The sequence below is a fragment of the Canis lupus genome, chromosome 10 (genome assembly GCF_048164855.1).
Source record: "Canis lupus baileyi chromosome 10, mCanLup2.hap1, whole genome shotgun sequence".
In the NCBI taxonomy this organism is placed as follows: Eukaryota; Metazoa; Chordata; class Mammalia; order Carnivora; family Canidae; genus Canis; species Canis lupus.
The window spans coordinates 57,984,029-58,056,117 of NC_132847.1; the positions used below are offsets into that span (position 1 = coordinate 57,984,029).

Here is a 72,089-nt window from a genome sequence, read left to right on the forward strand (position 1 = left end):
TGGAACACAGCCTCCTCGGCTGTGTTTGTGTCTGAAGAGAGGACTAGTCTGACAGGAAGAATTACAAATCTGGAGCTCATTTTGGTGTCCCAGAGGGAAGGTGGGTGGAGCGTCTCACAGTAAATTAGGAATTCAGAATGAAAACGTAGCCGAGTTTATTTGGGTTTCTAGTGACACCTCAGAATTATTGTGCAGGCGTGTCAGAGGCAAGTCAAAGTATTGACTGCTCCCCCTCCGCCAGGGGAGGAGTGCTGCGAGCCAAGAAGGGGAATCCTCGTCCTCTGGGGCGGGGGGGTGTGGTGAGGGGGTGGTGGGGACCTTCCTTTTCCTTTTCCCACCTGGATCCGGAAGGGGTCAGAAGGAGGGAGTGTGGTTTGGAGCCGGGTGCTGGGTCTGCTCGGAGTTCCGGAGGGAGAGAGGCTGCGGGGGGGGCGGGGGGGGGCTGAGGGGCTGAGGGAGGAGGGGGCGTGTCCGACCTCAGGATCCGAGGCCTGAGGCCGGGATTTGAGGACTTTCGGGGCCTGGAGTGTGGTTGGGGTCAGACGCCGACGGCGGGGGCGCGGACGGGCGGGGGTAGGCGGGAGACTGAGGCGTCCGTGGAAGGCACCGAGGCAAGATTTTTCCGGGCGGCGGGGCGGATATCGAAAGTTGAGGCGTGGGTCTGGGAAGTGGAAGTTGAAGCCTGCCCGACGACCCCGCGGATCTGGGTGCAGGTGTTGGGGACGCGGGTGCGGGGCTGTGGATGGGGTCGGGGTCAGTGCTGGATCTTACGCGCTTGGAGAGGTTGGAAGAGCGTCGCGCGGCCACAGCCTCTTCCCGAAGGCGCCTCACTGCCAGACACCCCTGTGGCGCGACCCCCGGCGTCCGCGGCCGGAGGCTGGCCCAGGCCGGGGCGCCCCACACCCTGCCCCCGGCCCGGCCTCCGCGCAGCCGGGGGCGGCTCTGGCTGGGGCAGGGGTCTGGCAGCACGGCCCCCGGGGAGCCTGGGGGCGTGGCCAGAGGCCGGCGCCCGCGGCTGCGGATTGGCTGTCCGGCGGGCCGGTGGGCGGGGCTCCGGGCGGGGTCCCGCTCGGCCGCTCGCGGAGCGCCGGGAGGCGGGGCCGGCGGGAGCCCGGCAGCCAATGGACGCGCAGCCCCGGAGCAGTTACAAAGGGCCGGAGCGAGGCCGCCGCGGCGGCGGGAGGTGGGGCGAGGCGAGGCTTGCTGAGGCGAGGCGGCGGCCGGGCCGGACCGGGCCACAGGCGGTGGCGGCGGGACCATGGGGGCGGCGGCCGCTGCTCCGCGCCCCCGGCTGCTCCTCCTCGTGCTGGCGGCAGCGGCGGCGACGCTGGTCCCGGGGGCGACGGGTGAGCGGCGGCGCGGCGGGGCTGGCGGGCGGCTGCGGGGCGCGCGGGCCGGGCCCGGCCTCTGGCTCGCTCCCTCTCTTTCTCAAACATGGCGCGGGGCCGGGGGCGCAGGTGGCGGCGCGGGGCCGGGGCCGGGGCCGGGGCCGGGGCAGGGCCGGGCTGGCCTGGCCTGGCGGCCGCCACGCGAGGCGCGGGCGGGGAGCGCGGGCGGGGCGGGGCGGGGCGGGGGCGTGTGTCCGAGCGCGCGTGGACGTGCCCGGCCGCCGGCGGTCGCCCCTGCTCCGGGCTCCGGGCCGCGGGGGGGCGGCGTCGACGGGGCGGAGCGCTCGGCGGCCGGGGCTGCCTTCCGAGGAGCGAGGGGGCGCGGGCCGAGCGCCCGGGGGTGTGCGTCTGTCTGGCCGGGCCCGGCGGAGGCGGGGCGCCCCGCCCGGAGCGGGAGGGGGCGCGGGGCTCCCGGGGCTCCCGGGCGGGGTAGGGGAGCGGCGGGGGGGGCGGTGTGCGGTGGAGACCCGGGGTCACAGGGCCGCCGCCCCCCCCCCGCCCGCCCCGGGGGCTCCTTTTCCAGCCGGGGCGGCTTCGGAAGGGGAGCCTCCAAGCTTTGTGTGAGAAGGAGGAGGCACGAGGATGTGCGGAACGTTTCTTCCGTGCGTCTGGGGAGCGTTGAAGTGCATCCAGTAACCAGGAGGCTACAGATTGTTTTTCGTAGTAGAAACTTGAACGTTTTGCTCACTCTGCGGGGTTCGGAACGTTTGAATGGGAAGGACTCTCCGGATTGATCGAACGCTTTTATTTCCTCGAAGGAACGTCGCCGGTGATGTTCCTTTTCTCGAGTGACAGTAGTTTCGAATCCGGAGTCCCTCCGTGCGGTTGGTGTTCCAGGGAGAACGTTTGCTCCGTTTTCCAAAAGGGTTAAATCAGGATGGGGTACGTGGTGTCCTGACAAGCCTCCGTGGGAGAGAGAAAAACCGTTAGCATCCAGACTAAAATACTAGAAACTAAAATATAGATCCTCAGTGTTAGAAACTAAATTACAGTGAAAGTACATTTCTGTTTCTAAAATTGAATACCAAATGTTTAAAAAACAAAGAACTCCAAGAATGAGACTGCCACTAGTTACTACTGTCTGTGAAGAGCTTCACCATGGTGTAGATGCGCGAAGTACACCGAAGTGCGTTATCTAATGCTGACCGTGAAACCCTCCTAGTGGCATTTGCCCCATTTTATAGATGAGAAGACTGAGCTTTGAACAGGTTAAGTACTCCATGACTAAGGACTGGAGTTAGGATTTGCACCCAGAGTCCAGTGTTTCCAAAACCTATACACCTTAATGTATATACTCGTCTGGCACAGCCCGTGTTTCTTTTCACGTTCACTAATGAGCAGTTGGTCTTTACTGTTCACTTTTTGATTTTACCCTCACAATATGAAAATGAGGTTGACTTCCCAGTACATTCCTGGAGTCCCTTCATACTAGGCCTGGGTTAGAGGAAACCGTGGATTTTTGACATTGGCCTAGGGCGTGGGGGCAAGGTATATTAGGGGCAGGTGGGAGAATCAGTAGTTCGTGTATCAAGCAAAAGTAGCATTTCTACACCACTGTTAACTAGAATAGCATAGTTCCCTCTTTGTAGCCTAGCACACTAAGTGTTCCTGTATTCAAGGAACAGTGTTGGACTTAATTGCTGCACAGAACATTGCTCAACCCGTGCTGGGGAGGAGCTTACAGACTACAGTGGCATGTATACAATACAGAGTTGATCCAGGTGCTGTTATTCTTAAGCCTACATTACCTCAACTGGCCTGCCCACATTTGCTGGTTATGTTGATGTTGATCATTCATATATTCTAAAGAAGGTCAAGTGCAATTTTAAATTTATAATTTGCCTTCCTTTTTAAGACCTTGCAGTTGTTCCTTATTGTCTGGGTATCGGTTTTGTTTCCCTCTGACCAGCTTCTCTAACATAGATTTCTCTGGAGAAATTGGTTCTCTGGCCTTAGTACACAGATTAGTACCGTACCAGATGTCTACATGGATATCTCATGTGAGAATCTGGTTTCCTTTCTGCCATCATGTAAGTTTTTTCTTTGATAACATGCGTAGAGCCCAACTCTTCTTTATATCAATGCCTCTTGAATGTCTCTTCCTTTCTTTGTATACAGCCATCAGTTTAGTGTCCTGTTATCCCTTGAATCTGTTTGCTTTCCAGTTTCTCTCATCTAGACTTTTCTGTAGGTTATGGCCAAACTAATCTTCCACAGCCATTCTCACAAAGGGTTTATAAGAGTTTCCATTTGTATTCAGCAACACTTAAGGCTTATGATTAGGGCCATTTCTGAGTATTCAACCAAAAATCTCACTTCTTATTACTCTAAACCTCCAGTTCCAGCGATTTCTGTTTTTCCACTGACTCCTGACTTTTTAGCCTTCTAACTACATACTTCCTTTTGCCCCTTTTGGGAGTGAGAAGTTCTCAGTTTTGGCTTCATGTACTGGTTTAGTTCCTGAACTCTTTATTTCCCTGAACTGTATGTATAGCGCTTACAGTTTGTATTGTTTGTATTGTTTATTTCTACCATCTCGCACTGTTATTTATCTGTACTTTGGAATGGTACCCAGAGGGCAAAGGTTATGCCTTTTATTCCTTTATACTTTCAGAGCCTAGCGCTGTGTTTTATATTGTTTGCTTAAATACTCGTTGATTAAAGGAATTCCATTTGACTGAGCATTCCTTGAGTATTTATACTGCTTTATATAAGTGCAGTTTATGCAATATTAATTGACAATTCCATGTATGTAATATGGGAAAATTGTATAATATGATGAAAGACACAATTGGTTATTCGATTTGGTTATTAGTCCCAACTTCACTTCTAGTTATGCAGAAAATCTGGATGATACCTACTTTTCCTAATTCATGAGATCTTAAAGATCAAATGAGAAAGTTGTATTCCAGTTTGAGGTTGCTATTTTGTATTGATAATAATAGGTAGGACTAATGTTCAACCAGCAATTTCCACTGGGCTGTGTGAATTTTGATTGATCAAACATCCTTTCTGATTGGCTGGTAGCAATGTGGAGCCAGTTGTTAAATATTTTTAAGATCACCCTTACAGGGAGGCATGAGCGGTCCAAGAGGGAAATGATTAATATAGGCTGAAGTGATTGGGCGAGGCTTTCTGGGACTTTAGGATTTAAACTGACTTTGAAGGTAGCTTGAATTCAAATGGGCAGAGAGTGGGATTTGATGAGTGGTAAGCTGTCCTGAGGCCTAGTCTAGGGCAGGAACCAAAACTTTTATTGATTGGCTGCCAAGTTCCTCTTTAGAGTTAAGTTCCTAATTCTATAGTATGGGTTTTGGATGTATATTAACCACTATTTCTTTACCCCAGTTCTGAAAGCTCTGTAATACATGACAAGAAACAAAATAGAAAGGTAATCTAAGTGGGATGAATAAGGGGAAAATACTATGGGCTGCCTGCCAGGGGTAGACATTCTAATGGTGAAAGTTCTAAGTTACTTCAGTTTACAAGGGAAAAAAATGACATCAGGGGTTAGGTGAATTTCTCAGGGTCAAGCAGAACTAAGACAAGAATTTATCTCATTCCAAATCTTGTGCTTTTAAAAAAATGTGAAGGACTTGGGGGGGGGAGGGTTAATGGAGTGACTTACCTAAGTGAAGTTATCTTGAATTTCACAGAACTTATGAAAAGTGACTTCTGATGTACTGTGGGCGGGGGGGGGTGGTGGTGGTGGTGGTGGTTGTGGTGGTGGTGGTGGTGGTTAAAACGTCCTCAAGAGAAAGTCAATGTCTTTTTTATATTGCTGATTAAAAGACCTGATATAGAGCTTATTGATTGAGAAGAGGAGGCTTTATTTAGTAGTTTGTAAGACGGTGAAACTGGGGTTTAGTTAAAATGGATGCATTTAAAGGCCTTACAGTTACATGGTCTAGATTTAGAATTTTAGATGATGTACTTTGTTGTTGAAATTAAATAGGGAATTGACATGATCAAAGTAATTGAGTGGGAGATAAATCTGTTCCTCTGGGGAGGGCTGCTTATGTGGAGAAGACCTTTGCTGAAAAATTCTTCTAGGCCCGTTGAAACATTTAATCTGAACCCAACACCATTCTGGTAGTACCTTTGTAGTGCATCAGATACGTTCATTTCTAATGACGTGGATTTTGAAAGTGCCATTATTTTATGGATGGCCCTTTTGATGTGAGAACATGTCTCTTCAAATCACAGAGCCCCCTGCTCATGTCAACAAACAGCCTGCCTTTTGCTGTTCTTTCTTGGTTGTGGTTTACATAATACAAGTTCTCTGAACAGATGGGCTGTGGTTTATTACCATGTGATTGGGTCACATCTTTGCTTCCTGCTTCTGGAATTGAGTGAGGGCAGATGCTGGCATGTTTCTCAGGGATTTTTCATGCTTTGTCCCATAGAATTAGCTTGAGAAAACCTTTGGAATTTTCTTAAAAATTATGATCTATCTATCTTGACCCAGCCTAACTCCAATGCTTAGGATAGATTAATGCCTTTCTTAACTGAATTTTCTCAATATCAAATCCAAGCATTATTCGTAAACATTAAGACTTGTTGCTACTTTGGAATAGATCCAGTTTGGGCTCAGATGATGCAGGTGGGTTTCTTATGGTTACCCTTTTTTGATATGCACTAAAGCCTATGGATAAGGCTTTTTGCCTTAAACACTTTCTCAAACACAATGAAGAGTGAGAGTGAAGTAAGTAAGTCTGGATTCAATTTGTATGGGTCCAATTTTATAAGTCAGATCTGGCTTTTTGTAAAGCTAGTCCCTTATTTTGGCATTCCAAGAATACGCATTATAAAAAATGATTTCTAACAACAAAAAAAAATAGGACTTGCAGGGGATACCCACAGGTCGCTTTGACATTTCTTGAACATTCAGTGATCCACGTACCATTTTTATCAATCTGAAAAGAATGTATTATAAGAATGTGCCAGGGGTGCTTGGGTGGCTCTGTGGGTTAAGCCTTGACTCTTGGTTTGGGCTCCGGTCATGATGTCCAGGTTGTGAGAACAAGCACGAGCACTGTGTAGGGCTTGACACTAAGTGCAGAGTCTGCTTGGGATTCTCTGTCCCTCCCCCTGCTGCCCTTCCCCTTTCTTGCACTCATACTCTCTCATTTTCTCTCTCTCTCTCTCAAATAAATGAATAAATAAAATCATTATTCTGTCTGCCTTGTCTCATTTAATTCTCATAACCAACCCTGGATGGTAGTTGTAGAATAGTACAAAAATCTTATGTACCATTTAATTTTGAAAATATTTTTTAAAAAGTTTATTTATTTTAGAGACAGAGAGAGCAAGTGAAAGAGCACAAACATGAAGGGCAGAGCCAGAGAAGGAGAAAGAATACCAAGCATACTCCTCATTCAGACCTTATGGGGCTCCATCTCACAACCTGGAGATCATGACCTGAGCTGAAACTGGGAGTCTGTTTCTCAACCGAATGTGGAACCAAGACATCCCATTCCAAAAGATTTTTAATATTTATTTATTTATTTATTTATTTATTTATTTATTTATTTATTTATTTATTTATCTATCTATCTATCTATCTATCTATCTATCTATCTATCTATCTATCTGGAAGTCTGTTTCTCAACCGAATGTGGAACCAAGACATCCCATTCCAAAAGATTTTTAATATTTATTTATTCATTCATTCATTCATTCATTCATTCATTCATTCATGAGAGACACAGACAGCGAGAGAGGCAGAGACACACAGGCAGAGGGAGAAGCAGGCTCCATGCAGGGAGCCCGACGTGGGACTCAATCCCGGGACTCCAGGACCACACCCCTGGCTGAAGGCAGGCACCAAATCTGCTGAGCCACTCAGGGATCCCCCCAAAGATTTTTTTATAGTCCATTGGTTACTAGGTCCAGGTGACCAGTGCTCAAAAGATAGGTTTGATGACCTTGGTTCTAACCTAAGATTCTTTTCAACTCTCTTAGATGCTATCCAAAGATGTTAATATTCTTTCATCTTTTAATCATAAATATATTATTTTAAAAGACTGCTTCAGATAGAATAGAGGTCTGTAGACTAACAATGGTCTAACCACCAAAGTGTGAATGATTGTGCATTACCATTAACTCCATCTGCTTGGGTAAGCAAGGATTAACAGGATTTTTGTTCAAATTGGAATTTTGTTTGTATCTAATGAAAGTTTGTAAAAAAAAAAAAAAAAAAGAGGAGCTTCTCTGTTTCCATTTTACAGACCATGAAACTTAGGTCATGATGTTAATAAATGGTGGAACCTTTACCTGAGCATTTCAGAGGGTGTAATCTTTCCTGTACATCATGCTGCTTTCATATACAGTAAATACCTTGTTTTGGTCATTTCATGAGGAAGGCTTTTTCTTCTTTTTTTTTTTTTTTTTTTAGCCATGAGAATTTGCTTCAGCTTGTTTTAATTATAGTTTGCCTCTTCACAACTGGAGGTTATTCAGATGCTTGCAGTCTTTGAATTATATTTTAAGGTAATTTGAATTTCTCTGATGAGCCTAATGACAGTTGATTACTCACTATTTGTATTGATTTATATATTTTCATAGCAAGCTCTTTGTTTCTCAAAGTAACCTAAGCACAGACCTGAAAGTAGCTGAAAATTTGAATTAGAGAAAAGAAAAAAGCTATCACTGTCCACCATGAATACTTTGGCTTATTCTACCCCCCCCATGCATTTCTTAATATGATAAAACCATTTTTTAATCATTCTGTTTCTTTCAGTAGTTTATCAAATGTGGTAAAAGTATTTTTTTTGATAAAAGTATTTTTAAGTTGGCAAAGAGCTTCAGCTTTGTAGAAGAAATAGCTCATTTAATCTTTTTTTTTTTTTTTTTTAAGATTTTATTTACTTATTCACAAGAGACACACAGAGGGAAGCAGAGACATAGGCAGAGGGAGAATCAGACTCCCTGCGGGGAGCCTGATGTGGGACTCGATCCCAGGACTCTGGGATCATGCCCTGAGCCAAAGGACATGTTCAACCAGTAAGCCACCTAGGAACCCCCAAGCTCATTTAATCTTAACAAATATTTAGTAATGACCAAAACAATGGGAAGTAGAGAAAGAGGCTGACTTGCTTTCAAGAAATAGGATGCTTGGAAAATATAAATTCAGATTCAATAATAGCAACCACAGGCACTACTTTATAGAAGTGGTAAGAATTGATGTCCTGCTTTGAGGGATGGATAGAGTTTAGAGTGGATGAGGGGCAGAGTTCCTGAAATAGTGAAATAATAATGAAGTTCATGATGTAAAGGGTGGATTCAAAGAATTATGAGCCTTAAAAATCAGGTGAATGGTTTTAATTTGCAAAATGAATGTCTAACTGCATCACATAGGAAACGGAGCAGGGTTTGCTCCCTAGGAGACTTTGGAATTTGTATGATGGCATTGGGAATGGAGTGGAAGGATGATTCTATGACATTTCAACGAAATCGGAGGAGCTGGTAATAGGACCTTTGCATGGCTGTCCTTTTGCCTCTCTGCTCTTCCCTACATTCCTGCACAGCCTCCTCCCTCAACTCTTCCACATCTTTGCTCAAATGTTACCTTTTTCTCAATGATGCTTGCTCTGACCACCTTTTTAAAAATTGCCATTATCTCCCTCTACTTTTTCTTTTTTGTAGCATTTATTACCTTCTGAAATCCTGTATTTACTTACCTATATTTACTTATTTACTTTGTTTTCTCCTTCCTACTAGAATATAAGCTCTGTGATAATGAATATTTTTGTTTTGTTCAGCAGTTTAAAGTGCATAGAAAGTGCCTGGTGCATCATAGGCAGTCAGTAAATATTTGTTGAATGCCAGTAGATCTTAGTCATAGAAAGCTGAAGTACAAAAATTAAGGATTGCATGAAATTAAAAAAGAATGACCAGGATTTTTACACCCGGATAATGCCTTTAACTAGTAATGAATTAGGTGAGAGAAAGATTGAGGGGAAATGAAATCTGGTTTGAACATACTGAGTTTGAGGTGAAAGTAGCATAGCCAAGTGGACTTGTTCAGTGGGCAGCAACATGGTTAGAAATGGGAGAGAATCTTAGGCAGAGAAGCAGCTATCCACATTTGCCTTATACCTCATTCTCTCTCTTTTTATTCTGGTGCCCTAAAAAGCCACTGTAAGTGAAGTATTTGACCCTGAACTCCTAGCTTAGGCCTGGAACCTTGCTCAGTTCACTGAGATATTCTCTCCTGGATTGCAGGTCCATGCTTTGTTCCCTCTACCCCCTCCAACCCTAGAAGTATGTATTCAGAATGATTTGTGATCTTCAGATTGTACGGACATTAGCCTTCAGGCTCTCTTTGACCTCTTGGGAATCTGCTCTGGTTCCTGGATAAGGTAGAAGAGAGGCCAGCATACAGCTGTCAACCTCCCTAGCATTCAGAGCTTTGACTGAGATGAGCACTGTTTTGTAACATTCTTATTATATGGGAAAAATTTATTCACTGATTGGCTTGTGTACTCTGGCTGTTTTCCAGGAAACGATTTGGGAAACTTGAAATAAAAATATATGCAGTAAGACCAGAACTAATGATCAGAAAGATAAGAACCAATAAATAAAAGGGGAAAAGAAAGAACAATTATCCATAACTTCTAGCTGAGGAAAGCTTTTGTAGTTGAACACAATAGTCAGCTCTGAGTTTTCAGGCAGTGAGAACAATAAGGGAACCTGATAGTTTGCATCTCGTTGCCTGTTATTGAGCATTCATGAGAGGCTGCCACCTTCTTTAATAATAAAGAGCCCCAGACACAAAGATGCAGTGCAGGGAGAATCTCTAAGTGGTAAGGGGTTGCTGGCCCTCAGCCCTGACTCTTGTTCTCAGGCTTCCTCTTCAACATGTATTGAGGTGTGTGCTACCATTTTTCTTCTCCATGCTAAAGCTGTGATCCAAGTATGGACACACTAGTCTTACCCTAATGCCAGTGGAACAGCTGATGTAAGGCTGCAGCGTTTAAATCAAGCTTTGCTAAAAGCTGGAGGATAATGAATAGAGAAAGCAACATGAAACTGTTCAAGCTGGCTTACAAAGACATTTTCCTCATGTCCTTATCTTTTGGCCTGTCTCCATTTGGCAGACATTATCTGAGTGCTGCCACCACAAGTGAATAGAGCTAGGCATTTATCTTTCTTCAAACGGGACCAAAACAGCAAGGTCCAGAGAGTGTCTTTGCTTGGGTTTCCTGTTTGAAGGGCTGCCTCCTTTCTGGGTGATGGATGTTGAGAATGATGACTTCCTTTCAGAGACAACACTTATTCAGAGAGTGTGTCCCTACACATGGAGGTTGCATAGTAACCCCAATATTCATATAGAAAATACCCACATATGTTACCATGAAAGATATTCTTTGGTTAGAGACATGCTGATTTCATTGGGAAAAAGAAGTTTCTCCCTGCTCTTGAGCAGAATCTATTATTGAAATCTTTGTTTAAGGGGCATGGGAAATCAAGTGAAGAGTTTGGGTTTATCATCTCTGTGACTTGAGTAGATTCACTTTCCTTTCTTATTCTGCAGTTCCAGTGTTTCCTTCCAATCAACAGAGCTAAACCTTATTTTTGTTCATTTGCTTCAGGATAACCATTCCATCCAGACTTCCTAGGTGTGAACCTCACTGATTACATAATAGGGTGTATTTATAGTTCTGGGACACCTTGTGCAGGCATCCTGTTACATTTCTACAATATAAGATCTTTAAATATGCATTGAAATACAAATAGCTCCCTTGGAAATAAGTAAAAACAAATGGCTTTTTCTACTAGAAGTGAAGATATATATTTGAGAGCAATGAACATGGAGGAGATAGTTAAGTCTGAAGAGGATATAGAGATAGAAAGTCGTGGTGGCTTTTCATTTGTAAAACACAGACAATATATGTATGGTCTTTGTTTGTTTTTTTTTTTTCTCTTTGATATATTCTTTCCCAAATCGAACCATAATGTGCTCTAATTGAGTCTCTTTGTTTAGCACATGGCTGTTGATTTGAGTACTTTCTCCAATTGAAAAACTGACATTTTAATTTTGTTATTCAATGTGCAACAGATTTAAATAAAAACACCAAGATTGTGTATTGTAGATTTCCTTCAACAATAATTATATGTAATTATTTTACCAAAATAAACAAGTTAAAGTACTTTTAGCTGTTTTAGCTCATTTTACATTTGGAAAAAAAATTACAAACCAGGGGCTGGAGTTTACTCGTGTTTGTCTCAGTGAGCAAAGATAATTTCTGTGTGCTGGTTCCAGCTAGTTCCACCAAAGAGTACAAAATTGATGCTAGTAAAACATACTGAAAATGTGAAGGGGAAGTGCAACTAGAAATAGGTCAGAGTGGCTATGTGCTACTAAAAACAGTCGGTAGTCTTCATGAATGTGGTATCTCAAAAAATTTAAGGGACCTGTGAAGATTAAATGAGATTATACCATACTTCCTGCCACACAGAAAACACAGAAAAAGTAAATGGCAGTTATTAAGAAAATTGCTTTTCATAGAATTTTAGGCTAGAAAGGATTGTAACTAAGGGGATCATGATTATCATTTTGTCTTGCTTTATTTTACAGATGAGGAAACGGTTTCAGAAGGTTTGTGGTATTTCGGGATAATCAGGATAATTTCAGGATAATAATTCAGCTACTGACTGAACAGGAATCCAGCTTCCTCCTTAGAACTTCACTTCGCATCCCATTTCTGACCCAAGTCTCTTAGGGAGAATGTTTTTTTTTTTAATTGCCTAAATTTGGGGAAGATCTTTTTAAATGCTATCAAATCAGACCCTTAACAGATGGATAAGTAATGATAATAAAATCAATATAGCAAGATAGTAACAATTACAGAATTTAAGTGGTGGGTATATAGGTGTTCACAGTTGTCAGTTTTTCTGAATGTTTGAAGATCTTCATAATAGAAAGTTGGTGGAGGATAATTGAAAAAAATCTATAGTATCTCCTCATCCCAGATGTGTTTTTGTTACTGATCTCTCTAAATATAGACAAACCAGCAGTACTTGTTAAAGCCAAAGGAAATAAAATAACCAGGGTTCAGCACCTTGGGATACACATTCTAGGCCCCCCCCCCTTTTTTTTTTGGCATTCTTCAAGGATCAAGAACCACAGATCTGTCTTGACTTTTTCTTTTCTTTCTTCTCTCTCTCTCTCTCTAATTACAAAGGATAGTTAGGCATTGCAAATTTGAAATTCCCTAATTACCAACAAACAAGCCAATTAACACAATTATCACTGTAGATCACTTTCCTATGAACAAATGCTCTATTTTTTCCCCCATTGTTTCGCTTTTACCTTTCCAAGGTAAATTTTAACTTTTTGTTCCTCTTCCTTATTTATAATGCATTTATAAGTTGGAGTCTCTCTGCTCTCATGTAGTCTTTCTTCCAAGATCACAATTGTTTCTTCCACTTTATTCTTTAAAAACAAACAAACAAACAGAAAACAAGGCCACATATTCTTTTAGCTAGGGACTTTCCACCCTTTCTCATTGATCATTTGTCAGATCTAGCTTTCCCTTGCCTTATAGGAGGAAAAGAGGAAAGAAGGAGGAATTCCAATAAATTTGAATTTAGGAGTCAGGCAGAAACCTTAGGGGATATTCTTCCAGGAGCAACAGACTCACTATTAGCTGGGCATTGCAAACAGATGGTGTGCCCTAAGGAAATAACTGTTCTAAGCAAGTGGGTGCTTGCATCTAATTCAGCTTGGAGATCCTGGAACTGGAGAAAAAGTATCATGGAGTAAATGGGTGTAATCACCTATGAACCATTCTAAACCATAGCTAAGGCCTAGTAATTATTGACTTCTAAATAGATGTCATTAATTCTGTCCATATGCTGAATAATTCTATATAGCATAATTCTATGTTGTTATCTTCAGTTTTCCGAAGACTAAATAACATCAAGCCCTGGCAGGACCTTGTCTTTTAATAACCAACTCCCTGCTAGAGGTCTTCTTCAGTAACCGAAATGCTAGGTAGCATCAATGCTAACAGCAATTTGAAACCCATATTCACAGTGCTAAACCTCTGAATGTTTGTATCATGATGTCTGAAAATTTTGATTGGTTCTTCTGTAAGGAGCTCAGACAACACTAGATGCTTACATCCTCATGCCCCAAAAGAGATCATGGATTTAATGATTAGAAATAATATAAGGGGCGCCTGGGTGGCTCAGCGGTTGAGTGTCTGCCTCCGGCTCTAGATGTGATCCTGGACTCCCCGGATTGGGTCCTGCATCAGGCTCCCTGTGAGGAACCTGCTTCTCCCTCTGCCTATGTCTCTGCCTCTCTCCCTGTGTCTCTCATGAATAAATAAATAAAATCTTAAAAAGAAAAAAGAAATAATATAAAATATTATAAAAGCAAGAGCATTGTAAAATACTGTAACAGTCCCGCCATTTTGGCTGGGCTTTCCTGTCTTTGCTTGTTTTAATTTAGCTATTTTCCTCTAGGAGACTGCAACCAGAATTGAATTGCTTGCTTTGACATTTTGTTTGACAAGGAAGATGAACATTTCAGACTGGAGAACTCAAGAAATTAACTATAATTGTGGTAACTGTATGTGTGGTTCACGAAGTCTGAAATTTCCAGCAGTGTCTCTACCATCCTGCTTTTAGCTAAATTCATTAAGTTTTTGCTTTGAAAAGGGATGGGAATGACATAAAGCTAAATACCAAGAAACTCAATGAAGTATAAAGTGTGATTGCTTCTGTGGAGCAGGAAATAGGAAGGGCTGGGTGTTGGGGAGCTGCTATCTTTTTTTTGTTAGGCTTGGTAACAGTCTTGTAGAACTATTTGATACCTTAACTCTATACATAAATAAATTTAATAAAAATAAAACCTAAGTTAAAAAAGTTAATGGTAAATATATGGCAGTCATAAGTCCATAAATACTTAATTAAATATGAAGAGTTGAATTTCCCTGTTGAAAAGTCAGATTCTTAGGTTGGATTAATATGCACGCAGAGACACGCAAACTTAGCTTTTTTTTTTTTTTTTCAAAAGACATCTAAAATGACATAAAAATATTGAAAATAGTAGAATAGGGATGGCTATTCTACTATTATGTCATTCCCATCCCTTTTCAAAGCAAAAACTCAATGAATTTAGCTAAAACCTGGGTGGCTCAGCAGCAGTTAAGCGTCTGCCTTTGGCTCAGGGTGTGATCCCAGAGTCCTGGGATTGAGTCCCACATTGGGCTCCCTGCATGGAGCCTGCTTCTCCCTCTGCCTATGTCTCTGCCTCTCTCTCTCTCTCTGCATCTCATGAATAAATAAATAAAATAAAAAAAAAATAGTAGAATAAAAAAAAGCACATCTGACTCCAAAAAGGTGAATACCTGATGAAATTCAAGCTACAAAAACATTAAATGGAAGAAAGGTGTATTTTATATTGATGAAGTACCATCTCTCAAGACGTCATGAATTTTTATGCAACTAATAGTGTCAGAATATATAAGGCCAGAATTGTTAAAAATACAAGAAGAAATTGATAAAATCACTAGGTGAAGACAATATTTGAATAACATAATAAAGATTTAATGTATTCCAATTTTGTAATAATGAACAGTATTTATTTATTTATTTAATTATTTTTAAGATTTTATTTATTCATGAGAGACAGAGAGAGAGAGAAGCAGAGACACAGGCAGAGGGAGAAGCAGGCTCCATGCAGGGAGCCTGATGTGGGACTCAGTCCTGGGACTCCAGGATCACACCCTGGGCCAAAGGCAGGCGCCAAACTGCTGAGCCACCCAGGGATCCCCTGAACAGTATTCTTTTAAAATACTACTTGAGTTTTCCAGAAAATTGATGATATGAAGGTCTACAAAGAATACCCAAATTAGAAATTCACAATAACTAATAGAAGAAGTCAAAATAAATATATCTGCTTGGAAATAAAATAAAAATTTTATTTTAAAATAAAAATTTTATTTTAAAATAAAAATTTTAAAATAAAAATAAAAATTCTTGTAAATAATCCCTGGGGTAAAGAAGAAGTTACAGTTGTAATTACAGACCATTTAGAAATGAACAACACAAGATCTCGACATATCCAAACTACTGGGAGTTTTGCTAAAGCAGCACCTAAAGGGAAATTTGAAAACAAAATTTCAAGCTAGAGAAGGAACTAAGTACAAATCAACCTGGAGAAGGAACAACTAAGTATATAAAGAAAATAAGGATTTAGAAAAAACTTTAAAAAATGGATTTGATTTATAAAACACCAAATTGGTTCTTTTTAAGCACATTACTAAAATAGACAACTATTTGATAAATCTAAAAAAGAAAAAGACATGAATAGAAAAATGGTAAAGGAGAATGGTCTTTTCAACAAACTTTAATGTATTTTAATGTAGCCCAAATTCTGTTATTTTCTCCTAAATCTTAGGGCTTTTTGAATCCTCTTTGATTAATCTTTCTGGACCTAATGTCTTGAAATGTTTCCTACATTTTCTTTTTTTTTTTTTTTAATTTTTTTTATTTATTTATGATAGCCACAGAGAGAGAGAGAGAGGCGCAGAGACACAGGCAGAGGGAGAAGCAGGCTCCATGCACCGGGAGCCCGATGTGGGATTCGATCCCGGGTCTCCAGGATCGCGCCCTGGGCCAAAGGCAGGCGCCAAACCGCTGCGCCACCCAGGGATCCCCTACATTTTCATCTAAAAGGTTTTTTGCTGTACCCTTTAATGCTGAGATGTACAACCTATCTGGGGTTGATTTTTCATTATGGGATGCAATAGATATTTTTTTAATTTAAATTTAAATTTTAGTTATAACTTGTTAATATATAGTATAATCTCTTTTTCTCTAAAGTTTTACTTAAATTTCATTTAGTTAACATATAATGTAATAATAGTTTTCAGGTTTAGGGGGCTATTGGGTCGCTCAGTGGTTGAGCATATGCTTTTGGACTCTGGTCGTGATCCTGGGGTCCTGGGATTGAGTCCCTTATCAGGCTCCCAGCAGGCTGCCTGCTTCTCCAACTCTGCCTGTGTCTCTGCCTCTCTCTGTGTCTCTCATGAATAAATAAATAAAATCTTTAAAAAAATAATTTTTAGGTTTAAAATGTATTTGTTCAACACTTACATACAGCACCTGGTACTCATCACAAAAAGTGCAGTCCGTAATCCCAATCCCCTATCTTGCCCATCTCCCATCTCTGCCACCCCTGTAGTAACCATTAGTTGGTTCTCTATAGTTAAGAGACTGTTTCTTGGTTTACCTCTCTGTCTTTTTCACCCCTTTGCTCATTTGTTCTTTTTCTTAAATTCCACATTGAGTGAAATCATATGGTATTTGTCTTTCTCCAACTGACTTCTTTCATTTAGCATAGTACTCTCTAGCTCCATCCATGTTGTTGCAACTGGCAAGATTCATTCTTTTTTATGGCTGAGTAATATTCCTCTGTGTGTGTGTGTGTATTTTATTATTTTAAAAATATGCATGCCCAGATGATCCAGCACTATTTGTTGGTATAGCTTACTTTTTCCACTGCATTATAGCATCACTGTTATCATAAATCAAGTAGTTGTATATGTAAGAATCTGTTTTTGGAATCTCTGTTCTATTCCCTTGGTCTATTCTTTTGCTAATGCTACTGTCTTAATTATTATATTATGATGGGTTTTGATATCTTAAAATGTAGGTCTTCCAAAAGCATTATTTTCCAAAATTGCTTTGACTGTTCTTGGGATATTTTTCCATATAGATTTTAGAATCAGCTGTGGATTCTCTCTCTCTCTCTCACACACACACACACACACACACAGCTGTAGGATTTTGATTTGATTTTGTTAAACCTACAGATCACTTTGCAGAATATTGACATCTTATAGTATTGAATCTTCTAGTGAGGAGTCTTGCATGTTCCTTCACTTATAAATAAGTAAATTTTATTTTATTTCCTTCATAACTTCTGTCAAATAAGTAATGCTTTGAAGCTTTCCCTGTAGAGGTTAGGTCTTAACATAGTATTAGATTTATTCCTAGGTATTTGATTTCAGATGCTTTTGTAAATTATATATTTTTGAATTTTTGTTTTTATTGCTGGTTTAAGAAAAGCTGATGACTTTTTTGAATAGTGTCTTTTGTGTTTTATCATGAATAGGTGCTGAATTTTTAAAATTTTTTTTTTGGTTTTGTTTATATCATGATTATATGATCTATTTACATTTTCCTAAACTGCTTAATCTCTTATTCCTGAATCTATACAATATCTTTGCAAAGCATCTCCCTGGAAAGACTTTGCTTTCTTCTTTAGCCTTCTGTAAGCCTCAAGGGCTTTTGAGAAGACCATCTTTGAGAGAAGTCTCCCTTCTCTCTGTTCTCTTAGCACTTGGTGTGCCTTACCCTCTATCCATAACATGTTGGCTCTCCACCTTACATTGTGAGCTGTTTGAGAGCAGGAGTCTCATCCTAGGTATCTCTGTCCTCCTAGAGGTGAGTTCTTTGTTCCCCCAATGGTTATATACACTGTTCTTTTCTGGGAAAAGATGTTCAAACCTTATTCTTTGCTTCTAAAATTATGAACTGCATACCAGTGCCACCAGTTGTTTCTTCACTATGGCTCCAGCAGGCCTTTTGCTGTTTGCAGGCCCAGGTGTGACTCTCCTCTTCCTTTAATTCAAAGGCAGCTGGTGGTTGGTTACCACTTCCTTCTCTTACCACAGTTCTGTTTCAACTTCATTCTAGCTCAGAATGATTTGTTACTTTCATTTAGGTTCATCACTGTACCTCAGTACCTGTGCAAGTCACATCGCCTGCAGCCACTCTTGCTCTCCAGAGGGAAAGGCATCTTGTCCTATGTGAGGGAGATCACCATAGATTTTCTTTTTTTTTTAATATTTTATTTATTCATGAGAAAGAGACAGAGACATAGGCAGAGGGAGAAGCAGCAGGCTTCACGCAGGGAGCCCCTTGTGGGACTCAATCCCTGGACTCCAGGATCACGCCCTGAGCTGAAGGCAGATGTTTAACCACTGAGCAACCCAGGCGTCCCCACCATAGATTTTCTAATAATCCTTTTTTCCTTGTACTTTTAGAATCTATCTAGATTATGTTGATGTAACTCTTTGGGCACTTCTGTTTCCTCATCTGTAAAATAGAGGTTAGAATCAGGTAATTTCCAGGTTCCTCTTAGCAGGAACATTTTATGAGTTATATATATTTTTTCCAAAGTCAGCTCCATTACCAGCATGGAGCCCAATAGGGGGCTTGAACTCATGACCCCAAGATCAAGACCTGAGCTGAGATCAAGAGTTGGACAGTTAACTGACTAAGCCACCCAAGTGCCCCTAGTTATGATTTTTTTTTAGATTATGTTTATTCATTTCAGAGAGAATGAGAGTGAGAGAGATCACAGAAGGAGAAGGAGAGGGAAAGGGAGAAGCAGACTCTCCACTGAGCAGAGAATCCGGTATAGGGTACAATCCCAGGACCCTGGGATCATGACCTGAGCTGAAGGCAGACACTTAACCAACTGAACCATGCAGACAGTCCTAATTTTTTTATTAGTTAGGGATATATGCACACTGTATGTGTTCCAATACTTTGTTAATTTGGGTTGGAACTAAAAATATACTTTCTTGTAGGTATATCTCATGCTACTACATTGAAATTCTTCAGCCTAACCCTGTTCATAGTCATATTGCTGAAAAACTCTATATGGGTATCAGTGAATGGAGAGAGAGACAGAGATAGCTAACGAGAATGTTTGCTGATTTATGTGCACATTGTTTACATCATATATTGTGTGTCAGTGTTGGCTTCTAGAGTTGTGTAAAAATTTGCTCTGATTCTCTGTCTAGCATGTATGACAGGGACTGGCACATGGTAGGCACTAATACTTGTTGAATGAGTGAATAAATGAATTGTTAGGCATTTTATGTGCCAGGTACTATCTTTCTTATTTCTGTATATATTATCTCAATCCTCACCTTCTGAGATTGCTATTATAAATTTAGAAAACAGGCTCAAAAAACTTAAGCAATTTCCCCAAACTATAAAAGTTTATTTAGATTAGAGAAAAATGAGAAATTAGTTATTGTTTTAGCATTAACCATCAGAAATAAAAGTTTCTTCATTTCTTTTTAGGGGCTAAGATAAGGCACAGTACATACATCTGCTCTGTATACCAACATATCCCCCACAACTCGTTGACCTGGAAAAAAACCAAGATCACTTTATAGCGATGAAATTATAATCACATTGTATATAGTCTTAATAGTATGATCATTTCCCTGTCATTAGAAATGCTTCTGAAATATCAGCCTTTTTTTTTTTTTAATTTTTATTTATTTATGATAGTCACAGAGAGAGAGAGAGGCAGAGACACAGGCAGAGGGAGAAGCAGGCTCCATGCACTGGGAGCCTGACGTGGGATTCGATCCCGGGTCTCCAGGATCGCGCCCTGGGGCAAAGGCAGGCGCTAAACCACTGCGCCACCCAGGGATCCCTGAAATATCAGCTTTAATGCCTATATAGTATCTCATTTATGATTGTATCATAATTTATGTTGTCATTGCCATATTGTCATTCATATAGATTGTTTTCAACCATAAAATACTGTAACAAACATCTATGTGCTTATATCTCTGCTCTTATCTCCTGTTATTTCTTTAGACTAAAATCTAAGAAGTAGAATTAATGGATTTAAAAAAAGACTTTAAAGGCTCTTACTATATCTTGGCAAATTGTTTTCCAGAAAGAACTTTCAAGTTTTAAAATTGGCATGAAGTGTCTATATTCCATAGAGTAAATATCCTGAGTTGGAGTTTTGAAGATAGTATAGGGGCTAGAGATGGAGCATGGCATGGCATTTTTAATTTTTTTTGTAACTTTGAATAGATCTGATACACTCAGGTTTTTCTAAATTCAAAAAGTACAAATGGTTGTAGAGTAAAAAGTCTCCTGCCACCCCAATCTTCTTGGTACCCAGTTCCCTTCTTTGGAAGCTAGTATTACCTATTTCATTTCTAGGCAGATACTTTGTACTATGTGTATGTGTGTATTTTCCTTCTTTCCTTTGCTTTTTAGCAAGATGTTACTATATCAGATATACTGTTCTGCACTATGCAGATTTTTACTTAATACATCTTAGGGGTCAGTCTACATTAACACATAGAAAACATCAATTTCTTTTAATAGTACAGTCTTCCATTTTATAGGTACCATCATGTTATTTTACTGGTGTCTTACTGATAGATGCATAGGCAAGATTAGAAACAATCTAGTATAAACTCTTAGGAAATTAATAACCATGTACATAAGGCACTGTAAAGTATAATCTATAAGTTACATTCCTTCTAGGTCAGAGGGTGTGTTCATTTGTCATTTTGAAAGTGTCAGGTTGTCTTCCCTTTATACAGAAGAGGAGGCTATTCTGGATAATGGGACATTTTACATCAAATGGGCTCAAGGGAGGTACCTAAGTGGGAATTTTGGACTTTTGAAAGGAGAACATTGAGAGATGGGAAAAGGACTTCAAAAATGAAGGTAGTAAGGGATAAAAGAAAATTTGCTTGGCTGGCCATTTTATTGAGGACCTTGGTGGTAGCAACCACCCACATACCAAAGACACTCCTGGGAGTTTATTCAAGAAACATACTGAATCCTTTCCTGTGTGCCAGGATCTAGGAATGCAGAGGTGCATAAAGTACTCGTAAATACTAACCCAGACCCTGACCCAATGAAGTTCACAGTTTAATGGAGGAAATAGATGAACAAACAATTATAAAATGAGATAAACTCTTGTAATCTCTGTACCTTGAAGATATGTCAACTTAAGTTTAATTAGTCAAAAAATGAAAACATGAATGTTTAATATTTGATGTAACTTGTAAAATTATGGAATATTACTATTTAAAGAATTGGAGAGGGGCCTTTGGTGACTTAAGTGTCCCGCTCCTTTTTATTTTATTTATTTGATTTTATTTATTCACAAGAGACACAGAGAGAGGCAGAGACCCAGGCAGAGGGAGAAGCAGGCTCCATGCAGGGAGCCCAGTGTGGCACTCAATCCCAGGACCGGGATTATGCCCTGAGCCAAGGCAGATGCTCAACCGCTGAGCCAGTCAGGTGTCCCAAGTGTCCCTCTCTTGTTCTCAGTTCAGGTCTTGATTTCAGGGTTGTGAGTTCAAGCCCCACTGACTCTCAGACTGGCCTGGAGCCTACTAAAGACAAAACGAAACAAAACAATAGAATTGTAGAGTTTTAGATCAACCTTTTACTTAGCGCAGCAGATTCTCTACTTCACAGATTCCGGCTATTGGTCATTAAGCCTCTGCTTAAGTATCTCTAATGACAGAGAAGTCATAATTTCTTTGAGCCAGTCAGTTCATTGTAGAGAGGAGCTATAATTAGGAAAGGATTTTCATGAAACAGTATTTACCACATCCGGACCTTATGATTTGATTTAATATTGGAGTAAGATAAATTGACACTATAGCTGTGAAATGAGTGGTTGTCTCCACAGCTAGGATACCTTTCAGATCAAACTTTGTTGAATTCATTCTTTGATTTTCTGACTCATATTTACATGGCAGATTGATGTTCATCTAACACTTACTGATTGCTTATTATTTGGGCATTTGGGGAATTCTGTGCCCTGTTGTTCTTCTGTCTCCCCCATCACCATGGCTACAATTACCAATAAATGCTGTTGACTCTTTTTAAATCTGTTATTAAATAGATTCCCCAAATCTGCTAAGCAAATCTTTATCTTGTACTTGTGCAGTTTATTTTATTTTGAACCTAAATGAAAGCCTTTGTATTACTTGCCCCTATTAAGTCTCATCTTGCCATTTAGACAGCTTATTTTTAGTGTCCTTTTCTCTGATATCAGTTAACATTTTATCAGCTAATTCCATGGAGCTCAGGAGACTAGGAAATGATGGTGTTGTAGAAAAACAAATGAGAATTTAGGCTTGCCCCTTGTCTTCCAAATTGGAGTTGTATGTTGAATCAGAAATAATGTTTCTTAAGTACTTGGACTTACTTGAGAAATGTCTGGATAAATCATATTTTTGTTTTGAAGCTGTAAATTTGAGAGTACAATGCTATCTGGACTAAACTATAGAGAATTCACTTTCACGTATGGTACTTGGTGTGTTTACAAGCCGACTTTGACATTACTACTGCCAGGTTACCTAAGGGTGTGGAGTTGAGAACCACTGAGTGCTTTGTTCAACTGGTTTGAACAAAACTAGTTGGTGGTCAGGGTTTTAACCTTGTTTACAGATTTTTGCAGCATATTTTAAAAAGTAGAGAACATACATATGCTTTCCCCAGAGCTGGAACAGGGAGAAAAGAGAGGACAAACCTCCTTGAGAGAGGGTATGGTATTGGGAGTAGCAGCCAGAAGGGAAGGCAGAAGAACTGGAGTAGAGATATAGACTAGATTGTAATGGGGTTCCCATTAGTACCTAGAAGGGTTTATTAGAACTTCTCACTTTTGCCTCCATCTTTGCCAGCACTGGTAAGATCTTCTGTTCAGTAGCTAATCAGACTGAATAAGAGACATTGTGCACGTCCTTTACCTGCCTGTTGATGCGTATTTGTAATATTTGGAAATACTCTTTTTATAAAGTATAATTGTGCTGTAATGGGAGGGGGAAAGTAAAGAAGGGTCATCACCAGCCAACTCAGAGTGGTGAAAAGATTGGAATTCAGTCTTTGGTGAGAGAAATCTTCATTCCTGTCTTCCTTTTTAACTGCTGAGCTGTCTCAACAAGAAGGAACCTAGGATCCTTGCAGGGGCTTTTTAATCACATATACCACTATTAGAGGAATAGTGTTGTGTTTGATTTTAAGCATGTTGACTTTGCACTAAGAGGCAAGCCTAAGCAGAGCATTTCTTGGAAGGTAGTTAAAATACGAGTTTGGAGCCCAAGTATAAGGTCAAGAAGTGTAGAATTGTAGATCTGAGATGTAGCAAAGGGCTGACTGTGGATATAAGTTAGGGAAGTGTGGTATCATATAAACTAATAAAGAAAGATGTGTCAATGTGTCTCATATCCTAAAGAATTTTAGAAAAGAACATTGAATTCAGTAGTGAATTTCAAAAGATGTTTCAGTCAAGTTCTTGGTAGAGGGGAAGAAGGATTGAGAGACCAAATAACAAGCATTGAAAAAAGAAAGAGTGGGCAGCCCGGGTGGCCCAGTGGTTTAGTGGCGCCTTCAGCCCAGGGCCTGATCCTGGAGACCTAGGATCAAGTCCCATGTCAGGCTCCCTGCATGGAGCCTGCTTCTCCCTCTGCCTGTGTCTCTGCCTCTCTCTCTCCCTGTGTCTCTCATGAATAGATACATAAAATTAAAAAAAAAGAAAAAGAAAAAGGAAAGAGTATTGAAATGTGTGTATGTGTATATATATATATTATATATATATATATATATATATATAAATAAAGGGGGATAACTTTTATAGACACTATCACTCTTGGCCTGGGAGGACAAGGTTTCTAGTACTAATTTTTATTTAATCAACAAAGATCATACATATGTCTGTTCTGTCTACTGTTTACGGGCTGTCTACTTTTCCATTTGTCCAGCCAGATATATAGGGTTGTGAATCAACCCGTGGTGGCCCTAGCATTAGGTAGAAATAATAGTGTTTTGATGTGTGACTTCCAGACACTCTGAAATGAGGCAACGATGGAAATTTCCTTTATAGTTGGGACCAAGAGCCAGAATCTCAACTTGGGATATATCACCATCACTGAAGATGATAACCCCAACGATTCTGCTATCTCTCTTTACTGTTGTTATTTCTTTGATGACAGCTAGATGTTTGGTTTCTGACAGTCCTTCACCAACATCTTCAAACTGAAAATTCTGTGATTCTGCAATCTTTGGAAATTTCTTTTGCTAGTAATTGTATTTCCTGGCACAGGACTGATAATTTTCTGTGAATACAACAGCGTTTCATTGTAGTGCTGAGCCATAGTGAAATCTTTATGATGACTTTAATAGGGATTAAGGTTAAAATAAAATTTTAGTTGCAGGAGAGCTACCAATGCGTATGATTAAAATGGTGATTAAATGAATAATCCCTTCCATACACGGCAAAGTTTGCACATGCAGATGTTGCAACAACTATCATGACTTAACCTTTCTGTCCAGAGGCTGGAGTTTTCTTTTTACCTTGATTGTAATGCAGATGCAGATTTCAGAAGTTAAAGTGTAGGAAAATGTACATCTTAGAATGGCAGAAGCTGTGGCTGCTGGTAGATAATAGGGCATGGAAGCAAAAGGTGGCCAGGATAGGAGAAAGGTCCTGAACAGGGAGAGTTTGATTCTTATCTTTGCTGTCAGGCTGAAGAGTCAGACTCTAGAGGCCCAAACAAGAAGCTGTACTATTGAACCACTGGGGAATCTTGAAAGATTTAAGCTATTTAACATATGGATACCAACACAAAAACATACAGATTCCAGTACCATCACGTTTGTGATGATAATGTGGTGGGAATTCACATCCACCTGTAATGTAGCTAGAATATTGTTATAAATTATTTTGATTCTCTTCTCTTTTCATTTCTTCATAATAAAATGATAGAACTGAATTAAAATGAGATGATCTTCGAGGTCTCCTGTGGCTCTGTCTGTCTGGGATTGTAGAGTGGAATTTTACACGGTACTTTTGGGAAGACCTGTTTCTCGGGTGGCCTACAAATAAAAACCACATTTGAAATGATACCATTTATTATATGTGATAATTCCGTATGGTCACATATGACTTAATACTCTCAAAATGTGCTAACGTACAGTATCTCATTTGACGATCTCATTGAGATGATGAAATAGGTCAGGAAGGTATTATGTTCATTTTGTTGTTGAAATGAAACCATTATGGTTAGTATCTTGAATAGTTATTTAAACTTGATGGTCTCATTATTACTTGAGATGATAGCCACTAAGGATAAAATCCTGCCACTGATAAAGGAAAACCCTGTCAGGACAGCTTTCTCATCTTTAACTATTGAGTAGATTTACATATTCTCCAAATTGTGAGTTGGATGTTCTGTGAAGCTTTTCTTGCTTTCCCTTCTGCCTTGGCAGTGTTGAAGCACTTTGATCATTCTCTTCCAGACTCTGGATTTTAATGATCTATTTAATGCCTTACTCATCCACCCTGATGAACTCCTTCAGTCCAGATACTTGTCTTATTTATTCCACCACCCCACAGCCCGTGCAGCATCTGGCATATGGATATGCTCAATGAAAAATGGCAGAATTAAATGAAAGATTCGAGGTGATGGGGCAGGTGTTAAATGATGCTATTGTGGGATGAGAAAAAGACATCATTATATACCTTTGTTAGGTAGAAATTTTGCCCTGTATGTGCATTTAAAAAATCAATAAAAACAACAACCTAATTAATAAAGGGAGATAGCTAGGGGTCAGATCTATTTATTAATAAAATAAATTTTAACTTTTAAGAAATGGGAATTAAAGCTCATGAATTCATGGGAAATTTTAAATAGTTTTATTTTTTCCCTAATATATATTCCTGCATCTCCTACATTTAGCAGCATTTGTATTTAATCTCAACTCTAATTTAAATGGTAAAAAAGAATTTTAAACTTCCCTCAAGAAATAAATCCTTACCTGGTTAAGCTTTATGTTACATAATGTTTATGTTTGTCTAGTGACTTGTTCTTACTGAAAGACTCTTGTTAAGAGCCCTTTATTTTTATTTATTTATTTTTTTTTGTTAAGAGCCCTTTAGCCCTGATTTTCTCAAACTTGCCATAAGTAATGACCCTTTTGAAAGGAAACATACGGAATGTATTTTTCATGTTACTTAAATTGTATAGCTATGAAACTAGATATAAAATTTTTATATTTTTGGCCCATTTACAACTATAAACCAAAGCGTACGAATTAAATACAAAGACGACTACAAAACTAAATTTCAAATTAATATAGTTATTCAGTGTGACAGGTAATATTTAGATTTCACAGTAGAAAAAAATAGCCTCAGGTCTCATTCCATTTTAAATCTGTATTTTAACAGTTTAACATTTTAACTTCAGTATTACTAAAAGTTGCAAGTACCCATTCTCCATAAGTAATGTGTAAGGTGCTATTAATGACTTCAAGGCTTTGCTTGTAAGTTCAAGATAATCAGACCTCATATCTAACCAAAACACTTGCCAGCAAGCATTCCTCAAATACCAATTTTAATGAGACGTCAGCTGTGGTGTTTACTTGAAGATGAGGTTAGCGTTATGTCATTACTGAAATCCTTATTAAATGATTCTCTACACCAGCTCGTGCTGGAAGTGAGAATGGAAAAATTGTCATTGGATACTTCTAACCACATTTACTTCTAAAGAACTTTTGCAATTGTACTACAAAGATAGGACCCATGTAATACTTGTAGCCTATATATGGTATTAGCTATTGAACTATTTATTGGCTTTGAATATACCATGCCTGACTTGTCATATGCTCTGATGATTTTAATGTCCAGTATTTTTCACTCTTAATTAGTTACTATGAGACTTTTGCTTGTATAGTGTGCTTTTAGGACATTTGGCCTGAAGGAGATTTTTTTTTTAAAGATTTTATTTATTCATGGGGCGAGGGGCAGAGACACAGGCAAGGAAGAAGCAGACTACATGCAAGGAGCCCAATGTGGGACTCGATCCCGGGACTCCAGGATCACACCCTGGGCCAAAGGCAGCGCTAAACCGTTCTGCCACCCAGGGATTCCCCCTCACCCTTTTTTTTTTTTTTTCTTTTAAGATTTTTTTTATTTATTCATCAGAGACAGAGAGACCTCCTGTTTGGGAAACATTGTTTGAGCATATATTTTTGTGATCTCTAAGAGCCCAAGATTCAACGATGGGAAAATAAATTTTAAAAAACTTAGTCCTTTTTAGTGTAATGAGACACACTTTAACAGCAAACTATAAATAGATTGATTTGTTCTATCTTAAAGGTAAACAAAGAGGACTGTGGGAACATATGTAAGGACCTACCCAGTTATCTTAAGAGTAGGGGAGAGTATAGATTGTATCATGGAAAAGATCTTGTTTGAATAGGGTCTTAAAGGATAAAAGGCACTTTAAACTAGGCAGAGAGATAGTATGTGTAAAGACCATGGCCATGAAAGACATAAATGTCATAATGGTGAGAAGCATGTGGCCCTAGATTGCATTTGCAATGTGAGTGGTAAGTTAGAACCCAAAAGTAAAAGCCTTAATTGTTAGACCTAGTGTTTAGGTCTCATTTCATAGATGGTAAGGGAGAAGATGAGAGCTTAGAATTCAGTATTCATAGCAGTATTTATATATATATAGCAGTTACTACATTGTATTGCAGTGTTCTCATTCTGTAGGCCTTGGAGCTCTTCAAGGGTTGTGACCATGAATTATCAATCTTCATACACTCAATTTTTGGTAGAGTAGCTGATAAAGCTAATAGAAAATATTGGTTGACTGACTCATGAGTAAAGGAGATTCAAGAGAGGATGATGGCAATCTCCTATGATGGTGGTTTAATCTTTTATGGGTGATAGACTCCTATGTGATTCTGTTGAAAGCTATGAACCTTGAAAATGTAAATACAACATTTGACAGTTTCATGACATTCATGTATCCCTGAAACCAGTTCATGGATTTCTAATTCAGAATTCCTCCTTAGGAAATTGAACCTATAATCACCACTAAATCTCACCATGAATAACTACCACCCTTTTTAATAATCTTTAAATGTTAATATGATTCACTCATGGAATTTAAGGAACAAAACAGAAGAACATAGGGGAAGGAAATGAAAAATAAGATGAAGACAGAGGGGAGCAAACCATAAGAGACTCTGAACTATAGGAAAAAAAAATAGGGTTGCTGGAGGGGTGAGGGGGCAGGGTAATTGAGTAATGGGGTTAGGAGGGCACTTGATGTAGTGAGCATTGGGTATTATGTACAACTGATGAATCACTAAATTCTACCTCTGAAACTAATAATACACTATGTGTTAACTAAATTGAATTTAAACAATTTTTTAAAAAGAAAAAATTTAAAAATAATTTTTTAAATGTAAGACTGTAATTATGTCTTTTTACATACTCTTTTTGAGTTCTTATGTTTGGGAGGAGTTAATTCAAATAGCTGAACTATCTAAGAAGAAAGAACAAATCTTTTTTATAATGATTAAGGTAAAACTGCTGGTCTGTAAAGATAATAAACAAATATATTAATTAAGCCAGCAACCAAGAAGTACTTGCTTGAAGAGATCCTGACATTCCTGAATTTGGGTTTTGCAAGTGAGTTGAAGTCCCCAAGACCAGCATCAGGCTCAGTGATTTGCTAGAAGAACTCACAGGACTCAGAAAAGCTGTTGTACGCATGGTTATGGCTTATTACAGTGGAAAAGATACATATCAAATCATCCAAAGGAAAAGGCATATAGACAAATCCCAGGAGAAACCTGGTACCAGCTTTTAGGGGTACTTGCCCAGTGCAGTAGCACAGGTGCACACCAGAGCTCAGCAGCAATGTGACAGCACGTGCACAGTGCTGCAGGCCTGGGAAGCTCAGCTGAGCCTTGGTATTCAGGGTTTCTACTGAGGCTCAGTCACACAAGGTTGCAGCATTCTTATCAGGGAGAATATTTCAAGGGCTCAGAGCTCATTTCATAGGGACTGGCCCAGGGCTAGTCCTGAAGACATGCATTTCTTGGGAATGTACAGGGTTTGAGCAATTCAAGCCTGCTGAGTTAACCCTTCCTACACAGCAAGTTAACTATTCCACTAGTTTTCTTCTGGTCCTCCTGTCTACTATCTTTTTCTAGATACACTGTTTCTGTAGACTTCCTTGGTTTCATCATAGGTAGCCATTCTACATACTACATATCTGGACTGTAACGGTTTCCTCTCCAACAAGTAATTGGCAAGTTTGTTTGAACTTAAGGACATATCTGTGTTTTATGGTTTCATGAGATGGTAGTGAAATGTAAGTACCCATTCTATCATTCATTTAACAGATTTTTTTTTGAATGCTGGTATGTGCCAGGTCTAGTGCTAGATGTGGATTTACAGAAATGGTTAATATGGATCTTTGCCCTCAATGAGCTTAGTTTCATAGGGGAGAGAAAGTTAGCAATTCTGGTGAGTAGTGTGTGCTTTGGGCTGTATTTAACCTCATTGGAGGGCCTGATGGAGAGTGTCTGTGTCTGTGTATGTGGGAAGCTGTTGGTAATTAGGGGAAGACTTCCCTAAAGGAGTTACTTCTTGAGTTGAGCCATAAAGATCAAAAGATTCAAGCGAGCATGGTGCTAGTGTTTCTCCAGTCTATGGCTGAGTGTGTGATTGGAGCATTCATGTAATACTGGTGCAGACTCCCTGGCTTACTGACCAAGTAACACTAACCCTAGCTAGAAGGTTACATGTCTTTCTTAGGGTTTGCACAAGAAGAAAGAGTGTCTGGCTCAATACAAATCTTTTTTTTTTTTTTTTTTTAATTTATTTATGATAGTCATAGAGAGAGAGGCAGAGACATAGGCAGAGGGAGAAGCAGGCTCCATGCACTGGGAGCCTGACGTGGGATTCGATCTTGGGTCTCTAGGATCTCGCCCTGGGCCAAAGGCAGGCGCCAAACCGGTGCGCCACCCAGGGATCCCTGGCTCAGTACAAATCTATTTCCATTTTGCTCCATCACCATAAATCACCCAAATGACATTTCCAACCTATGGTGGGTAGGTAGAAGTATTTTCACACATTGCTTCCCAGTGGGGGAGTATGTAAATATATAGCTTTGAGCTGTTAAGAATATAGCCATTAAAAATTTAAAGTACTGTGTTTCAAATAGGAGGGCAAATGCTTGCCTTACCTTAAGGAAATTACTTGTAATAATTTTTCTGTGTTTGGAAGCAAAAAAGTTCTAGAAAAAACCCTGGGTCCAGATTTTATCATATTTGGCTCTTTTGTATGTGTGGTTCTCAACAGAATTTGGAACTTCTGAGAGTAATAAGAATTTTGTTTTTTGAACGTTGCAAAGAAATTGTATGATTATAATAGGATCAGGAATGTATTATAGTGAATATGGGATAATTTCAAATTGTTAACCTAGAGGATTTTTTCTAATAGAATCTTGTTCTCTTTTTCCAGCATTACAGTGTTTCTGCCACCTTTGTACAAAAGACAATTTTACTTGTGTGACAGATGGGCTCTGCTTTGTCTCTGTCACAGAGACCACAGACAAAGTTATACACAATAGCATGTGCATAGCTGAAATTGACCTGATTCCTCGAGACAGACCATTTGTATGTGCACCATCTTCAAAAACTGGGTCTGTTACTACAACCTATTGCTGCAACCAGGACCACTGCAATAAAATAGAACTCCCAACTGTTGGTAAGTTGTTATATAAGATTTTTTGTTTTAATACTACAAGAAAAGTTGATTCTGACTATGGTTTTAGAACTGGAAGGGATCTTAGATATTGCTACCCTAGCTTATTCAGTTCAGAGGCAAGAAGGAACTTGTCCATAGTTGTAGAGTTACAGGAGTAGCCAAGATCCTGACTTGTGGGTGTGTGTTGTTTGAGAACGTAGTTCCAATAATAGACTTTCTCTGAGGTCTGTTATGCCTAAAAGGCTAGTCTCTTAAAGGCGAATTCTGACAAAGCTGCCGTGGCAGTACGTCCCCGGAGTGAATTTCTTTTCTTTGTATGATGCTTCAGCCTTTTACAGCAGTTGATAATGGATGGGAATTGAGAGCAGCACTGAGCTGTTCAGCTGCCTTCATTTTGTAATTTAACTCTGCTTTATAATCTCTTATATATGAAGCATTATATGTGATTTCTAGGTTTTGGTCCTTCACCATAGTTTACATTTTACAATGTCCTGACAGAGCCAGGAATTTGAAAGCTTTATTAACTCTTAGGATTAGATTAATTTTCTGGTTCTCGTTGAAGATCTTAGTCCGAACACATGTATTTAACTCTTCCATCACTTTCCTCAAATCCCAGATTTCTGTCATAATCAAAGGAACATAAACATGTGGGAAACCTGTATTCATGTTAGCAGAATTAATGGAAGAATACCACCCTCATGCCTGCACTTGTGAGAAGTTTCTATAATTTATGGGGCAGATAACATCAGATTAGTGAAGATTGACTACCCATATGAAAAGAGGTCAGTGAAAGGACCTCTTAGAAAATCCCACCAAACCTTAAGCTGAGGGGCTTGGCATGAGGACATACAGGACCAAACACTCAGTTCTCCTTTAGGAAGAAGCACCTGGTTTCATTGCTCAGGGAGGCAGACCACAGTGCTCATTCTAAGCTCACAGTTGGTCTAGGCATCATGCTAACTGATGTAAGAAGCACTGCTGTGGCTGTGCAGGTTATACAGGGAGGCAGTGCTCTATTTCATTCAAGTGAGATTAGCAAAGTAAAACTAGATCTTCAGCATGATAGGGAAGTTTCTCATGGCAAATTTCAATCGGACTGTAATTTTTCTGACTTTTGTTTAAAGTATCTGCAATTCTAATATGACAAAGAAAATGATAATTCTGGAATTTCCCATTCATTGTTTGGCCTTCAAATACCTAAATGAAGAGTCATAAAGCCTTGTGAAGAAGTCACTTCATTTCTAATGCTAAACATACATAAATTCCTCATTCCCAGCTCTGTGTTAAGCAAACACCAAAAAAAAATTACCAAATGAAAAGTTTCAGTGGTTCAAAAAAAGTGAACTGAACCGGGTAAATCAGAGTAGATGTCATCCTATGAAAAAGACTTACGTCATGATAAGGAAGAACTTTCAGACAGTCCAAAATCCATTTTCCGTTAAAGATCACTTTTAAATGAAAAGCTCAATTGATGAATTATTTTTAAAATGTATTATTGAAAGTGAGTAGCAGACTGGATACTAATATTTTGTAGCCAAGTGTGAGACAAGCTTAAGGCAAAGACAAGCTTGTGAAATTGTGTTGCAATTCAGGGAGAAGAGACAGCAAAGAAAGAGATAGAGAGGATAAATCTAGGTGATCCAATATGCTTATTACAAAAATTCCAGAAAATGACATACAAGGAGACAGAAGAGAAAAGAATACTATGCAAAATTAATGAAAAAATAACTTAACTAAATATGTATAATAAAAAGTGTCAGTTCTAAGAATAAAGAAAAAAATAGGCATTCAGAACAAGGTAACACTGTTTACCTCTACAAGAGAAAAAATTCAAATTATCTTCTTTTTTTTAAGTATCAGAGGACAGTGGAACATCATATATTAATTGCTACCCAAAATTCTTTAGATCAGCCAAAATTTTCCATATATAAAAGCAATAACCATGTTTAGATAATTATGTATTTAGTATACTCTTATTTAAAAAAATTACTAGAATTAGTATTCTATCATAAATCCAAATAAAGATCTCACGAATGGGAAAGTTGTGATATGAAAATGTCTGTGAGCAGTAAACCAGCAAGGCTCAGGATGAATGCCAAAAATCATTGTAATTAACGTATTTCTGAAATAGTGCAAAATTTTAGTTATTAAAAGAGATCATGAGAAAATAAGTGATCTTAAATTAAAAGTCCAAGTGGTTAACATAGACTAGAAAGTATATACTTGCAAACTCTATTAACAAAACAAAAGTTATATTTTACATTAAAAAAAAAAAATGGATGGAAGGATGCCCGGCTGTCTCAGTTGCTTAGAGCATGTGACTCTTGGTTTCAGAGTCATGAGTTTGAGCCCCATGTTGGGTGTAGAGATTACTTAAATAAAAGCTTTAAAAAAATGGATGGAGATATATACACAGGCATACACTAAAATGTGAGTTGTTTGAGTGGTAAAGCTATAGATAATTTTTTCTCCTTCCTTCTTTCCTTACTTTTTTTACTTTTGCTCATCTATATTTATACTTTGTTTTGTTTTGTTTTGCTTATTATGAGTGTATATTGGGCAAAGAAGACAAGCCAAACTTCTTTAAAAAAAAAAAAACAATCTTGTGGGGAATGATGGGTATTAAGGAGGGCACTTTTTGTGATGAGTGCTGAGTGTTATATGTAAGTGATGAATCACTGAATTCTTTTGAAACTAAGATTACACTGTATGTTAACTAACTAGAATTTAAAGTAAAAAAACAAATGCTTAAGTACACTTACCATGATGAGCACTAAGTAATGCACAGAATTGTTGAATCACTATACTATATACCTGAAACTACTATAATCCTGTATGTTAACTATACTGGAATTAAAATTTTAAGAACTTAATTTTAAAAAAGTACTTTTAAGACATTAAAGGAAGTTTTTCTAGATTATTGGTTCTTTTATTAGTGACCAGAGAGTGATAATATGGAGGTCCTAGAATGGTGGTGGTCACTGGCTTTATTTAGATGTAGGCTGAAGAGCAGAGGAAGAGTAAGTGGTTGTTGACTGAGTTGGTGATCATGAAAGGAGGGGCCAGTGGGTGAAGACTGGATGATTCACTTGTTCTGGATTTGAGCCCTGTGAGCTTCTGGAATGAGGCTCTCTGACTAATGGGAGTAGTGGCCAAGTACAGGAAATGTGGAGGATTAGGAAATTGTGGATGCCCCCTTCAGTGTTTTTGCTATTGTTGATGTTTATTTCATTTGAGGCCCTTTTTCAGGAAAGCCATCATCTGGCCTTGGTCCCGTTGAACTGGCAGCTGTCATTGCTGGACCAGTCTGCTTCGTCTGCATCTCACTTATGTTGATGGTTTATATCTGCCATAACCGTACCGTCATTCACCATCGAGTGCCAAATGAAGAGGATCCTTCCTTAGATCGCCCTTTTATTTCAGAGGGCACTACATTAAAAGACTTAATTTATGATATGACAACATCAGGTTCTGGATCAGGTAATGTAATTGTTTTTCCTTTCTCCTAGGAAGTCTTTTAAAAATTAACTGTATTGTTTATTTTGTTAGTTGGCTAAGTCTATTTGGCTTAGTGTATTTAAAACTTGAGACAGTGTGAATACTAATTCCAATTTAAAGCCCAATAAGAGTCTGACTGTGACTGGTCTGGCATAGACAAATTAGAATATACCTTTACTGTTGAAATAAGCTTCATGTTTGTATAAATTTCAGTGCTTTCTCATCTTATGACTCCATGGGATAGAAAGAATAAGGACAAGTATTTTCTTATGAGTGAGGCTGAAGTTCATAGATATTCAAATGATCTGCTGCTCCCCATTCTATTCAGAATTGTTTAGCAGCTTTATTTTTATATTTGAAAGCAAGCATGACAGAAAATGTGTTTGGAATTGCGAAGGTTATTTGCTTTTTTAACATATGAAATTGCTGTCTTTAGATCAGACCTAGTTTTTTTTTTTTTTTTTAATTAAACTAAGGATTTTCTCACTTTAGAAAAATGTCTCACCAACTTCTTATTTAATATAGCTTTATGGATTCATGGCCTCTGTGAGGTTTGCTTTTCTCATTTCCATTTGCTGATTCTTGTGGTTTCAGAAGTAGCCTGGCTAATTGCCAGAATCATCCCTTGAAATGGATTTTGGTATAGCAGTGCTTCATGTTTAAACTGAAAGGGATCTATTATTTCACTTGCATGTGCTTTGAAAGGATGCTAAGAGAGGAGACCCCTGTCCTCTACAATATTGTAATTGGACCCTGGGCTAGGAATCAAGAGATGTAGATTCCATTGCAAGTTTTGTCATTGGTTGGCTCTGACCTTGGTTAAATCATGTTTCTTCTTTTGGGCTTCTGTTTCCTTGTCACAAATATGGAACAGATACTGAGATATACTGTCTTTTGAAAAATATAAATCAACTTCAAATAAAGCCTAGATTCATGGATAAAATGAAGATTTGAAAATATATATAATGAAAATTTCATAATTTTTATAATCAAGTGACTAAACGAACATTAAAGCAGAAGTTGTGACTGGAGGAAGAACATGACTGAAGCATGAAGTCACATCTGATACTACAGAAAGTTCACACAATGACAAATGTCTCTTTATTTTAAGGAAATGAATATATATTGATTTATGTGCATATCTGTTGAGTCATATAAGTATAAAGAAACCGACTTCTTAGCCTGAAGCCATGTGTTGACTTTGGCCGTATATATTCCATAAGTGATCTCTGTTCATGATACTAGGACACATACAGGCTTGCACTGGAACCCAGGTCTCTCAAGGCAGCCTTTAGGGACCCCCGAGACTATTGTGAGCAGGGAGCCTGAATCGATTGAGAGGTTGGATTGAGGTGGAATAGCTTTGGTACTGAAGTTGTGCAGTCTTTGGGCTGGAGTGGTAGAGGAGTGGAGAAAGCTTGTTTTAGGGCTTCCCTGGGGATTTCCAGTTGATTCTTAGTCCAAAGGATTCCCAAAGAAGCTCTGGCTCATTCTAGAAGTCATCCTAGACCAAAAGAACTATGATAGGCAACGACCAAAGTCACAGAAAATCAGGGTGGCTTGAGATCATTTGGAATTAATCCCTTGTTGCCAAACTTACACCCAGGGAAATCACAGCTGCTCATGCCACTTGGCACAGTAGTAATGTATCAGGCCTCAAGGGGAATAAGCCTACCTAAAGGATTAGAAGAAATTGCTGTGTGGATGACAGCTGATTTCTGAATAAGAATACATTTATTTACCTTTTAAGATATGGATGTAAAGTCATGAATGAAATTTCTCTTTTTCCATTTTACCTGTATTTCTAGATATATCGGGAACCACAGCTCTGTTATCTGAAAGCCTCTTTCTCTCCTTTTATGCCTGACCCTGCAAAAACTTGTCTACATTGTTTGCTAGCTCTGTGGCTTCGGGCAGTAAGGGGAATAAGCCTACCTAAAGGATTAGAAGAAATTGCTGTGTGGATGACAGCTGATTTCTGAATAAGAATACATTTATTTACCTTTTAAGATATGGATGTAAAGTCATGAATGAAATTTCTCTTTTTCCATTTTATCTGTATTTCTAGATATATCAGGAACCACAGCTCTGTTATCTGAAAGCCTCTTTCTCTCCTTTTATGCCTGACCCTGCAAAAACTTGTCTACATTGTTTGCTAGCTCTGTGGCTTCGGGCAGTTAGCTGATGTCTCATGCCCAAGTTATTTTATCTTTAAAATGAAAGTAATGAACTCTGCCCTATGCACGTCACTGGATTGTTGTGAAGTTCAAATGGGACAAGATGTTTTGATAAATTGTAGTTATGTCCAAATGACAGGTGTTATTCTCTCTTATTGGAAAGATACTTGAAAGAAAAATCTGACATATAGTATCAATTTGCTGCATTGTACCAATAAAACTTAGTCCAAGGCCTCCTTTCCCTATCATAGTTCTATGATGTACTGAAAGGCCTCCAAATTTATTGAGGGAGAAGCTATCTTATGTTGAATGATAGCAGAAAAAGTCACCTGTTTCCCTCCTATATTCATTATAAAGCCTTAATGCTGTCTCATGCATGGGACTCATCATGACTGAGTAAGTAAAATGTCTTTATGTAATACCCTTTTCAGTTCTTTGGCCCATTGAGAAAAGGTAAAACTAAACATTTCAGGTTAGGAATTCATATGTTTATTATTCAGTACTGTTGCAATGGTGAAGGAAAGTCCTGATCTCCGTTTCTCAAAGACTATATCATTAACTTGGGAACTGTGGGCAGCTCTATCCCTGAGGCTAACCTAATTCCTGTCGCATTAATTTGAATCACAGGTTATGTGTGTGCCCTTATTTAAGCGTCATTAGATTGTAAAGTGTATGTGTGAGCATGTGCACATGCGCCAGTTTTTGAAAGGGAGTGAGTCTCTTAAGCCACTGTTCATTATGTCTTGTTTATGCTTATGGTCTCTTATGTGTGTGGGTTGTTTGGGTCTTCTTTCTGTTGTTCACTGCTTGTGAAGCTGTTCGGACCCTGTTTCCCTATTGAAATTTTTCTTTCAAGCAGTTCTAAGGATACTGAAGAGGAAAGCGAAGAACATAGAGATTTGAATTAGGCCTGTTTATTTTTCTCTTTAGAAGTAAAGTATTACTGCTCACGTATTCATGTGGGTTATGGTATAACTAAATATAGATAACATCGTGAATCTAGACATGGCTTTGAATTTTAGTTTGGGATCTAGAATCCAGTGATGGATTTTGATGGGGAAACAAAAACTTTTCTTGTCCTGGTAGCCTTTCTTGACCATATTGTTTACATGGGGCCTGAATGTACTAGACATTTCAGACTTCCCATTTGTAATTCCCCTTTCTCCTGTAGTCCTTGCCTTTCTAACTTCCAGAGTAGCCTCTTAAAGTTAACTCTTAAGTATACTTTAAATCTTTAAGTATGTGATGTGATCCTGTTCAAAGGATGTCCTTATAAATTAGTATCTACACAAAGCAACATAATTAAGAATCTTCATAATAGAAAAGAGCTCCTTGATTTAAATAAGGATTTTTCACAGATTTATTTTTCAGCAAGCAGCTTCCTTATAAACATAAGAACAATTGTTTATAATTAGACTGCTAACTACTTTGCAGGAGGTGAGGTGGATAGAGAGCAAGGAAAGGAAAAGGACCCATTTGAGAAACATGTAAATGAAAAGAAGAAAAACTTCTGATCACTTTAAAGTAAAGACAACATTTGGATTTAGAAACCTTTCACATCAGGAAACCAAAGAGAGCACATAATTTCATTTACTATCATTTGATTAATTCAGTCTAGCATGGAACTCTGAATATAGATTATAAATCACACAAATTTATGTGTATAGATTGTATGAAAAAAATACTAGTGTAGAACATGGTTTATGCTGATATTTTTATTGTCAGGGTCAGTATAATTTAAGATGACTCTTACTTAGTCCAGGAGGGAATATGATACTAAGTGAATTGGAATAGTCCCATATATAGTGTTAATTAAATGTTGTAGGGTGTGATAAATCCTTTTCTGTAAACAAGTAAATGGCAATATTTTAAAAATATATATTTAGAGGAGGGCACGTTCAGATGGTGAAATAATGCCAATGTCTCATTACCACGTTAAGTTACTTGGCATCATTCCTTAAGATACTAATGTTGCCTACACAGCCAGTTCCTAGTAAGTAAATTGCTTGTCTTGAAATGGTTTCTGTGATAAATTTTACTGATTGTACATACAATGGATTGTACATACAGATTTTATGTTTCTTATGTTCACATACTTTACTCCTCCCATTAATAAAGCCATTACCAGATTGATTCTTCTAAAATAAGATTTTTAAATTACTTCTCATTCATGAACCCTTTTCAGAAATTTTTAATAGCTCCTGTTTTATCCGCAGCTCTCATTGGTCATCTTCAGCTCAGCATTCAATGCTCTTCATACTCTGCTGTCAGTTTCCCTTCTCTTCCACTGCTTTACCACACACATCGCCTTCTGTTTAACTGAACTGGTTCTGTAAACATCCATTCATTTCCCTCTTCTACCTTTGTTTTAATATTCCTCCTACCTGAAAACCTTATCTCCTCTTCTTCTGTGGTCCTATTGCTTCCATAAAGGACAGTCAAAATTCAACTTATTTCACAAATCCTACCTGGACCCTCTAGGCAGGAGTTTCTGGATTCTTTTATTGTATTTATTATCTTATTTTCATTTTATTATGAATTATTATTTTTGCAGATGTAGTCTGTAGCTCCTTAGTGAGATTGTAAGTTCCATAAAGACAGAGCCTTAGGAGTTATTCTGTTCCTGGGTCACTCTTTAATGGCTTTTTTTATCTTTAGGTTTACCATTGCTTGTTCAGAGAACAATTGCAAGAACTATTGTATTACAAGAAAGTATTGGCAAAGGTCGATTTGGAGAAGTTTGGCGAGGAAAGTGGAGAGGAGAAGAAGTTGCTGTTAAAATCTTCTCCTCTAGAGAAGAGCGCTCATGGTTCCGTGAGGCAGAGATTTATCAGACCGTAATGTTACGTCATGAAAACATCTTGGGATTTATAGCGGCAGACAATAAAGGTCAGTAACATCTGCTTCTCCTCTTAGTATAATGAAATCTACTTGAGCCTTTCTATAAATATGGCTACTAAACATTGTCAGGTTAGATGAAAAATAAATGTTTGTCATACAGATTAGACCTATTAAGTCAAATAGAATATATTTGAAATCTTTAGAAACAGGAGCTTCTTAAAGATTTTCTTGACTCTTGACAACATGTTTCTAAATGTCTAATGTTTTATAAGATATAAAGAGCTGAAAAAAAAAAAAGAGCTGAATATATATTTAAAAGTGATATGCTTTTGGGACACCTGGGTGGCTCAGCAGTTGAGCATCTGCCTTCGGCCCAGGGTGTGATCCTAGAGTCCCAGGATCGAGTCCCACATGGCCTCCCTGTGTGGAGCCTGCTTCTCCCTCTGCCTATGTCTCTGCCTCTTTCTCTGTGTCTCTCTTGAATAAATAAATAAAATCTTTAAAAAAAAAATAAGTGATATGCTTTGTTATTTTGGTTTTATAAGGTAGAAAGCTACATATGTATTTAAAAGTGATATGCTATTTTGGTTCTAGGCAGTTATTTGAGTATAGTCATAGCATAGAAAAAATGGGATTTATAAAGTCTAGCTGCTCAAAACTTTGAGATAGGATAGAGCCCAGAGATCTGTTTCATTTAAATTTCCTCATGACGATTAGGGCATTCTAATAGATACTAATGACTTTCTTTTTAGGAAGAGTAAAAATAACTTAGTATATTTTGTGTTTTAAGTTGCCAGAGGCTAAATAGTCTTTTAAATCCACTTTACTAAATAGAGAAATAGTTTCTCCAGGACCACAGTGCCCATTGGTGACCAACCATCTAGATGCTTTCTTGCCTGTGGCACAGGTGCCTGGGGGCCTGGCTCAATTTGATGCTGCAGGAAGTGCGGAAGCCATGTCAGTGGTGTGTCAGAGTGAGTGCTGACAGGGAGCAGTGGCTTCACACTGTACTTCATCTATATCTTGGCTTTGGTTCCTACTGTTGTGGCCACAATTCCTGCTCTTGTAGCTTCCTCAGAGACTCCGGTTAGAACTCTCATCATCCCTACCTGCAATCAGATATATATCCCAGCTTTCCTATTATTAAAAAATGCATTATTTTCTCTTTGAGATTGGCCAGAACTATGGTCCTCTTTTTCCTCTTCTCCCCTCCCATTTTCAACAGTATTTATTTCTTCAGAATATTAAGTGTTTAATGATTTTCCCTTTTGTTTCTCTGTATTTTTTAGTTTATTTGCAGTAAGCATTTATTACTTGTTTCTTTTTCAGATTTTATTTCTAGAGAATTCCAGTATGTAGAAAAGTGGAGCGAGTAGAGTATAATGAATACCTGTCACCCAGCTTCAATAGCGTTTAGGTCATTGCCAATCATGTTTGATATGTTTCCACCTACTCTGCCTCTATCTGAATTATTTGAAACCAAAGATATGATGATAAATCTTTTTATCCACAAATACTTTTCATTTGTATCTTTAGATTAAGGAATCTTCTTAATGCAACATGACCACGCAACTGTTGTCAATTTTTAAAATGTCATCAGTATCCAGTCAGTTTCATGTTTCTGCAGTTGTATATTATTTTTTAAAAAACAATTGGCTATTCACTTTAGGATGCAAAGTCTACAGGGACACCTGGATGACTCAGTGGTTGAGCATCTGCTTTTGGTTCAGATCGTAATCCCAGGGTCCTGGGATTGAGTCCTGCATTGGGCTCCCCAGAGGAAGCCTGCTTCTCCCTCTGCCTGTGTCTCTGCCTCTCTGTGTCTCTCATGGATAAATAAAATCTAATTTTTTTTTAAAAGGATGCAAAATATGGCATTTGATTGGTGTTTTTCTTAAATCCCTTAAAATTGCTATGTTCCCTCTTCCTTTTTTTTTTTTTTTTCTTTTTCTTCTTGCAGTTTGTTGAAGAAACTGGATCGTTTGTCCTATAGGCCTTATCACATTATGGATTGTGTTGATTGAATTTCCATAGGCTCTCTGAACTTGCTCCTTGTATTTAAAAACTAGTAGTTAGGATTAGAGACTAAATCTGATTATTGTATTTTATTGGCTTCCTGAAAATATTGTATACTTTCCTATATATTGCATACTTTGTATTATACACTTGTATATTATATACAATATATTGTGTATTATATAGTCTATCACATTAGGAACCATATTAGACTACTATCTTTTTTAAAGTTTTTATTTATTTTAGAGAGTGAGAGAAAGAACAATAACAGGGAGAGGAGCAGATGGGGAAGGAGAGGGAGAGGGAAAGGGGAAAGAATCTCAAGGAGATTATCTGCTGAGCATGGAGTGGTGAGACTCCATCTCACTATCCTGAGATCATGACCTGAGCTGAAAAGAAAGAGTTGAACACTTAACCACCTGAGCCTCCCAGGTGTTCCTTAATTTGCAATTTAGGGGCAGTGATAGCAATGGATGTGATGGCTGTAGACTGTGATTTATCAGTGACTATTACCAATTCCATATTACTTGATGTAAAAACAAAACAAACAAAAGCAGTGATCATAGTTTGACCAAGTCCTTAGTTTTCCTTTTCTTCTGCTTTTGGCACCATTAGCATCCCCTCCAACTTTTTTTCTTTTTTTTAAGATTTTATTTATTTATTTGATAGAGCCAGAGAGCACAAGCGGGTGGAAGGGCAGAGGGAGAGGGAGAAGTGGCTCTCCCCTAAGCAGGGAGCCCAACGTGGGGCTCAATCCCAGAACCCCGGAATCATGACCTGAGCTTAAAGCAGATGCCCAGCCAATTGAGCCACCCAGGTGCCCCTCCCCTCCAACTCTTAAAACAACCTTACAAACAATGTTTCATGACTCTGGATTTTATGTGTTTGTTTCTTATTTCTTAGTAGTTGTCTTTTTTTTTTTTTTTGTAAAACTTTTTACTGATTCGTATGAAGGCTGAGTCTACAAAACAGTAATTGCTCCCTTGAAGGACTTATCCACATGCATAGTTTCAAACTTGACTGTGGTAGTTGCTATTCAATCTGTCTTTTGGGGCTCAAACCTTACCCAGGCCCAAGATGTTTTAGGCATATTCCAAGTTGCAAACACCCTGGCACAAAGTACCCTTGCTGCTGTTCCCTGAACTTTTTCTTCCCATTTGCTCAGGCAGCAGCCAAGCTGGTGCTGTCATCTGGTGGTCACCATGGGAACTGGCTGACCCTCTTGGGTCTTCCTCACCCTCTTCTTCTTTGTCAGGGGTTAATGGACTTTACTCAGAACCTAACCCATCCACCATAGTTCGCTTCTTCTTTATCTTTATTCCCCTGATTTAGTTAATTCCACCTCAGACAACCCTTTATATTACACAGCCTCTTACATATCCTTTTTCTGCGTCTCTTGTTAATTACCTCAGAAAATCTCCCTTTCTTCCATCTGCCTGTGTTCCTATTTGTCAGCCTTTCACAATTCAGTCATGATTAATAAGCATGCAGATAAAAATAGTGATGCATCTGTATCAAGGAAAATAAAAGGTACAAGTTTGAATAGAATCAGTTTATAAAGTTTATGAAGAATAAGTATGTGGGGGGAGCCCAGGTGGCTCAGCAGTTTAGCGCCGCTGTCAGCTCAAGGCGTGATCCTGGAGACCCAGGATCGAGTCCCACGTCGGGCTGCCTGCATGGAGCCTGCTTCTCCCTCTCCCTGTGTCTCTGCCTCTCTTTCTTTCTGTATCTCTCATGAACAAATAAATAAAATATTAAAAAAAAAGAATAAGTATGTGAAGAACTAGTGTCATGAATATCTAAATTCTTTTAAAGTATCCAGAATCTTCTGAAAATACCTAGAGTTGCTTTCTTGCAAGTAACAACCTTCAAAATATAGAAGCTGTTTTGTATCAATTGGGGTGGATATTGTTGTTGTTTTTTACAACCAGTAAGGAAGGAAACAGCCCATTTTAAGTTCTTATTGCTATGCATTATGCTAAATCTTAATCAGTTGTCCTGTTTTTTAAATCTTCTTAACAGTTTTACAAAAGTAAGGTATTCTTGCTGTGTAAAAGAAGAAACAGAGATTTCACTGGTTAAGAAAGTTAACTGAGGTCACATAGTCAATAACAACTAGTCCCTGGATTTCACCCCAGATCAGAGTGACTCCAAGTGTGTATCTTTTACTGAATTGTGCTGCCTCCTAGTATTGTTGTAATGAATGATTTCATGAAATATGAGTGGTTTTCTTGCTACTCCTAGGTTACATAGGCTTTTGTGGGTTAGCCTAGCGTAGAAGCCTACACAGAATCTTTCCCATGATTCCCATGAAAATACACATTTCAAATCCATGTATCAGTTTACAGAAACATTTCTGGAATACATATTCCTAGTTTTTTTTTTTTTTTTTTTAAGATTTCATTTATTTATTCATGAGAGACACACAGAGAGGCAGGGATATAGGCAGAGGGAGAAGCAGGCTTCCCTGCAGAGAGCTTGATGTGGGTCTCAAACCTGGGGATCACGCCTTGAGCCAAAGGAAGATGCTCAACCACTGAGCCACCCAGGCATCACTATATATTCCTAGTTGTTGAAGTTCAAAATCACCTTGTGTAAAACTGGGTTCAGCCCCAGCTTTTTGTCCCCCTGAGGTTTTAGTTCCTGTCTCAACTTTCCCATGTGTCCGTGATACCACTATTTTTATATTTTTTCTAAGCTGGAAACCATGGAATCATAATCCTCTTACCTGGCTTTTTTGTGAACTGAATGTAGTCTGTGATTAAAGCTTGCATTTCTTCATTTATGCTCACTTTCAGTTTTGTCCTGTACTATTTTATTCCTACTGTGGCCACACTAGGCTCCAGATACTTCTCATTACCCTCCCTCTCCCTTTTTCCCTCCTCCTTCCAGAAACAGCCACTAAGCACTTATCCTAAACCAGACATTTTCTAGCCAACTGAGGATTCCCCAGTTCTGCTACTATCTGTGTAGATTCAAGACCACCATCTTTGAACTATGATTCCTTATCTCTTAAATGGGATTAGTTTTCCTTGGCTTATCTCAGGAATGGGGGCTTCCTCAGAGGATCTGAAAGATATGTATGTAAAAGTATAAGACAAAATGAAAATATGAAGGAAATAATATACAAACTTAAGGTATCATCATCCTGTTCCATCAGGATTGAGAGTAAAAAGTGGTAGCTTTTGAATAAATGGATGTTTTACAACCCTTCTGAAACACTGTTATTCTACTCCACAGACAATGGTACATGGACTCAGCTCTGGTTGGTGTCAGATTATCATGAGCATGGATCCCTCTTTGATTATTTGAACAGATACACAGTTACTGTGGAAGGAATGATAAAACTTGCTTTGTCCACAGCAAGTGGACTTGCGCATCTCCACATGGAGATTGTTGGTACCCAAGGTAACTCAAGTACTTATGTTACTGAAGCTTTAAATTCCAGTGAATATAATGTCTGTTAGAAATTCTATGTCAGCCCAAGTGAAGATGTTTAAAATGAGGTTTTTAATATTACTTTATATTTCTGTTGAAAATCTCAGAGTTAAGAATATGGGTAATTGTTTAGAGATTCTCTAGTCATTATAACAATACCTACATGTTTGTGAATTCTTAAAAGTAGCATCTAGAGTTGTGATTTTTGAGGATTTTGATTTTAGAATTCAAGTCTGAAAGAATGTGTGTTTCTGTGTAGTAGTACAAAATGTAATGTGAAAATTCTTTTTAAAAATCAACATGCCACCTAATGTTATATGGCCAAATAATTATATTTGACCCCAAGATAAGGTGACTGCATGAGACAGTTTTATAGATGAGAAAATCATATATGAAATTTTAATTATGAAATTGTTATGGTATGATTTTTGTGCCATGTAGTATATAAAATGCTAATGTATCTCTCTCCTCTAGTGATTATCTTCTTGCCCTGGTGACTCTCTCATTCCTCACTTTACTACGTACATGTTATTTCACATCTTAGCCTTCCTCATCTTTGTAATTGTTACTATTGGTGATTATACCAGTACTATTGAATTATAATTCACATATCCTATAGTTCACCTGTTTTAAGTGTGCAATTCTGTGGTTTCTAGTATATTCACAGAGTTGTACATCACCACAGTCCATTTTAGAATGTTTTCATCACTCCAAGAAGAAGCACTGTGCCCGTAGCAGTCACTCCCCATTTCCTCCCAAACTCCTTAGTCCTGGGTAACCACTAATCTACTTTCTGCCTCCAAAGATTTGCTTATTCTGGACATTTCCTATAAATGGAATTGTATCATATGTGGTCTTTTGTGACTGACTTCTTTCTCTTGGCATGTTTTCAGGGTACATCCATGTTGTAGCATGTTTCAGTATTTTGTTCCTCTTAGTGGCTGATTAATACTCCCATTGTTTGGATGTACCACATTTGTCCATCAGTTGATGGGCATTTGCATTGTTTCCACTTTTGGCTTTTGTGAACAATGCTGTTGTGAACATTGGTGTACACTTTTATTGTGTGTGGGTATATGTTTTCAGTTCTCTTATACAGTGGAATTACTGGATTATACAATAACTAATGGTCTGAGGCACTACCAGACTGTGACTATTTTTTCCAAAGTGACTATACCATTTTACATTCCTATCAGCAGTTTAGGAGGGCTCCAGGGAGTCTACTGTTAGTAGTAAAGATTATAAATTAAATACTGAGTACATTACAGTTGGTAAGTAAAGGAAGTGGTGTACATGCTTGGTTCTTGGACTGAAATATCAGGCTATGATGAGAGTTCCATAAATAATTCATAGGATGTCAGCAAACTAACATCTTTAACTCCCCATCTTTGAATTGGTAGACTTACATTTTTTGAGCACCATCTTATTTTCTCCATTTTCTTTGAATAAATATAATTTCAGCAACTTTTGATATAATGATTCATTTGAGGTTGTTTAGTAATTGTCCAGGTATTATGGGCTGAAATGCTTTGACACTGGGATAGGAGAAGAGGCTTTGAACCTAAAGGGGAGAATTGTGATTGCTATCACTTTTTAAGCAATTGCATTTACTTTTTGTTTCTTTAGGGAAACCAGCCATTGCTCATAGAGATTTGAAATCTAAGAATATCTTGGTAAAGAAGAATGGAACTTGCTGTATTGCAGACTTAGGACTGGCAGTGAGACATGATTCAGCCACAGATACCATTGATATTGCTCCAAATCACAGAGTGGGAACAAAAAGGTATGCTTGTAAATAGTGTTTATTATCTTCTGAGCTCAACTTCTTTTTAATTTCCTTCTCATTTATGTGGATTATCTTCTGAAACTCAAACCTGTACTTTATTAGATTGCCCACAGGTAGAAGATCTCATGGTCTTGCCTGCTCTGAAGCCAAGGTTACCTGACTTTTAAAGATGCCTGCTGATGAAAGGTGGCCCTTCCAGAAAATATCATTCGTGGCCCTTCCAGAAAAATTATAATAATAATAGGAGCTGATGTTTATAGGGTACCCAGTATGTGCCAGTCATTTTAATGGGTCATACATATATATATGCTTGGTTCTTGCTTAATATATATATATATATATATATATATATTCATTCTCTCAGTTAATGCTCTCTTCAAATGCTGTACTGTAGCTAGCCCAACTATTTTCTTATTTTTAGTTCCTGGAACTATACTTTCTTCCTTAGAATTTCTGCATGTGTTGTATCCTAGAGCAGACTTTGTCCTGCTGTTTCCCTGGTTTATTTTTTTTATTTTTTTATTTTTTTTTGCTGCAAAAAGCTTTATTGTCTTGTTTCCCTGATTTATAGTCACCCTTCCTTTCCTAGAGGAAGCCCTTCCTGGACTGTGAGGCGCCCTTCCCAGGGGCTCTCATAGCAAGCTGTGAAGCTGGGCCATTAAGGCACTGAGCACATTATAACTCTCCATTTACTTGTCTTTATATTCCATTGGATTGCAAGCTGCTTGAGATCAGGCTTGTATTCCCAGCATCCATTATAGCACCTAATGCATAGTAAGTCCTTAGTAAATATTTGTTGAATCTATGAGTTTTCTAAAGAACATAACTAGGTAGGTGTCATTGCCTTCATTTCACAGAAGAGGAAACAGCCCCATAGATGTTAAATAAAAAGGTCAGCCTCACCTGAAGAGCTGAGATTTGAATTTAGGCCTTTCTGACCCCAAAGGCCTTACTGTGTATATCACAGCATGTTGCCACAATGTATCTTCACACTATTGCCTCCACCTTGGATAGAGCCAAGCTTTATTCTATCTCAGTTGTATCTGTGATTTCTGGATTTGACGAGGACTCTCAGAACTCTTGATGTGGGGATTCAAGACAGTGATTGCTACAGTTCTTCATGGATCCTGATCTGTAACTTCAGGAGGGTTTTTAAAATTCCAAAACCCTACAATGAGGCATCAGTAGGAGGACTGGCATTCATTTTTTAATCTATTATTTTGTTCCCTGGATTATGTCCTCATCCTTCCTTTTCATCCTATTTTAGTGAGAAGACTTCTAGATTAAAATATATGATCCCTGCATAGTATTTGACAAAGTGGGTGGTATATGTTAAGACATTTATAATAGTCATGATTGTTATATAGGTGTCTTTCATTGGAAATGAAGATCATAAGGCAGATAAGATAGCATGAAATTGCTGTTTCAGCTTTTCATGGCATTTAGTTGACATCATTAATTTTCAAAGCAGTGTGGATATTTAATATTTTTCTTGAGTCTAATATTTTAGTTATATAATATTGTGTGTGTGTGTGTGTGTGTGTGTGTGTGTGTATCTCCATATATGAATAGAGATACCTGAAAGGTTGTTCATCAAAGCATTAATGATTTTTCACTTTGTACTTTTTGAACTTTGAGAAAATTTCTATAAGAAGCATGAGTCATTTTAAAAAGCAGAACCATGCTAAAAGGGAAGAAAAGTCTTAAAGTTAATACCAATTTAAAAAATATATATAAAAAAAATTCTCAGTAGGAAAAGAAAATATGTGAAACAGTTCAAAAGTAGTATGGCTACTATTCCATAAAGTAAATTGCTGACTTCTTTTTTAGGTATATGGCCCCCGAAGTTCTAGATGATTCCATAAATATGAAACACTTTGAATCCTTCAAACGTGCCGACATCTATGCAATGGGCTTAGTATTCTGGGAAATAGCTCGACGATGTTCCATTGGTGGTAAATTTCTCCCCCTCTCCCAACAGTTTGTCATGAACAGAAAAGGTGGTCCAGGATAGCCGCTTTTTTTTTTTTTCTTTAAGATTTTTTTTTTTAAGATTTTATTTTTTTATTCATGAGAGACACACACACACACACACACACACACACACACACACAGAGGCAGAGACACAGGCAGAGGGAGAAGCAGGCTCCACGCAGAAGCCCGACATGGGACTCCATCCTGGGACTCCAGGATCACGCTCTGGGCCAAAGGCAGGCACTAAGCCACTGAACCACCCAGGGATTCCCTTTACGATTTTTATTTATTTATTTGACACTGAGAGATGGTGGTAGAGAGCAATCACAAGCAGGATGAGTGGGAGAAGGAGAAGACTCCTCACTGATCAGGGAGCCCAATGCAGGGTTCAATGCCAGGACCCTGGGATCATGACTGGAGCCGAAGGCAGATGCTTAACTGACTGAGCCACCCAGGCACCCCTGTCGTGTTTTTGTTTGTTTGTTTGTTTGGTTTTTTTCATTGAATGAAATTATACACATTAGTAGTCAGAAATTATATTCACCAGGTGATCACTGAGAGTGCCAAAGAAAATAATGGAGATAAAATTTGCAGTGGGGGGAAATGACATGATATGACATGCTTATTCTAGTGTATTCTTTTTCTATTTCCATTTGAATCTTGGGAAACATGAGAAACCAAGCCCTTGTTATCTTGGAATATAGTTATTTATAATGGATGACTGCTTGAGAGGCCACCCAGGAAGCTGTTTCTACAGCATGTACCTGGGTCAAACTCATTTTCCCCCCTGAGAGTGTGTTATTTTCTCCAACTTCTTAGCTGGAAGTTACATATACAGAATACAGTTACATTACCATTACACTAGTTTTTAAACAAGTTTATTTTAGCTGAAATTTAGTTTTAGATTGAGCACTTTTAATATTTACTTGCGGAATAGTTTCTTATACTTAGGGGCCCAGGCTTGGTTGAGACTTGGGTTTATGTGGCAATAAGAGGGAGAGCATGTCTCTGTATTATATAGCAAAGAGGACAGATCCAAGTAGAGGTAAAGGACTTGCACCCCAGATTTGCTTGTAGGATTTACATCTCCATGGTAGAGTGTATATCCCCTGTACCAAGTGAGAGGGTGAGCACTCACAGGTTAAAAACTATCATTTCTTGCACATGAGGTGAAAATGTTAATCAAGTCATCATAGCTCATAGTTAACCGTCATTAAAATAGCCTTTGCTGATCCCCTAGTGATATGTAGTTTCAGGGTGTGGGCCCAGTACCAACTCAGAGAGATGGGTTGTTGATGCTTGTTGATGCAGATGTGGATGAGATAGAGCAAGCTAGAAGCCCTGTTCCACTTCGCTAATTTATTAATGGAACCCTGAACTAGGACTCTCAGCTATTCCTGGACAAAGAATGATCTGGCATTAGCTGAGTAAATTCTTCAAAAACAATTTCTTTTAACCAATATAGGAATTCATGAAGATTACCAGCTGCCTTATTATGATCTTGTACCTTCTGATCCATCAGTTGAAGAAATGAGAAAAGTTGTTTGTGAACAGAAGTTAAGGCCAAATATTCCAAACAGATGGCAGAGTTGTGAAGTGAGTATTGATTTTGGATACTACACAATTTTCTGAACTGCTTCTGCTTGTATGTGGAAATTTGTTTTTTTTTTTTTTAAGGAAAATAGACACAAGAATTTTTTTTCTTTTTCTTTTTTTTTCATGGCAGTTAAATCAGTGAGTGAAAAACATAATTTGGTTTTCCTGTTCAATCTCAAGTACATCAAAAGGGCCATGGAGCATTTGCAGTGACCATCAGTGTGTCAGAATAGTATTTAAATCTACCAGTAAACCAAGGCACCTGCATTTTCATTTTATCTGTTTTTTACATGGAGCATTCAGTCCATTTACGTTTAATGCACTTATCAGTATAGACGGGTTTAAATTCACCATCTTTTTTCTTTTCTTTTTTTTTTTTAAGTGCACTCCCTAATCCCTATCACCTATTTAACCCATCCCCCCACCCATCTCCCCTTTGGTAACCACCAGTTTGTTCTCTGTAGTTGAGAGTCTATTTCTTGGTTCCTTTCTCTCTCGCATATGCATGCGTTTGTTTGCTTTTTACTTTGCTTGTTTTTTTGTTTCCTAAATTCTACATATGAGTGAGATCACATGGTGTTTGTCTTTCTCTGACTAACTTATTTCATTTAGCATTATACTTTCTAGCTCCATACATGTTTTTGCCGATGGCAAAATTTCATTCTTATGACTGAGTAATATTCTATATATACCACACCTTCTTTATCCAGTCATCTGTTGATGAACACGGGTTGCTTCCTTAGTTTGGCTATTGTAAAATAATGCTGCAGTGAACATAGGGATACATGTTTGCCTTTCAGTATTTTTGTATTTGGGGTGTAAATACCCAGTAGTGCGATTCCTGGATCATAGGATATTTCTCTTAATTTTTTGAAGGAATCTCCATAATATTTTCCACAATGGCTTCACCAATTTGCATTCCCAGGAACAGTGCAAGAGGGTTCTTTTTTTTCCACATGCTTGCCAACACTTGTTGTTTCTTGTGTTTTTGATTTTAGCCATTCTGACAGGTGTGAGGTGATATCTCATTGTAGTTTTGATTTGCATTTCCCTGATGATGAGTGATGGTAAGCATCTTTTTATGTGTTTGTTGGCCATCTGAATGTCTTCTTTGAAGAAATATGTCTTCTGCCCATTTTTTAATTGGATTCTTTGTTTTTTTGGTATTGAATTGTATCAGTTCTTTATATCAGATACATCATTTAAAAATATCTTCTCTAGTCACTGGGGTAGCACAGTTCAGTTAAGCATCAGACTCTTGGTTTTGGCCAGGTCATTATCTCAGGGTTTTGAGATTGAGCCCCATGTTGAGCTCTGCACTCAGCGCAGTCTGCTTAAGACTCTCCCTCTGCCCTTCCCTCACTGTCTCTCTCTCTCTCTCTCTCAAATAAATTAATTAATTTAAAAAAATAATTTAAAAAAATCTTCTCCCATTCAGTAGGTTGCTTTTAGTTTTTACTGATCATTTCCTTTGCTGTGCAGAAGCTCTTTATTTTGCTGTAGTCTCAGTTTATTTTTGCTTTTGTTTCCTTTGCCTCAGGATACCTATCTAGAAAAATGTTGCTATAGCCAGTGTCAGAGAAATTACTGCCTGTGCTCTCTTCAAGGATTTTTATAGTTTTAGGTCTCACATTTAGGTCTTTATTCCATTTTGAGTTTATTTTTGTGTGTGGTGTTAGGAAACGATCCAGTTTCATTCTTCTGCTTGTTAACTGTCCAGTTTTTGCAACACCGTTTGTTGAAGAGACTTTTTCCCATTGTATATTCATTCCTCCTTTGCCAAAGATTAATTGACCATATGATCGTGGGTTCATTTATGTTTTCTGTTCTATTCTATTGATCTGTGTGTCTGTTTTTATGCCAGTATCATACTGTTTAATTACTACCACTTTATAATATAACTTGAAGTCCAGAGTTGTGATACCTTCAGTTTTGTTTTGTTTTTTACCAAGACTGCTTTGACTCTGAGGTCTTTTGTGGTTCCATACAAATTTCAGGATTGTCTTAGTTCTCTGAAAATGCTGTTGGTATTTTGATAGGGATTGCATTAATTATATAGATTGCTTTGGGTAGTTCTAGACATTTAAAAAATATTAGTTCTTCCAACCCATGAGCATAGAATGTTTTTCCATTTCTTTGTATCGTCTTGAGCTTCTTTCATCAGTGTTTTATAGTTTCCAGAGTACAGGTCTTTTACCTCTTTGGTTATGTCTATTTCTAGATATTTCATTGTACTTGGCATAATTGTAAATGGGTTTGTTTCCTTAATTTCACTTTTGCTGCTTCATTATTAGTGTATAGAAATGCAACAGATTTCTCTACATTGATTTTGTATCCTGCCACTTTACTGAATTCATTTATCAGTTCCAGTAGTTTTTTTGGTAGAGTCTTTGGGGCTTTCATATGTAGTATCATGTCTTTTGGAAAGAGAAGTCACCTGCATTTTAAACGAATGCATCGGGACGCCTGTGTGGCTCAGCAGTTTAGCGCCCGCCTTTGGCCCAAGGCGTGATCCTGGAGTCCCGGGATCGAGTCCCACATCGGGCTCCCTGCAAGGGGCCTGCTTCCCCCCTCTGACTGTGTCTCTGCTCCTGCCTCTTTCTCTGTCTCTCATGAATAAATGAATAAAATATTACAAAAATAAATAAATAAACAAATGCATCCTTTTGATCAGGGCAGCCCAGAACAGTAGAATGGGTGCTGGATGGAAATTAAGAAGCCTGTATTTTAGACCAACCTGGCCACCATTTCTGAGTCTGACTTTGGGCAAATCATTTCAGTTCTCCAGATCCTAACATGCCTTTTAAAAGGAGGAAGCTAGATAAGGTGATTGGGAGGATGGGTCTGATGATTTAACATCTTATTCATCCAGTTGCCTGTGTGACCAGGAATGTGGGTAAAATGCTTTCCAGCAGTGTCTGAGATTCTCAATTCCAGGTCTTACAAAAATTTTAGAAATGCTTTTGTACTTGGAAATTTAAAGAATTCATAAGACAGATCTTATTTAATCTATACTTAATTGCTAGTTGTCACTATTATAATATTGGCAAGAACGAGCATTTTCCTCCAGATGTGAAATTTTATAACTTAAAAGGAATAAAAAGATGGCGACCTAAGTAGTTGGTTTTACATCTCAAAAGAACATGGGACTTAATAGTCAGGACATCAAGAGTGCTCCTTGGCTACCTCCAACAAAGTCAAGTGTCCAGGCCCAGATAAAATACATCTCAATGTGCTCAGAAAATTTACATGTTTAACAAATGAAATTGGGCTGGATTTTGTCTTTTACAGATTTGATCTTGATATTGCAAAGTGCAAACTTGAAGTATTAATGCACTCATTAAATAAATAGAGCACGTTATGAAACAGATGGCTTTTTAAGCATGAGGAAAAGTTAGCAGAAAACATTAAGAGGACACACGGAATTTGTAGTTACTGTCATATCATGCTGAATTAATGCCACTGGTGTCATTTTTGTTTTTTCTCCATTTGGTTAGTTTTCTATTTCACTTTTCAGTAATTCAGTCTTATACTTTTCTGGAGTTTTATAAATCTCCTCTCAAAAGTTGAAACACATTAAGAACATGAAACTGATAAAATGACTGAAGAAGTATTTTCTTGAACCTTCCTATCTTTTCTAGTCTGGACTTGTGGCTCTCTAGGCCAGCTGTGCAGCTTTCGTCTTGGGATAGCCCTCACTGTTTGTCCTGGGTTCCCTTTGTCTCTGTGATAGTGAACCTTCCTTCCTGGATCCCATGACTTCATGTTTCTTGGTGTATTCACTCTCCCCCTTTTTTAAGTCTCTGCTCAGATGTTACCTTGTTAGTGGACATTTAAAATATCACCTTCTTCCCCATGCATATTTTTAGCTCCTTACCTAAATGATGTTTTCCTTAGCAATTACCACTGACAGTCCACATATTTTGTTTGTTAATGATATGCTTTGGCTCCCTAGAATGTGAGCTTTATGAGGGTTGGGATTTTGTTTGTCCTCTGTTGTATCCCCAGTACCTAGGATGGTAGATGGTATGCTCTCTATAAATTTGTTATTTTGTGGAATGAGTGTATGTGATGGGCATTTGGTCCTTTTTATCTGGAAATGAATGTTCATTTTTAGGAAATGTCCCTGAAGTATTTCTTTGACTTGTTCTCTTCTGTTTTCTTCTGTTCTCTTTCTTACACTACAGTTTTGAACGTTAGACCTCTTGAAGAGGCCTTCTCATTTTCTTCTCTTTTCCATCTTATCCATCCCTGGTTTTTCCCTACACTTTCTGTGAGGTTTATCAACTTGTATCTTTTTTCCTCAGGTTTATTTTCCAATTCTTTTGTCAGGTTTTTCCAAAGTCAAACAAAAGGCAAAAAAAAATTGTCAGTGATGAACCTGAGTATTTTCTTCTATCTCTTTGAGGATATTAATAATAAGTTGTTGATATTTTCTTTTCTGTACAACTGTTTTGTCCAAGGAGCTTTGTTCTGTTTGTATCAGCTTCTGTATTCATACCGCTTTCTCTGATGTCTGCTCAAACTCCAGTTTTCTTCGTGTTTAAAGACAGGACACACTGGAAGCTGATGGAAGCTTTGTGCACACGAATGGAGCTTATCCATTATGACCTTCAGGGTGACCTAACTGGGTTGCTTCCTTGGGGAGCCCCAATGTCAGTATCTTCAGGTCTTTCCTCTTGGGCTCACATTTCCCAGAGAAGACTCTTTTAGTCTCTTGCCTGGAGGAGTATCTACAAGTTGCTGCCTGTGTTTTGGGAGAAAACCTATGATTTTATCATTTAGTGAGTTGTCAGTATGGAATTTTGCCCCCATCTTTTCCAAGTCAGAAGTCTGTTTTACCCCTCAGATACAAACTTCTAGTCTTTTGCTAGGGTGGGGTTGGGGCAATCACTCAGCTCAGTAAAGCTTGGGGATGAGGAGGTATCTGGGGTTCCAGCACTTTTGGGTGATCCTCCTATTTTTCAGTTTGAACTTTCCCTCAGAGGAAGTTCTCAGTACAGTTAATTCCTTGGTTAATTCTCAATTAACTCAGTGCAGTTAATTCCTTGGTTCTAGGGGGAGTTTCTGTGTGAATTAAGTTCCTTTTTTGCCTTATACAGCCTTGGTTTGGGATTCAGCTTTTTTAGTTCTGCTAAGTAAGTCGGCCTTCATCCATCTGCTTTCCAGGTGCTGACACCAGTACCTACTGATGGGAATTGAAATCATTTCTCTTCATTTGCTATAACAAATAATGCAGAAACAGCAAAATAAAAAAAAAAATTTGAACATATGTCACTTAGAAATTGTACAGAGTTCAGATCTTACCAGATGAATAGATAGCGGTGCACTCATTAATTATTTTTCTTCTATTTTCTTGCAGGCCTTGAGAGTAATGGCTAAAATTATGAGAGAATGTTGGTATGCCAATGGAGCAGCGAGGCTTACAGCTTTGCGGATTAAGAAAACATTGTCACAACTCAGTCAACAGGAAGGCATCAAAATGTAGTTCTGCAGCTTTGCCTGAACTCTACTTTTCCTTCAGATCTGCTCCTGGGTTTTAATTTGGGAGGTCAATTGTTCTACCTCAGTGAGAGGGAATAGAAGGATATTGCTTCCTTTTGCAACAGTGTAATAGGTCAATGAGAAACTCCCCAGGATTTCTTTGGACCCAGGAAACAGCTGTGTGGGTCCTTTCTGTGCACTATGAACACTTCTTTCCCAGGACAGTTAAAAGATGTTGTGTAGTCTACCTTTATTTTTTATTAACACAAAACTTGGGTTTTTTTAAAAAAAAGATGATTGCTGGTCTTAACTTTAGGTTAACTCTGCTGTGCTGAAATCATCTTTAAGGGTAAAGGAGCTGGATTGTTGAGTTATACGAAACATTTCTTATTTTTAAAGAAAGTGATTTATTCCTGGTTAGTACATTCTCAGAGGATTCTGAACCACTAAAGAGTTTCCTTGATTCAGACTTTGAATGTACTGTTCTATAATTTTCAGGATCTTAAAACTAACACTTATAAAACTCTTATCTTGAGTCTAAAAATGACCTCATATAGAAGTGAGGAACATAATTTATGCAATTGTATTTTGTATACTGTTACTGTTCTTTCACATATTCAGAACATTACATGCCTTCAAAATGGGATTGTACTATACCAGTAAGTGCCGCTTCTGTGTCTTTCTAATGGAAATGAGTAGAATTGCTTAAAGTCTGTGTGTCTTAAAAGCTATAGTATTTTAATTCCAAAAGTTTATTTATCTGGGTAACCCAGACTTTTTCTGTTTTGTTTTTTGGAAGATTTTTTTGTAGTATGTCATTTGGTATTCTATTTGAAAATGCCTTTCTCCTACCAAAATGTGCTTAAACCACTAAAGAAATGAAGTGGCATTAATTGGTAAATGTTATCATGGTCATTTTTGAATATTCTCACATCAAGTTTTTTTTTACATTTAAATTGTGTCGTCCAAGTATACCTTAAAAAAGTCAAGTGGCACTCTAGATGCTTATAGTACTTTAATAATTTAAAACTTGTGGCATACAGACTAATTTTTCTAAAAGGGAAAATTTGTCTAGCTGCTTGTGAAAAGTTGTGTGGCATTCTGTAAGCCATTTTTTTCTTTATCTGATCAAAGACAGTGTTATTTTTTTAAGAAATTAATTACATTTAAAATTAAGGTATGGTTAATGTTAAATAATAGGCCTTTTTCTAGGAAGGTAAAGGTAGTTAATCATTTGAGTAGATAACAGGTGTGCAAGAGAGTCACATTTGTTGCATAGGAGTCAGTGTTCGGTGGACTTTCTGTCTTTGTAACTAAAGTTAGAGTTAGTGTGGTTCTGAGGTCTCACTCCACTTTGAGGAAGGCAGCTTCTAATTCAGTCTTTCCTTCTGTGTGCAGATACTGCAACTGCTTACTTTATATGGTTAGGTAATAAGTTTAGTACACCCTTGATATTTGGGAGAGTGGTAGCTAAAGAACATTCTGAATATAGGTTCTCCATTTACAGATGTTTTGAGTCAAATTCAGTGTTTAAAGCAAATTCGTCATGGTCTTCACACTAAATTGAAACTAGCTTATGATACCTGGTTTTTACTTCCAGTGCTAAAAGTCTTTTAGACTTTTAGACAGTTTTCAGAGTTCTCTTTATCACTGTGATCTTATTCTGATGGGAGAAAAAACTATCATAGCAATGAGGCAAGACATTGACTTTATAGTGCTATCAATTTCCAGATGAAAGGGTCAGAATAACCTTTATAGTATTTGGTCAGTAAGAGATAGTGGCCATTTATGCTGACTAAGCTGCATTCTGATCATGTCTTATCTCTTATACATAGAATAAATTTGAAAGACTATTTGGTCTTAAAGCCAAAGTAATTTTAGAATGAATGGCATATGGATAGGAATTTAGTGTCAATTTCATGTGTTTAAAAACATCATGGGGAAAATGTGCTTAGAGGTTAATATTTTGACTCCAAATTTGTGTTTTTTTCTGTAGTTACCATGATTTTGTCAAAGCAAGTGAATGAGTTTGAGGGATTTGGTTTTATAATTGTCTTATATTTCCTGTTTAATAATCTCTAGCTCAATGATTAGGTACTTTTTTTTCCCCCTTTGGCCATTTCTAAGCCTACCAGATCTGCTTTATGAAATCCAGGGGACCAATGCTAAAACTATTTTTACATAATTTTAAGAACATACCAAAAGTTCTCACCTGATTTAAAATTGTGATACATGATTTCTCACCTTCGTATAAGGTAATCAACTTAAGATATATTCTTCATTAAGTCAAGGTTTGAGTTGGAATTATACTATTCTTGCCTAAGTGGATAAAATGTACTTTTGGTGAGTCAGGGAATTTTTCTTAAAGTTGGAGTTTAGTTCTAAATTGGGTTTATATATTACTGCAGCAAATTCCTTTTTGGCTAATGACAGGTTGATAAGCCCCAATTAGTTAATATTGAAAATGAAAGTCACTTAAAAATGAAATAGATCATGATTACTATGGCCATAACTGCAGATGTGTCTAACTAGAGTATTAATTTTGTCATTTAGAAACACAAGCCTTTGTTTATACTGCCTATCTTCAGATGCTCACCTTCCAAAATTAAACTTGGTTTAACACATACCTTTAGGCCAGTTACCTGTCCACATTCATTTCACCAGTACCCTGGAGGAATGGGGATGAAGGGAGGGATGACCCAGTGAGGCACAGGTATCCCTGGTCCTTCCTAACTTTAGTTTCAGTTTCTCTCAACTTGCCTTCCTGCTGGTCCCTGACTCAGAGACCAGTGTCTTGCCCTTACCATTCCCCACCCATTTCCCCTCAGCAGCCTTTTGACTGAATAGCTGCTTTTGAAATCTAGAGTAAAATGATTGATGGAAGTGTGGGACATGCTTCCATTCCCTTGAGTCACTGGATGTTGCTGGGAGGGATCTCCAGGTTTGGAGATTGGGTGGACCGTCGCCCTGCTGGCTGCCTTGTTGTGACTTTAGCTATAGCCAAGGAATGGGAAGGCAACAAGGTAGCAGTTATGGCAATAGGAGTTGTGCCAGAAGCAGTGGCAAATCATATCCTCTATAGGACAGGGTAAGGTCTGAAGAGCTGAGCCTGTAATTCTGCTGTAGTGATAGTGCTCAAGAAGTGCCTTGAGTCTGTGCACAGTGCCATGGTTAATAACATCAAGAATTCAAAATTTCAGTTCTTGTTAAAAAATGTAAGTGGTCACTTGGCCATTTTGCAACTCATGCATGAGCTACCTTTAGTTCCCCTTCTACATCTGAGAACTGTCCCATATAGAATATTTTATAAAACAAGATGGCATTGTGCTAAGTAAAATGCAGAACAAAATCAGTATCCCATTAGACATGTCATATTCAGAGTTTATTTTTATCCTTGCACTGAAAGAATGATTGTAAATCAATGGTTTCTTTTTGTTTCTTGACTGTGGCAGTGTTCTGGCTCCAAATGATGGAGATTCCAAATAAGCATTACAGCTTGGCAGGAAATGCCAGTTCAGATATTTGTGAGATCCTAAAGAATAGATCTGGACACATATTCTGTAGCTTCTTGTGTCTCTGTTTTGGAATGCTGGACTACCCATGGGCCCTCTCTCTAGGAATGCTGGAATTCTAAGACATTCTGAGGATTGTCAGTACATTTAAACTTTTCAACACCATTATGCAATCTTATTTGTGATTGTAAACTTTTAAGAATGTGGTTAATAACATTCAACCTGTTTCTTAAGGCTGAAAAAAAGAACTTAAGTGAATTTGTTTTTATTTTTTAAAAAGATTTGTGAATTGAGTATCATGAACCGTGTTTTACTATCCCTTTTTCACATTGTGCCAATGGATGGGGTGTTTGATATTTCTTTATATGTCAAGGAGATGCTTCAAAATGTCAATCGCTTTAAACTTAAATTACCTCTCAAGAGACCAAGGTACATTTACCTCATTGTGTATATAATGTTTAATATTTGTCAGAGCATCCTCCAGGTTTGCAGTTTTATTTCTATAAAGTATGAGTGTTATGTTGCTAAATTACTCAAATGGTACTGTATTGTTTATATTTGTACCCCAAATAACATCTTCTACACTTTGTTTTCTGTATTTTATTGTATTTGTGCAAAATTCTTTTGGCTTTATCAGTGTGATCTCTGCCCTTTCAGATGTGTACAGAAAATGTCCATATAAATTTTCATTTTAGTTGAATGCCTTTGAGAAACCTGTAAAGAGGAAAGAAACAAAAAACTGCAGTTCCCCATAAGTTTTTAAAAGTTGTATATTGTATTTGTAGTAATATTCTGAATGAGTTGTAAATAGGAAGTAGAAGAACAATGCTTATGTCAAGTCCTAACACTACAGTAGAAAAATGGAAGCAATGCAAATAAATGACTTTTTTTCCCAAATGCTAGTGGAATAATTTAAAATAAAGTGTGTATATTGGATTGAGCCATGCTGTTATGAAATGTAGTTGCTGTAGATAGACATTTGATTATTTTTGGATTATTCCCCAGTACAAGTTACACCTAAGGTGGGTTAAGAAGTGCCCACCTGTCCCAGAGCGCCTCCATGGGTGTGGTGGCTTCTTCCCATGTGCACAGGGGTTGCTAATCTGTCAGTGGATGGGGTAGGACCTGCCTACTGGTGAACTATTTTCACTCACAAATTTGCTAGGGTTGTGTTAAAGTGATGTTATTATTTTAATTCTCAAAGTTTTGCAGTTCTTTTCAAAGGAAATTTAGGGTGTTTTCATCTTCTTTCCTAATGTTAGGATTTCTGAGAATTGGCACAATTTGTAAAAATAGGCTTTTTTTTTTTTTTTTTCTTAAGTAAATTTGAACAGTTAGTATGCTGAGAGTGGGAACTTGGCTCATGAGAGAGCTGGGCAGATAGCGGATGAAGAGATGTGGCCCCAAACTCTTGACTAACAGTTGGGAGAGGTTTTGTGGATTGGCTTGTTCTTGCATTAAAGATTATCACTTCAAAAAAAAAAAAAAAAAGGTTATCACTTCAATTCAAAGACTGGATTTAGGGATTTTTTTTCTTTCTCCAAAATAAAGAAGACACATCACTAGGATGTAAAACTTTTGTTGAAAGGTGGAAAAAAGTGAAATTATTTTTAAAACAGATTCAGAGAAACAGCAGAACCAGCTTTATACTGGTCTCTTCTAATTTAGAAAAAGTTTTTGTATATGTGGTCTCGTGGACATATCTTGCAACTCTACATTTTTTTTTTAATTTTACAGTTGAGGATTTACAAAACAATGGGACTACTCTGAAAGATGAGTAGAAAAACTTTATCTTATGAAAACCAAGGCTCAGTCATGCATGGTTCAGCCATGCATAATTTTTAAGAATTGGGGAAAAAACAAATAATATTAAACCATTACAGAAATAAAGGATTCTGTATGAGAGCTAAAGTGAAATGGAAAAGGTAAGAAACTTAAGATAACTATTTTCTATTAGAAAAAATCGAATTATAAAGGGATTGGCAACTTAAGTATTTCAAAGGGGGAAGAATCCATTGAGGGGGGTGAGAAAAATCAGAAGTAAAGGGTAGTATTGATGTAGACCAATTATAAAATGTGCACCTACTGTGGTAGGCAGCACTAAAACACTTGGGATCTTAATGTAATATAGATGGTGTACAGGGAGGTCTGGTTCTTTGTTTAAAGGGAGGTGTGATTGATAAACTATTTGGTAATGTTAGACATTTAAGTTTTTAAAAAAAGTTTATTTAGAGAGTGTGTGCGTGCAGGTGAGGGGAGGGGCAGAGGGAGAGAATCTTTAAGCAGACTCCCTGTGGAACCTGAACGTGGAGCCTGTCTTGGGGGCTCCATCCACTAGCCTGCACAATCACCACCTGAGCTGAAACCAAGAGTCAGATGCTCAAACTGAGCCACCTAGGCGCCCCAAAGTTAGACATTTTGAAAGGAAAAACTACATGGGAAAGGTTATGGACATCAACTATAAAATAACATTAGAATTGCTGTTTGGCGGGGCACCTGGTTGGCTCAGTTGGTTAAGCGTCTACCTTCGGCTCAGGTCATGATCCTGGGGTCCTGGGGTCGAGTCCCACACCAGGCTTCCTGCTCGGCAGGGGTTCTGCTTCTCCCTCTGCCTGCTGCTCCCCCTGCTTGTGCTCTCTCTGTCAAATAAATAAAATCTTTAAAAAGAAAAAAACCAACTGCTTGGCACCCCTGATACCCACAAGAGGAGTTAGGTCGTCATTGAATTCCTAAGCTGAAATAGATGTGGGCACTCAGTGAAAGATGGATTGAATGTACTTATTTTTGAGATTTAATTCCAGATGTGGAGAGATGACTGCACTTGTCATGACCTAGTGTTTGAGTTTTTCCAAGTGCTTTCATATGTATGATCACCTGATTTTTACAACTAGGACAGATGGTGGCCAACTGAAAGTGTCCTAAGAAGGGTACAGAGGACTGAGGGGAGCCTGGCAGTCCTTCCTTTAGGGAATGGCTGAAGGTGATCTGGGTGTGGATTTTTTTTTTTTTTAAAGATTTATTTGCCAGAGAGAGAGCACAAGCAGGGGGAGCCAGCAGGCTCCCCAGGGAGCAGGGAGCCCGATGTAGGGCTCAATCCCAGGACCCTGGGATCCTGACCAGAGCTGAAGACAGATGCTCAACCAACTGAGCCACCCAGGCACCCCTGGGTGTGAATTTTTAGGAGTGAGGCCAGAGAGGGCAGATACTGTGTAAGGGGCTCAGGAGTAGCCTTCTCTCTTTCCCTGGCCTTCCACTCGGTGAGCTGCTTTCTCTCCTGGCTTGTTCCTGCAAGTTCTGATTTGGGAATTCAAAGCCTTGTCACTTGGGAGGCCAGTGGCAGCTGACCAAGCCCCAGAGCCAGCATTGGTGCTCACCTCCGCCTCAAGGACAGAGAGGACGTTGAAAATCTCTCCTCATAAAAACGACAAAACCCCCCCAAAACCTAGAAAGCTGAACATTCTAGATGTTCTCAATGTGTAGCAGACCTACCTGGTTCTGAACAGGCTAGAGCAGTTAGTACAGATAGAATACCAAGGATGACGTATAGGTGCCCTTCTCTCGGGTTCCTGTTAGGGGAGGCTCAGGGAGGGCAATGGGTACAACAGAGCAGACTTTTATACACCAAGCTCAGATCTTACCTTTTCCAACTACTGGATTCACAAGAGTGTGGGGAAGGTAACTCCTGCCGCCCTGAGCTCCTCTAGCCAGCTCAGAAGGGCTGGGCATCCATCCTGTGGTTGTGACTCAGATTTAAGGCCTGCAGATTTGGGATTAGGTTGCCACTCTTCAGTAGGCCCCAGAGTGTCTGGTATTTCTATATCTAATCTTAAAGCGTGCTTGGGATAACAGTCCCCTTGCGAATCTGTGAGTCAAGACCAACGGAGGGACTGTGGGTTTATGGATAATTCTTGCACTTTCGGGAAGTTTCAGGGATTTTTGGTTGGGAGGATTTGCATACAACAAGCTTTCCAAAATGAAGGCAAAAAATAAGGGCAAAATAAAAAGATAAAAAGACGATGTTGCCTGTGGATCTGCTTTTAAAGAAACCCTTCAGAATGAAAGTAAATAACAAGATGGGCACGAATCCACAGATGGAAGGAAGACTACTGGAAATGGTAAATATGTGAGTAAATATAAAGAATTGTATAAATGTATTGCTGACAACATTACCACAAATGTATTGGCTTACAACAATACCCATTTGTGATCGCACACTTCTGTAGTTCAGAAATCCAAGTATAATGTGGCTGAGTTGGTTCTCTGCACCATGTTTTAGAAGGTCAAAATCAAGGTATTGGCTGTACTGCATTCCTTCTGGAGGCTAAAGGATAAATTGACTTCTAAGTTCATTCAGATTGTTGGTAAAATTTGGCTCCATGCGGTTGTATGACTGAGGTCCCCATTTCCTTGCTTACTGTCAGGGGAGCTATTCTCAGTCCCTAGAAATCACTCACAATTCTTGACTATTGGTTCCTTCATCTCCAAAGCCAGCAACAGTAATGTGGGTCCTTCTCACAGTTTCTGATCTCCTCTTCCGCCTCATCTCATTTCTCTTCCACTGCATTTCTCTCTGAATGACTCTTCTACCTCCCTCTTCTATTGTTCATAGATTACGTGTGATTGCATTGGGCGCATCTGAATAATCTAGGATCATTTCCCTATTTAGTAACATTAATTTCATTTGCAAAGTCTTTTTGTGGCAGTATCTTGATTAAATAACCAGAGGATGGGAATCTTGGAGAGACACCTACCCACACAATAAATGTATTTTTTTTCTTTTTTAAATGGCATGTTACTGTATAAAGCAATAACGATAACACTATATGTTGGGTTTATAACATAGATGCAATGTATATTATAATAATAGCACAAAGGAGGGAGTAGGTAATGGAGCTATATTGAAAGTTCTGTATTTTATTGGAATTATGTTAGTATTCATCTGAGGAAGACTGTGATAAATTGAAACGCATATTATTGTCCCTAGAGCAAGCACTAAAACAATACTAAAAAAAAAAAATTTTTTAAATCAATAGAACTTAAAATGGTACACAAAAGAAGGCAGTAAGAGAGGGACAGAAAAGAAAAAAGATATGACACATTTGGAAAACAAATAGCAAAATGGCAGCCATGACTCTAACCATACCAATAATTTCATTAAATGTGATTGGACTAAATACTCAAAAGGTAGAGGGGCACCTGGATGGCTCAGGATTGAGTCCCACATCGGGCTCCCCTCAGGGAGCCTGCTTCTCTCTCTACCTATGTCTTTGCCTCTCTCTGTGTCTCTCATGAATACATAAATAAAATCTAAAAAAAAAAAAAAAAAGGTAGAAATCATTGGAATAAAAAAAAGCAAGACTCAACTATATGGTGTTTATAAGAGCCACATTTTAGATTCAAAGACAAACCGTTTGAAAGAAATGATATGGAAAATATATACCATGCAAAAGGTAACCATAAGAAAGCTGGAATAGCTACATTAGGCAAAGTGGGCTTTGAGACAAGAAATATTGCTAGAAATAGAGGACAGTTCAATCACTTGAATGGTGATTTTAAAAGTGTCAATATATTAGGCAGGGAGATATAACAACTATTAATGTATATGAACTTAAGAACAGAGCCCCAAAATACATGCATGAAGAAAAAGTGACAGATTTGGAAGGAGAAATAAACAATTCAACAATAATACTTAGAGATTTCAATATCCTACCCTCAATAATGATAGAACAACTGGACAAAAAACATATAAAAGAATGCTGTTAGTCAACTTGTCCTGACGTTTGTAGAACACCACCCACCAGACAGCAGAACGAACACACATTCTTTTCAAGTCCACATGGAACATTCTCCAGGGAAGACCATATGCTGTGCTATAAAACAAGTCTCAACAATAAAAAAAAATTGAAATCATAGAAAGTATCTTCTCTAACCATATTGAAATTAAATTAGAAGTCACAACAGAAAGAAATCCCCAAATATATAGAAATTAACGTATTTTTGAAAGAACTCCTAAGGAAATCACAAGAGAAATTAGAAAATAATTTTAACTAAATGAAAATGATGGGACGCCTGGGTGGCTCAATGGTTAATTGTCTCCCTTCGGCTCAGGGCCTGATCCTGGAGTCCTGGGATTGAGTGTCACATCAGGCTCCCTGTATGGAGCCTGCTTCTCCCTCTGCCTGTGTCTCTGCCTCTTTCTGTGTCTATCATGAATAAATAAATCTTAAAAAAAAAAAACGAAAATGAAACATCAAAATCTATGGTATATAGGTAAACCACTGCTGAAAGGGAAATTTACACTTAAATATAGGTATTTACGGGATCCCTGGGTGGCTCAGCGGTTTAGTGCCTGCCTTTGGCCCAGGGCTGGATCCTGGAGACCCGGAATCGAGTCCCATGTCGGGCTCCCGGCATGGAGCCTGCTTCTCCCTCCTCCTGTGTCTCTGCCTCTCTCTCTCTCTGTCTATCATAAATAAATAAATAAATCTTTTTTTTTTAAAAAAATATATATAGGTATTTAAATATAGCATATTTAGGGATGGCCTGGGTGGCTCAGCAGTTTGGCGCCTGCCTTTGGCCCGGGGCGTGATCCTGGAGACCTGGGATCCGGTCCTGCGTCAGGCTCCCTGCATGGAGCCTGCTTCTCTCTCTCTGCCTCTCTGCATCTCTCAATAAATAAATAAAATCTTAAAAAAAAATAAATATAGCCTATTTAAATACCATAAGATACAAAATCCTTAACATAATGTTAGCAAACTAAATCCAGCCACAAGTAAAAAAGTTTATACACCAGGACCAAATGGGGTGTACCATAGGGCTGCAGGCTTGATTTATCATCTTAAAATCAATTTCTTATACCATATTAATAAAAGAAAGGATAAAACCCATATGATCAACTAGACAACAGGAAAAGCATGGGACAGAATTCAACACCCATTCATGATAAATACTCAACAAAATAGGAATAGAAGCCACCTTCAGCCTAACGAAGGACTTGTCAATCTATGAAAAACCACAGCTAACATACTTAATAGGGGGACAGTGCTTTTCTCCTGAAATCAGGAAAAGTCAAGAATATCCACTATCATTATTTCTATTCAACATTGTAGTGGAGGTTCTATCCAGCTCCCAGTCTCCTTCTCCCCAAAATGATTAAAGGCATTTAAAGTGGTTGGGGGGGGGGGTGAGTAAAACTATCTTTATTCACAAATGACATGATCCTGTAAGATTTTAAGGAATCCATAAAGAAACCCTAGTAGAACTAGTAAATTTAGCAAGGTTGTAGAATATAAGTCCAATACACACTCAAAATATCTATTGACATCTCCTATATTAGGAAAGAACAATCCCCCCAAATTAAAAAAATCCACTCAAAATAGCACAAAAAGAATATGGAAACACTGATTTCATTAAAATTTACAAAATTCCTGAGAAATTAAGTATCTAAATAAATAGTGAAACATTCCATGTTTGTGGATTAGGGGATTCAGTACTATTATAATGGCAGTTCCCTCCAAATTATTCCATAGATTCAATTCAATCCCTGTCAATATTCCAACAGGATTCTTTCTTTGTTTAGATATTGATAAACTGATCCTAAAACTTACATGGAAATGCAAAGTATCTAAAATAGAATCCTTTTTGAAAAGAACATAATAAGAAGATTTGTTTTACCCAATTTCAAAACTTATTATTAAGCTGTAATAATGAAGACAGTGTTTTACTTACATGAAGATAGGCAATATGGACCAATGGAACAGTATTGAGAATCCAGAAATAAACCCTTGTGTATATGACCAAGTGACCTTTGACATATGCCAAGACAATTCAATTGGAGAAAGGAAAGTCTGTTCGATAAATGGTCCTGGAACAATTCGATGCCCATATTAAAAAAGAGAGGAAGGAAGGGAGAAAGAAAGTTATTTAGGGTCTTCCTTCATTGTACAGTAAACATTGTAAAGTGAACAGATACAGGTAAAAGGCTTTATAACTTCTAGAAAAAAATGGGAGAAGCTCTTTGTGACCTTGGGTTAGGCAAAGATTTCAACTGACAAAAGCAAAAGCCATTAAAAAAATTTGATAAATTGGACGTCATCAAAATTAAAGTCTTTTGGGCTTAAAAATCATTGTCAATGAAAAGATGAGCCAAAAAACGGAGAGAAAGAATTTACAAATTCTATATTTGATAAAGGACATGTATTCAGAATACATAAAGAATTCTTAGAACTCAAGAAGACAAATGATCCTATTAAAAATGGTCAAAAGATTTGATCGATATTTTCCCAAGAAAACCTATCAATGGCTAATAAACACAATTTCTTAAAGACTGTTGATGAGATTAAAACCACAATGAAGGGATGCCTGGGTGGCTCAGAGGTTGAGTGTCTGCCTTTGGCTCTGGGTGTGATCCCAAGGTCCTGGGATCGAGTCCTGCATCGGGCTCCCCTCAGGGAGCCTGCTTCTCCCTCTGCCTATGTCTGCCTCTCTCTGTCTCTCATGAATGAATAAATGAATGAATGAATGAACGAATGAATGAATGAATGAATAAATAAATAAATAAATAAATAAATAAATAAATAAAAATAAAACCACAATGAAAACCACTCCATACCTGCTAGAATGCTTATAATCAAACAGGCAATACCAAGTGTTGGTGAGGATAAGAAAAAACTAGAATCTTCATAGATTGCAGGTGTATGTATACCACATACAAAGTGCTATAGTCCCTTTAGAAGCCAGATGGGCAGTTTCTTAAGACAGTTATATATGAGGCTATGATATGAACCAACAATTCCACTTTTTATGTATCTACACAGAATAGGATTGGCAGATAAAATACAGGATGCCCAGTTAAATTTGGATTTCAGGTAAACACAATTTTTTTTATATGTCTCAAATACTGCATGAGACATACTTAAAAAAAGAAAATCACCTGAAGTTTGAATTTAGCTGGGTGTCTTGTATTTTAACTTACTAAATCCAGTAACTGTAATCTAAGAAAAATGAAAACATCCCCACAAAAAATTGTGGGTTAATGTTCACAGCAGCATCACAGCCCAAATGTGAAGGAATCGAAATGTCCACCCACTGGTGGATTGATTTTTTTTAAGGTGTTATATTTATTGAGCAGTTTACTATTTGGAAATAAAAATGAAATGGACTACCAGTACATATTGCAACATGGATGAACCTTAAAACTATTTGCTAAGTGAAATAAGTAAGATGAAAAGCCTGCAAATAGGCATGAGGGAACTTTTCATTGATGGAAATGTTCTAAAACTGGATTTGGGGGATGGATGCACAACTCTAAAATTTACTAAAAGTCATTGATTGTATCCATACATAAATTATAGAGTGTGGACATCGTACCTTAATAAATCTGTTCAAGAAAGGCTTCTTGTCATTCACTTACTAGTTTAAAAAAGAAACATAAGGGGGTAAAATAAACCATATTAGGATCGCAATAATCCTTCTTCCCACGCTGCAGCAGTCCTGAATTGCCCAGGCCCTTAGCTTCTCTGGGAGTGGGGAGTAGTTGGGGTGCCCTGTCACAAGCCCAGTTCCACTTCCTTTCTTTTTTTAAGTTTATTATTTACTTATTCAAAAAAGAGAAAGAAGCAGAGACACAGGCAGAAGGAGAAGCAGGCTCCCTACAGGGAGCCTGATGCGGAACTTGATCCCAGGACCCCAGGAACACAACCTGAGCCAAAGGCACATGCTCAACCGCTGAGCCATCCAGGCGTCCTCCAGTTCCACTTCTTAGGGGTGCCTTCTCTGCAGAGCTCCCTGCCACACTGTTTATGAAGCCATGTCACAGTGGATGCTCGCTTCCCTCCATGGCTTGTCTTTGAACCCCCCCAAGGTTGGCCTCTGCAGCTGGAACTGAGCATCCCCTCCCATGTCCTTTTCTTTGTATTTTTCTCATACTTGATTTTTTTTTTTTTTTAACAGCGGGCTGTCCTTAGAACCCAGCACCTTTTAGTAAGATGAAGTTTGAGGCTTTTGGATTTAAATTGTTGAAAGTGAAAGAATATTTTTATACTTACTTATTTGAGCACTGACAATATAACAAGTTCTCTACATATCATTCATGTCTTTCTATTTTTCTTATACTGTCCTTCTGGATTGAAAAACAATCAGAATGCTTGCTTACAGCATTCCAGAACTCAGCCCAACTTATAAACGTAGTGAACAAGATGATTTTGGACGTCTTTCCACTTCGAATATTTGGGATCCTAGTATGGTTTTTTTTTTTACCCCCTCATGTTTTTTTTAAACTAGTAAGTGAATGAAGTCTGCTTTGTTACTGGGATGTTATTTTCAAGCTCCACTTTAAAAAGAAATGAGAGATGGGACGCCTGGGTGGCTCAGCAGTTGAGCATCTGCCTTTGGCTCGGGGTGTGATCCTAGGGTCCAGGATCGAGTTCCACAGTAGGCTCCCTGCAAGGAGTCTGCTTTTCCCTCTGCCTGTGTCTCAGCTTCTTTCTCTGTGTCTCTCATGAATAAATAAATAAAATCTTTTAAAAATAAAATAAAAAGAAATGAGAGTTTGGTTCATTAGATTGTAGGGCCTAGGTTTTTAAGAATGTGTCTTAAGCGTGGATGAGTGTGATATGAAATCCAGTGCTTGCTAAACACGAATTGGGTTTGGCGGTGGCTTACCGGATATAGTTTGGCTCCTTCTGGACTCTTTGGTGCTTTGGATCTGTTGGAGTCATTCCAAAAGCCAGGCTGTGGATCTGTGTCTCTGGGTGTAAGGGGACTTGCACAGTACTTGACATATAGTAGGCACCCGATAGGTATTTGTTGAATGCCGGCACACCATGGCCGTGGAATCTAACTTCTCAGAAATGCAGACTGACATTCTTTCATTTTTAACTTCAGGATAGAGGGTTACCCTGCCTTTCTACCCATTTTCAGTGACCAGGGATGCACTCACTATTTCACAGGACAATATAAGCTATTTTTGGAGGCAAATATTGATTTGGAAAGGAAAACATCCTTTCTGGTATGCTATCACTCCTCTTCATTGGTCCCCCACACCAAGCCTTTGCCCCAGTGTGGCCGTGTCAGAAATTCCAGACCATGTTGTCCCTTGGGCCAGCTCTTTGCTAAGTTGGACAAACTCCATTTCTGAAACTGTTGCTCATGCCTTCCCGAGCATCTCTCTGTGTGATCCTGGTTTCTTACTCATATTGCTGGTAGTCCATGCTCCTGGTAGGAGATCAACCAGGTTTCAGGTCTGGGCCAGTCTCCAAAGGTAATGTGACTTGTAAAACAGAAAACCTTCCCAAACTCAGCCCATTCTCTAAGAAGTCCTCAGCAGATGGCAGTGTTGATCTTTCATTGGTTTTTGGTTTGCAGAGTGTTGTTGTTGTTTTTAAATTTATTTGACAGAGAGAAAGAGAGAGAGAGAGAACAGGAGCACAAGCAGGGGGAGTGGCAGGCAGAGGGAGAGGGAGAAGCAGGCTCCCCACTGAGCAGGGAGCCTGATGCGGGGCTCCATCCCTCCTAGGACCCCGAGATCATGACCTGAGCCGAAGGCAGGTGCTTAACCAACTGAGCCACCCAGGCGTCCCTTTTTGTTTTGTTTTTACAAATTTAGGATTAGCCAACATTTCTGCCTAGCTTTAGATTGCAGGTTCCACAAAATGTAGTTTCCTTTATTCACTGTTTTTGTTTGAGCCTTACCAAAAACCCAAAGTCCCCAGGGCAGGCTAATAATTAAGTAAATCTTCAAACTAATATTGTATTAAAGATTTTTTAATTACCAAAGCTGTGCCTGCTTGTAAAAATTTAAAAGATACAGAAGTGTAGAAAGTAAAGGTGAGTGAAGGTTTTCCAGGTGTTTTACTGTGCACATAATACACATATAACAGGAAATATATATATATATATATATATATATATATATATATATATATATATATCAGTGTGGTCATACTATTCATATTACTTTGCAAGTCACATTTGCACAGAGTGAGCTTTCTTCCACATCAGTACATACCATCGTCATTCTTCCTACTTTCATGGTTTATAACATTTACATTCTGTTCCAGAATTATAGTCAAGTCTTCCAGGCTTGAACTTCTGAATACTTAAACCCAATAAAAATAGCATTTACCATACTGTGGTTATGTAAATATTAATCACAGCAGAAGAAAATGAAATCAGATCTACAGTGAGATAAAGAAAATCCCACGTACTTAACCACTACCACGAAATTGTCAAGGTTCAAAACTGTCTTTCTTTTAAAAAATGGGATTTCTCATTTTATTTTTAAAGTTAATTAAGTTAAATTATCTCTGACATACAGTATCGTATTAGTTGCAGGTGTACAACATAGTGATTCGATATCTGTATACATGATGAAATGATCCCCATGGTAGGTCTAGTTACCACCTGTCACCGTACAGGGTTGTGACCATATTATTGATTCTATTCCCTATGTCAAAGCTGCCTTTTAATTTCATTTTGACTTTCCTCACTTTTACTCAGCTCTCACTGTTACTAGTTTGTTTTAATCTCATGTTCCTTTAAATCTCACTCTTGCATTCCTTTTGCTTTGCTCGAGTAGCCCCTTGAGTGATTTGTGAACCTGAGTGCCATCATCGTAAGATTTCCCGGCACAGGTGACTGCTGGTTTGGCTGAACGCATAAGTTAGGCTCAAATTCATAGCTCATTGGAATTTCAAAGCATGGCTTAAAAGTATTTCTGATGTGAAGTCTGATGTTAGATTTGCACCCCTTTGTAGCTGACCTATTTTTTTTTTTCTTTCTGGAAGCCTTTGAGATTTTATCATTGTTCTTGGGGTTTCTGAAATTTCTGTTAAGTATCTAAGTCTGAATCTTGTTTTTATTTATTCTGCTTGGTACTTGGGTTCTTTCAATCTGAAGATTTGCGTTTTCCCCTAGCTAAGAAAAACGTTCTGTTATGTCTTTGATTCCCCCGGCCCCCTTTCCTTTTTCTTCTTTTTTTTCTTTCTTTAACCTTTT

The 72,089-nt window shown here is 38.3% G+C and overlaps 1 protein-coding gene across 2 annotated transcripts; it reads left to right on the plus strand.

Moving 5' to 3' along the window:
* Nucleotides 1–1,189: 1,189 nt before the first annotated feature.
* On the plus strand, nt 1,190–59,990 carry TGFBR1 (transforming growth factor beta receptor 1). Of its 2 annotated transcripts, none has more exons than XM_072842081.1 (9): nt 1,190–1,346; nt 30,526–30,771; nt 34,009–34,251; nt 39,105–39,335; nt 44,544–44,711; nt 46,368–46,524; nt 48,358–48,482; nt 49,967–50,097; nt 55,460–59,990. In XM_072842081.1, the coding sequence occupies exons 1-9, from the start codon at nt 1,259–1,261 to the stop codon at nt 55,583–55,585; spliced, it is 1,515 nt and encodes a 504-aa protein (XP_072698182.1). In that variant the 5' UTR covers nt 1,190–1,258; the 3' UTR covers nt 55,586–59,990. The 2 variants fall into 2 exon arrangements, with proteins under 2 accessions (XP_072698182.1, XP_072698183.1); XM_072842082.1 differs by having other exon boundaries at nt 34,021–34,251.
* Nucleotides 59,991–72,089: the final 12,099 nt, after the last annotated feature.

Bases quoted from the DNA above. Each gene is read 5' to 3' on its own strand.
- TGFBR1 (XM_072842081.1), top strand. From the start codon at position 1,259: ATGGGGGCGGCGGCCGCTGCTCCGCGCCCCCGGCTGCTCCTCCTCGTG. The intron at 30,772-34,008 runs GTAAGTTGTTAT...ATTTCATTTGAG, and splicing joins AATAGAACTCCCAACTGTTG to GCCCTTTTTCAGGAAAGCCA. The intron at 39,336-44,543 runs GTCAGTAACATC...TCTACTCCACAG, and splicing joins TATAGCGGCAGACAATAAAG to ACAATGGTACATGGACTCAG.